This window comes from Staurois parvus, unplaced genomic scaffold (genome assembly GCF_062004578.1).
Source record: "Staurois parvus isolate SC_StPar_1 unplaced genomic scaffold, SC_StPar_1.0 ptg000449l, whole genome shotgun sequence".
Taxonomy (NCBI): Eukaryota; Metazoa; Chordata; class Amphibia; order Anura; family Ranidae; genus Staurois; species Staurois parvus.
In genome coordinates, this window is record NW_028318245.1 from 6,905,520 (window position 1) to 6,963,119 (window position 57,600).

The 57,600-nt window shown below is 44.7% G+C and overlaps 3 protein-coding genes across 5 annotated transcripts; 1 reads left to right on the top strand and 2 right to left on the bottom strand.

Moving 5' to 3' along the window:
- Positions 1-2,026: 2,026 nt before the first annotated feature.
- Positions 2,027-35,979, bottom strand: LOC149453497 (uncharacterized). Of its 3 annotated transcripts, none has more exons than XM_089688272.1 (5): positions 35,948-35,979; positions 6,990-7,171; positions 6,341-6,463; positions 6,131-6,254; positions 2,027-5,776 (listed from the first exon to the last, which is right to left on the bottom strand). In XM_089688272.1, the coding sequence occupies exons 2-5, from the start codon at positions 7,110-7,112 to the stop codon at positions 3,732-3,734; spliced, it is 2,415 nt and encodes an 804-aa protein (XP_089544398.1). In that variant the 5' UTR covers positions 7,113-7,171; positions 35,948-35,979; the 3' UTR covers positions 2,027-3,731. The 3 variants fall into 3 exon arrangements, with proteins under 3 accessions (XP_089544398.1, XP_089544396.1, XP_089544397.1); XM_089688270.1 differs by lacking the exon at positions 35,948-35,979 and adding an exon at positions 7,617-7,899; XM_089688271.1 differs by lacking the exon at positions 35,948-35,979 and adding an exon at positions 7,375-7,590.
- LOC149453498 (uncharacterized) lies at positions 7,513-18,238 on the top strand. Its single transcript, XM_089688418.1, has 5 exons — positions 7,513-7,882; positions 8,641-8,761; positions 9,686-9,877; positions 10,002-10,080; positions 14,919-18,238. Exons 2-5 carry the CDS (start codon positions 8,684-8,686, stop codon positions 16,313-16,315), a joined length of 1,746 nt encoding a protein of 581 aa, XP_089544544.1. The 5' UTR covers positions 7,513-7,882; positions 8,641-8,683; the 3' UTR covers positions 16,316-18,238.
- On the bottom strand, positions 24,032-56,183 carry LOC149453499 (uncharacterized). Its single transcript, XM_089688652.1, has 6 exons — positions 56,005-56,183; positions 50,802-50,960; positions 50,548-50,706; positions 50,391-50,463; positions 46,692-48,462; positions 24,032-28,337 (listed from the first exon to the last, which is right to left on the bottom strand). Exons 2-6 carry the CDS (start codon positions 50,874-50,876, stop codon positions 26,474-26,476), a joined length of 3,942 nt encoding a protein of 1,313 aa, XP_089544778.1. The 5' UTR covers positions 50,877-50,960; positions 56,005-56,183; the 3' UTR covers positions 24,032-26,473.
- Positions 56,184-57,600: the final 1,417 nt, after the last annotated feature.

Consider the following 57,600-nt stretch of genomic DNA (forward strand, 5'->3'; position numbering starts at 1 on the left):
ACAGTAAAGAGATAACAGGGAGAAGTTAAAAGGTTAAGTTACTTGCCATGTTAAGCCTTAAGGTAAGCAGATCCAAGTTGCAGAGCGAAGGGTCTTTGATCTCCTGCTGTTACGATGTTAAAATTGGGAGATGTGTTTAGCTTAGCTCAGGCCTACAGCCTGTGTTTTTTAAAGTCCCCCAACAAGGGGGGTGGCTCTGAGTAACTGGCCAATACCTGTTTAGGGAGGGATGTCGGGCGGACTCTGAATTAAAACCAACATCTGTCATAATCCATGATATGAAACATAGGGGAAAACCAGATCTGTTAAAAATGTTATCTTGTTTGTGCTTCTGGGGAATGCCTTGAACTCTTGAGAAGGTTCTGCCATCCTTCCCCGAGGTGTGAAATCACACAGGTCCCTTGGACAGAGAGTTTGCTGTCTCTATGGAGGGGCTTTGTAGCGCTGAGCCCCCTGCTGCTCCAGCCTGCCAGCAACTTTTAACACTTACACATCTGTCCCTGTGCCTCTCAGGAAGGGAGGGGGTAGGGAATAAAGGATTGAGGAATACTTCTAATAAAAAAGGGGAACTCCACGTCCATCTCTGATGAGCAAGTTTGCTACAGTCTCCACCTGGTGCTGGCTTCTGGGAGGGTATTTAGTTTCTCTTCTACTGTTCCCTTGTGCTTCAGTGTTTTGTCCTGCTAAGCGGACACTGCTTGCTGTTTATTCCTGAATCTGATTCCTGTCTGAACCTGCCTGTCTTGTACCTGTATCTTGTACCCTGCTCCCTCATATCTGCTACTGTTGTTCCTCATCCCAGTCCTCGTTCCTCCTTCCTGGCATCTCTTTTATTACCCCTTTTATCTGTGTTTTCTGTTTGCTGGTATTTTGATGGATTTTGTTTCACTGGTAATAATCTTGCTTAACCCCTTTACGCCAGCCACACACAAATGTGCAGCCTCCCGGCGTCTGGGCCTAGACGCCGAGCGGCCGCACATTTGCGTTCATGTAACAAAAAACATATGTGCTGAGTGCACTTGCCCTGCGCGCTCCCAGCACACATGTGCGGTACTCACGGAAAGGTCCTGGTCCGCTCTTTCGATCGGGACCTTTCCCGATCATGTGACTGCTGTGACGACGCGTCACGGCGGTCTTATGATCCCTAAACCACACCCCACCCGCCCCGCCTCTCGGCACCTGAAACTCTTAAAGGGCCGGAAGGCACCGGCGGGAAGGGGTTAAAGTGTTACTAAACCCACAACAGTACAATCAGTCTGCATATGCAGTAAAGCATGCTTGTTATACTCACTGTGGAATCTAAGGGGTTAATCCTCTGCATTGTGTAAAAACGCGGTTTGAACCTGTCTTCTCTGATCCTCCTCTTCTTCCAGTGTGGAGTCACTCTGCACATGCTCAGTTTGGGGTGTATTGCTAGACAGGTTTCCTTTGGGGGGGGGGGGAGTGCATGTGATCAGAACAGGGCCAATCAGCACTGTCCCGACAGAGGTCAGGGGTCCTGCATACACCTAGAGCAAAATTAAAACTCCTCCTATAAGCTTTAACGTGCTCTGCTGGACACTGATAGAAGTCACAAGACTGCTATATACTGCTGATATGAAAAAGGTATATAGCAGTTTATACTATTTACTAAAATTATTGGATTTCCATGTTCTGTGTACTGAGGGAGACCAGATATAGTGAATGCAGGGTCCGGGGAGAGTGGATATAGTGAATGCGTGGTCCGGGGTTTAGTAACACTTTAAATCATATATAGTCTGGTCTCAGTTTCCTAAGCACAAGGGAACAGTAGAGAAGGAATTAAATACTCTCCCAGCAGCCAGCATCAGGTGGAAACTGATTACTGGGATCTGCTGGACATTGGGAGACACCCACTGGTGGACACCGCCACTACAAAACTCCACCCAGGGGACCACAGTGCCGCCTGCAGGTGATTCAGGTCCTGGCACTCTCTGTACTGATAAAAGTAAGTGTCTTTGCGGCTCCTCGTGGGAGGAGCATGTAAAAAAATAAATCTCTTTTGCAGTTATTGTTTCAAAATATTTATTATATTTTAAGTATCATCTTTCATTTTAAAGATAGGGACAACTTTGTCTTGTCTAGCAAAAGCTTCCCAAATTAGTGGCTTTGGGAGAAATCTGAAGCTGCTACAGTAGACTCAGGTTTTGATGGTCTGAATGTCTACGAACAGTCTGTGATATCAAACTACTTCCCCAGCCTAGGTTGGGTGCAGAAGCCCATCTGGTGGGCAGGGATTCATCGGGCTTTCAGCCACTTTCTGGGGGGATTAAATTAGGTCACAGGGTCCCCAGTACCTGCCAGCAAAATTTGAAGCAGCTTCCTCATACAGAATCCAGACGTCACCTCACACGGTCACTGGAAGTGTTCCTCATAAAGTCTACATTGTGTACCTCCCTCTCTACCTATCAGTTACATTGAAATTTCTAAGGACGGCTTAGAGTGGCTTTCCATATGAAGAATCTGCAATGGGTGTGACTGGAGGGTTTCTGTTCTGCCGTGAGTGCTTGAAGAAGGCTCATCCCTTGCGTGGTCTCTCGCAGATGTGGCGTTGATGTGCTCCTTCTCTTGTGATAAGCTGGGGTTCCCAGAAAACAACCAGTTTCCAGAGGCAACTGAAGGTGGATCGCCTGACTTGAAAGATTGGTCAACGTAAAGGTTCAATGGGTGGTGACTGAGTTTGCAGCGGAAGGGAGGGTGTAGACGTTCTGGAGATTGGGGGGAATTGGGTTATGTGTGCAAAGCCAGTGAATCCTAGCTTACATTGGAAAGGATGATGGGCATTACCTAGGGCTGTCTGCATGTAAGCGAAGGAATAGGAATGGCCATTGCTTGCATAAAGACTGAGGGCTCCTGAGAGCAGTACCGAGGAAGGGTGCTGTGATGTTTTTCCGGAAGCTATCTACAGCCCCTCCCACCAGTCATGATCTGCCTGCATTGCATAGAAAAGCTCAGAGGGCCAGCAATGGTGTCACAGGGTCTAAAAAAAAGTATGTAATATATGTTGTAAATGTAAAATGTTTTATTCAAACATTTCATGAACATGTTGATGGGGTGGGGTGGAGTAGGATCCAGAGAAGGCAAAATAAAAGCAGATTAAACTTCAGTTCAGCTTTAAGCCGTTGCACCAAATGAGATTTTTTGGGGAGATCAGTTAGAATTTGTCCAACCTACTGAAAACAATGCACCGGCTGAATGGCTGGTGTCTTACGCCAACAGCTATAATGCAAGTCGATGGAATGAGGCTGAGTTGCATCCAGAGCTCCCTCTAGTGGCTAATCTGCAAATTTCTATATTTAATACAATGCAAAAAAAAATATGGAAGAGAAAGCATGTACAGAAGCAAACACTATAAAAAGCAATACGTTAAAATATGGGCTTGCTGACAATATACTTTACTCTCCCTTTTTAAAGTTCCTAGCCTGTGGTCCACGCTTTGTGGTTTTGGCAGCCACATTGCAAAAAGGCATTGATGTATGAAACATCATTTCATGTTTTTCTCCTCACGTTTGGATTGTGCAAAGATGATGTTAAAATCCACGGTGTGTGGGCAATAGTCTTGGTACCATCATGGTGCTGTTGTTTAGACTGAAGAGTTGGTCCTCACCATAATCACAGAAAGGGTTGCCCTTTAAAACCACGAAAGAGGATCCATTATATACACAAGTGCTGCTTAGTGAAGGCATTTTCATAGTCCTTGTTATGGATTTAGTTCAGAGAGTCTCATGTGACATGTCATAGCTGTCTTTCTCACCACTGGAAGACCTGGGGTCCTCCTCCGGCAGTTTAGAGTGAATCTGTCGGTGTTTCATTAGAGCCGTCTTCCTCCGAAAGCACTTCCCGCATTTGGAGCAGCAAAAGTGCTTTCGGCTTGTGTGTACCGTCATGTGTCTTGTAAGACTCGCCTGCCGGTCAAAAGATCTCCCGCATTCCGGACAAGCGGGGGGCTTGTCCCCTGTGTGGTATTTCCAGTGCTTGTTAAGAGCAGACTTGCTGGTAAAACCTTTGCCACATTCAGGGCAGCAATAGGGTTTCACCCCAGTGTGCAGTTTGGCGTGTACGTTCAGGTTGGACTTCGAGGAAAACCGCCCCCCACATTTACTGCAGATAAACGTCTGTTCTTTGGGGAGGCCTTTCCCACCGTGAGTGCTTGAAGAAGGCTCATCCCTTGCGTGGTCTCTCGCAGATGTGGCATTGATGTGCTCCTTCTCTGCGGCGTGCCGTTGGTGATGGACAGCAAGCAGCGAAGCCTCGCCAAAAGCCTCTCCGCACTCCCAGCACTTGTACAGCTTGTCTCCAGTGTGCGTTTTCATGTGCATCTCCAGGTTCGAGATGATGGAATAGCATCTTCCACATTCGCCGCAAACAAAAGGTCTTTGTTTTGTGTGCATAATGGGTGTGGGATGACTCAGCCTAGGAGGAGAACATCGGCCAGATTCGGAGCAGGAAGGTTCTGTTATGCTAAGACTTCCCTTTTTGCATGGGTTCGAGTCCTCCTTAATAGGAGTAGATGTGTTCTGGATAGATCCTCTTGGTTTGAGATTGCAGCTTGAGGGATGGTTCCCTTCACGTGAAAAGGGTTCCTCTTTAACATGAGTACGAGGAGAACGGGTGTGGTCCTCCTTAATATGAGGAGGTGTGGAATGCGTATGATATGACGGTGTTAAACCTTCATGGTGGGGAAAATGTCCTGGAGCTGAGAGGCTTTTCTCCCTATCATGAGGAGTTGTTGATTGTGTACAATATGTGGATGCTGAAATTCTAGGATGGGGATGATGTTCTACAGCTGAGGGGACTTCCTCCTTAACAGCAGTGGTTGTAGATGGCACACGATGAGTAACCTTCAAGATGTGTGGAAGATGTTCTACAGCTGAGACCTCCTCCTTAACATCAATGTCTGTAGATGGCACATGATGAGTAGCTGTTAAGACGTATGGAAGATGTTCTACAGCTGATGGGGGCTCATCCTTAATTTCAGTAAGGGTAGATTGTGTTAGTGTGGAGATCTCAGGATGTGGAAGGTGTTCTACTTTACAAGAAAGAGGTCCCTCGGTAATCTGAATTGAAATATATTGTATTTGTTCTGCAGGTGTGGAGATATCAGAGTGTGGAACATGCTCTGAGTAAAGGAACCCTTGGCTAGGTGTAAGTTGAGTAAGATCGGTGGATAAAGACACATCAGGGTGGGGGACATGTTTAGCCGAGAGAGAATCCTCTTTAAGATCAGATTGTCCATGATGGGTGGTTGTGGAGATGTGCTGAAGATGTTCCATTTCCCCAGATGGGAGTTGTTCCTCCATAATCTGAATGGATATGTATTGTATGTGGTCTGCTGGTGAAGGGATATTTGAGAGTGAAGAAGGTTCTTCAGCTGACAGTGACCACTCCTTAATGGGAGAAGATGGCGACTGTGTATGATGTATGGGTGTGAAAATGTTGGAGGTGAGATGTTCTTCAGCTGTGAGGGTCTCCTCCTTGGATGAGGAAGGCATACAATGTGTGGAGATGCCAGAGATCGGGAGGTGTTCCTCACGCGAGAGGTGCTCCTCTATGAGGGGAACTGGCATATCTTGTACAATGTTTGTCACAGTGATGTCAGAGTATGGAACATGTTCTTCCTCTTTACATGATGTCTCAGTGTTCTGTTCCTCTGATGGTGAACATTTGGCAAGGAAGGGATTGATAAGAATGTTACTATCTTCATTCATACAGTTTGGTGATGGAGAAATAAGGGGGTCGAATCTTCCAGGCGATAAAGCTGGAAGAAAACATGGTGGTGAGATGATGCGAACACAGGGACAGAAACACAAAATGCAAACCTAAAATTCTGAGATGGAGACCTTCATTGTTGTCTAAAATAATCATACCAGTTGATTGGTCTTATGCTGAGACAGACCAATGTATTAGCAAGTCTCCGAAGCTGTATGTTTAACAGTGGAATGTTCTATTGCATGGGAAGGAAATTAAAAAAGAAAAGGAGAATGGAAATTACCTCCTCTTAAAAAATGTGGAAGACAATGCCTTTTTTTGAGACAACTTTCTCATTGGTTCCTAAGGGTCTTTGATAGCAAACAAGCCTCATACAACTGAGAATTGTGATCCCATATCTTACCCGGTGATGTGAGGGGCAGCTGATCCTCCTTCATGACGTCCTTGTAGAGATCCTTGTGTCCTTCTAGATATTCCCACTCCTCCATGGAGAAATAGACAGTGACATCCTGACACCTTATAGGAACCTGACACACACAATGATACAGTCACCATCCAGACACATCCCTTGTCTGTTACTGGAGAATGTCCCAGAATTCCCGGCACCGCTCACCTCTCCTGTCAGCAGCTCCATCATCTTCTTGGTGGCTTCTAGAACCTTCTTGGTGTTGCTTGTCTCCAGTGTCCTTTCTTCAAATGAACGATCACTGAAGTCCTTCTTGATGGGTCCATAATTCTGTGTGACATTAACGAATAAAAAATTAGCTAAGAAACATAAACCAACATGGAGATGTTGAGCTGTCAAGATGTCATGTGACCTCCCAGAATTCTCCTCACCTCTCCATTCAGGTCTGTGTTTTATTAATATAGATAAGAGATGTCATGTGACCTCCCAGAATCCCCTCTCCTCTCCGGTCAGGTCTGTGTTTTATTAATATAGATAAGAGATGTCATGTGGCCTCCCAGAATCCTCCTCAACTCTCCGGTCAGGTCTGTGTTTTATTAATATAGATAAGAGGTGTCATGTGACCTCCCAGAATCCTCCTCACCTCTCCGGTCAGGTCTGTGTTTTATTAATAGAGATAAGAGTGTTGTGTGACCTCCCAGAATCCCCTCTCCTCTCCGGTCAGGTCTGTGTTTTATTAATAGAGATAAGAGTGTTGTCATGTGACCTCCCAGAATCCTCCTCACCTATCCGGTCAGGTCTGTGTTTTATTAAGAGATGAAAGTGATGTCATGTGACCTCCCAGAATCCTCCTCACCTCTCCGGTCAGCAGGTAGATGATCTCCAGGGTGAGGTCTAATATCCTCTCAGTCAGGTGACTCCGGCCCATCTCCATCGTTACGGTATCTGGTGTCTGATGTAGGGAGGACTGTGGCAGCATGGCATTTCGAGGGATACTCCTTCCTCCAGGATACAGATGACCAATATTAGGAACAACACCTAATAACGGTGGAACGCATAGAACCATTAGACACCCGATGGCGATCCATACCCTTCAAATATCTAATATTACAATCATATGACATAATGTTAATATGAAACAATATATTTAGGGATATGTTCACTAGATGAGTATTATATAACAGGATAAAATATGTATATAGGGACTCTGGCACCCACAGATAATAAAATTAGCCCCACACCTTCAATAACAGCCACCTCAAAAATGAAAGCTCTGTAAAACCGGAAATAGCTTTCCCCCTTCCATCTTTGTGCTCCCTATTACACTTCCTACGTTTGCGTTCCACACTACTTCCCGGTGATGCGTTCCACCTGCCATGAGCTTTGTTCCTTGTTCAGGATTTATATTGGCGACGAGCGCCATCTATTGTCCATTTGTGATAACTGCAAGCTACATCCCACCGGCCACGGTTTACGCCCTTACCAGACGGTGGAAATCATCGCCTGTTTTTTCTTTCCCTTTGTGCCCCTCTGAATGCAATATACTGGCCGGAGACCTGGGCATTCCGGTGGGGGAGGGGGGTAAAATGGAAGCGGGCGGTACTAGATAATTGCAGATACATAACCAGAAAGTGCCCTGGAATCCAGCAAGAGGAAGTCAGGTGGAACGCAGAAAGGAAGAACTTTATTGACAACATCCCGTGCAGACAGAAACAGTTTATGTTCTGTTAGGAGGGACAGTGACAGCAGGTAATGGGATACATTGTGACCTGTCCATACATTGTTATTATGTAACACTTTTATTATTATTTTCTAGGAGCCTGGAACCCTGATTTCAGTATAGATCTCCCTATATTGATATGTGCTTGTATCATATATGTATTAATAAGTGTTTGTGTGGGGGAGGGGACATTAGAGTGTACATTTTTTAGAGTGTACATTTTTTGTTTATTAAAATCTTGCAAACAAATAAGCTCCTGTGGTGCAGAGACTGATGAGACTGGCTCAGTGATCTCTGTACAACACCATGATATATGTCACAGCTATACAAATGTATAGTAATAATAGTGTGTGACTGTGGGGGAGGGGACATTAGAGTGTAAGCTCCTCTGGTACAGAGACTGATGTGATTGTGGGGGAGGGGACATTAGAGTGTAAGCTCCTCTGGTACAGAGACTCGCTCAGTGTTCTCTGTACAGCTCCATGGTATATGTCAGAGCTATATAAATATATAATAATAATAGTGTGTGACTGTGGGGGAAACATTAGAGTGTAAGCTCCTCTGGTTCAAAGATTGGCTCAGTGTTCTCTGTACAGCACTGTGGTATATGTCAAAGCTATATGAATAAGAGAGTATGATCATTGTTATGTAAACAGTTACTGTATTGCACTTGCTGGTGTTTTTTAATAAGCTGCGTACAGCAGACTTAGAATGAACCTGCAGTATGAAGTCTGAAAATGATAACTATTGATAGTCTTTTCATCTGCTTGTTTATTTTAATCTACAGTAGAGACTTTGCTCTCTAGGACATCAGGTTCGAGTCACTGAGAATGGATGAGGAAGAGAATCACAAGACCCAGAAGATACTGGACCTCACCCTGGAGATCATCTACCTGCTGACCGGAGAGGTGAGGAGGATTCTGGGAGGTCACATGACATCACTCTTATCTCTATTAATAAAACACAGACCTGACCGGAGATGTGAGGAGGATTCTGGGAGGTCACATGACATCACTCTTATCTCTATTAATAAAACACAGACCTAACCAGAGAGGTGAGGGGGATTCTGGGAGGTCACATGACGTCACTCTTATCTCTATTAATAAAACACAGACCTGACCGGAGAGGTGAAGAAGATTCTGGGAGGTCACATGACATCACTCTTATCTCTATTAATAAAACACAGACCTGACCGGAGAGGTGAGGAGGATTCTGGGAGGTCACATGACATCACTCATATCTATTAATAAAACACAGACCTGACCGGAGAGGTGAGGGGGATTCTGGGAGGTCACATGACATCACTCTTATCTATATTAATAAAACACAGACCTGACCGGAGAGGTGAGGAGGATTCTGGGAGGTCACATGACGTCACTCTTATCTCTATTAATAAAACACAGACCTGACTGGAGAGGTGAGGGGGATTCTGGGAGGTCACATGATATCACTCTTATCTATTAATAATACACAGACCTGACCGGAGAGGTGAGGAGGATTCTGGGAGGTCATATACCATCTATATCTCACTGGGGGAGCTTTTCCTTCAAATAGCCACATTTTCCGTCCCATAGCCACAACAGGAAGTCCGATGAAACCCTTCCAAAGTGAGGGAATCCATGGTAGTCACCAGAACTAGTGTTCCTATTGGAAGATATCCCCTCCATTCCTCTTCTGGTGACAACTCAAAATTTGGGATCTTCTTTTACTTTCAGTGATAATGGTCACCAGGACCAACAGAGAGGGTGATTCTTCCTAGGTGTTCTATTCTTTCTCCACTCCATCCAGAACTAAATTCACATCGTGACATTGACCCATGTCTGTTTCCACAGGATTATATCGTCATCAAGAAGTCACTGGTGACAAATATGGCGCCCAACTGCCTGGTACTTGTCCCAGGAGGATGGAGCAGAAGCCAGGGTCTCATTATGGAACCTCTACCTCACTGTCTTGCATTGGAAAGAAACCAAGGCAAGAAAATCCTGGAAGTCACCCAGAAGATCATTGATCTGCTGATAGGAGAGGTGAGCGGTGTCGGGAATTCTGGGACATTCTCCAGTAACAGACAAGGGATGTGTCTGGATGGTGACTGTATCATTGTGTGTGTCAGGTTCCTATGAAGGCGTCACTGTCTTCTTTGTATTGTAGGCACACAAACATGGAGAAGAACACAAGGACCTGAAGATGGACATCATAGTGGAGAACTGGAAGGCCCTCAAGTCTCCAGGTAAGAGTTGTGTACCTCCCATTAAAAAAATTCAGCACGGTCAGGAAATTTTAGATTTCCAGATGTCTTACCAGTGTATCCCGATGTTGATCAGGGTTGGCGAAGAGTAGGAGACCTTATTTAGTAGAACCTTTCCAGGGTTGGAGACCTTATTTAGTAGAACCTTTCCAGTGTTGGAGACCATATTCAGTAGAACTTTTCCGGGTTGGAGACCATATTCAGTAGAACTTTTCCGGGTTGGAGACCATATTCAGTAGAACTTTTCCAGGTTGGAGACCATATTCAGTAGAACTTTTCCGGGTTGGAGACCATATTCAGTAGAACTTTTCCGGGTTGGAGACCATATTCAGTAGAACTTTTCCAGGTTGGAGACCATATTCAGTAGAACTTTTCCGGGTTGGAGACCATATTCAGTAGAACTTTTCCGGGTTGGAGACCATATTCAGTAGAACTTTTCCGGGTTGGAGACCATATTCAGTAGAACGTTTCCAGGTTGGAGACCATATTCAGTAGAACTTTTCTGGGTTGGAGACCAAGTTCAGTAGAACTTTTCCGGGTTGGAGACCATATTCAGAAGAACTTTTCTGAGTTGGAGACCATATTCAGTAGAATTTTTTTCCGGGTTGGAGACCATATTCAGTAGAACTTTTCCGGGTTGGCTCCACAATGAAGTAGGTTGGCTACATGAGCAAAAGCAAACAACGAAAAGAGTAGAGCAATCTCAAGCTTTTTAGCCCAGAGGAAGCCCTGAATTAATTTTCAGATGTTCCACCAGTTCATTGGCCCCTTACATTGCTGGTCAGTAGAAATAACTAGATATGTGTAGTTCATCTCCTTCCGAACCGAAATTCAGGTAAAATTTTCATTATTCAGATGTATCTGAGTTTCCGAATTACTACAGATCCGAAATAACGAAACCAAATTTTGTCTGAAATGACGCAATATCTGAATTCGAGTCAAATTTGAAAATGAAATTGAATTAAAAAACAAATTAGAAATGTAAACATATTGCTGATTTACTTCAAAGACTGTATGTATTAGTGCAAGAACATTGTTGTCTTCCAAAATTTGCATTTCGAAAGGAATAGAATAGAAAATAATGGAATAGAATAGAATATGAAGGAATAGTATAGAAAAGAATAGAATAGAAACGAAAAAATATAGCCATCTTCCGGAATTCGATTTTCAAAAAGAATAGAATAAAATAGAATGGAAAATAAAACATAAAATGAATAGAACGGAACAGAAGAAAATAAAAGAATAGAGAATAAAAGAATAGAATAGAAAGAATATAGCTGTCTCCCGAAGTTCGAAAAGAATAGAATATAACAGATCAGAAGAAAATGATAGATAATAAAAGAATAGAATAGAAACAAATAAAACAGAATAGAAAAAATATAGCCGTCTTCCGAAATTTAAACTTCACATAGAATAGAACCAGCTATTCTTCACAATGAATTCGGATCGATTTGAATTTTGAAAAGAATAGAATAGAAAATAACGGAATATAATATAATATAAAGGAACAGTATAGAAAATAAAAGAACAGAAATGAATAGAGATTAATAGAAAAGTATAGAATAGAAAAGAGAGAATATAGCCATCTTCTGGAGAATTTTGAAAAGAATAGAATAGAAAATAAAACAGAAAAGAATAGAACAGAAAAAAATAAAATAGAAAATAAAGAACAGAATAGAAAAAATAGAATAGTATAGAAAGAATATAGTTGTCATTCGAATTTCGAGATCTGAATAGAGTAGAATAAAATAGAAAGAATATAGCTGTCTTCCGAAATTCAAATTTTGAAAAGAATGGAATAGAACAGATCAGAAGAAAATTATAGAAAATAAAAGAATATGATAGAATAGAAAAAAAATAGATTAGAATAGAAAGAATATAGCCGTCTTCTGAAATTCAAAAAGAATAGAACAGATCAGAAGAAAATTATATATAATAAAATAGAAAATAATACAATAGAATAGAAAAAAAATAGAATAGAAAGATAATAGCCATCTTCCGTGATTCGACTTTCGAAAAGAATAGAATAGAAAATAAAACAGAAGAGAATAGAACAGAACAGAAGAAAATAAAAGAACAGAAAATAAAAGAATAGAATAGAAAAAAATCGACTAGCATAGAAAGAATATAGCAGTCTTCCAAAATTTGAATTTCAAATAGATTAGCATAAAATAGAATATAGCTGTCTTCTGAAATTCGAATTTCAAAAAGAATAGAATAGAACTCATGAGAAGAAAATGATAGAAAATAAAATAATAAAATAGAATAGAATAAAATAGAATAGAAAGAATGAAGCTGTGTTCTGGAATTCGAATTTCAAAATTCAAATAGATTAGAATAAAATAGAAAGAATATAGCCGTCTTCCGAAATTCGAAGTTCAAAAAGAATAGAACTCATGAGAAGAAAATGAGAGAAAATAAAAGAATAAAATAGAAAATAATACAATAGAATAGAAAAAATGGAATAGAAAGAATATAGCAGTCTTCCGAAATTCAAATTTCAAAAAGAATAGAATAGAAAATAAAACAGAAAAGAATAGAACAGAACAGAAGAAAATAAAAGAATAGAGTAGAAAAAATAGAATAGTATAGAAAGAATATAGCCGTCTTCCGAAACTCGAATTTTGAAAAGAATAGAATAGAACAGATGAGAAGAAAATAATAGAAAATAAAATAGAAAAGAATACAATAGAATAGAACAGAATAGAAAGAATATAGCCGTCTTCCGGAATTCGAATTTCGAAAAGATTAGAATATAGCCGTCTTCCGAAATTTGAAAAGAATACAATAGAACAGATCAGAAGAAAATGATAGAAAATAAAAGAATAAAATAGAAAAGAATACAATAGAATATAAAAAAAAGGAATAGAAAGAATATAGCCGTCTTCCAAAATTCGAATTTCGAAAAGAATGGAACAGGTCAGAAAAAAAATGATAGAAAATAAAAGAATAAAACAGAAAATAATACAATAGAATTAAAAAAAAAATTCCGAAATTCGAATTTCAAATAGCATAGAACCGGCTATTCTTCACAAGGAACTCGGATCGATTCGATATTTTCAATCTGAATACTTTGAATCCGTCGGAACAATGTGAATCCGGCCGAGAAAGAATAAAGGTCGAAACTAAATGAAACAAATTTTGCGAATGCAACAAAACAAAACTAGTAACTTAACGAATCGATCCGAAACGAAACACATTTTTTTCTTCGTTCTGCACATGTCTACAAATAATGCAACCCTTACAGAGAGCTAAAAAGGTCATTGGTGTCATTTTGATGGCTTTGCCAGGCCTTGTTGGTCCTGGAACCATGCAAGCACCTTCAAATGGAAGGTCGACCAGCTACAGCTCAAGGAACCCATAGCAACCTCTGGGGAAACCCTAAGGTTTCCTGGAGCCCTGGTTGAGAATGGTTGGATTAGAGTGTCTCTCAATGAGGTTCTCTTAGTAGAGGGCTTGCTGCTCTGATTGTGGAGAACAACAACTCAGCTGGGATTCAAATGCTGGTCAAGATGGTCCTTCAAGTCTCAGCAATCTATTAAATTAAATCCATCTGGCTACTGACTTGGCTTTTGCCAGGCCTTGTTGGTCCTGGAACTATGCAAGCACCTTCAAATAGAAGGTCAACCAGCTACAGCTCAAGGAACCCGTAGCAACCTCTGGGGAAACCGTGGTTGAGAATGGTTGGATCAGAGTGTCTCTCAATGGGGTTCAATTAGTAGAGGGCTTGCTGTTCTGATTGTTGAGAACAACTCAGCTGGGATTTGAATGCTGGTCATTGCTAACAAGATGGTCCTCCAAGTCTCAGCAATCTATGAAATTAATCCACCTGGCTTTGCCAGGCGTTCTTGGTATTGGAACCATGCAAGCACCTTCCAATGGAAGGTCAACCAGCTAAAGCTCAAGGAACCCATAGCAACCTCTGGGGAAATCCTTGGGTTTCATGGAACCCTGGTTGAGAATGGTTGGATTAGAGTGTCTCTCAACGAGGTTCTCTTAGTAGAGGGCTTGTTGCTCTGATTGTGGAGAACAACTCAGCTGGGATTTGAATGCTGGTCATTGCTAACAAGATGGTCCTCCAAGTCTCAGCAATCTATGAAATTAAATCCATCTGGCCACTTACCTGTCTTTGTCAGGCGTTGTTGGTCCTGGAACTATCCAAGCACCTTCAAATTGAAGGTCAACCAGCTACAGCTCAAGGAACTGGTAGCAACCTCTGGGGAAACCCTTGGGTTTCATGGAACCCTGGTTGAGAATGGTTGGATTAGAGTGTCTCTCCATGAGGTTCTCTTAGTAGAGGGCTTGCTGCTCTGATTGTGGAGAACAACTCAGCTGGGATTTGAATGCTGGTCATTGCTAACAAGATGGTCCTCCAAGTCTCAGCAATCTATGAAATTAAATCCACCTGGCTCTGCCAGGCGTTGTTGGATTTGGAACCATGCAAGCACCTTCCAATGGAAGGTCGACCAGCTAAAGCTCAAGGAAACCATAGCAACCTCTGGGAAAACCCTCGGGTTTCATGGAACCCTGGTTGAGAATGGTTGGATTAGAGAGTCTCTCAACGAGGTTCTCTTAGTAGAGAGCTTGCTGCTCTGATTGTGGAGAACAACACAGCTGGGATTTGAATGCTGGTCATTGCTAACAAGATGGTCCTCCAAGTCTCAGCAATCTATGAATTTAAATCCATCTGGCTACTCACCAGCCTAGATGGACCCCATCTACCTATAACATGTCTTATATAGCAATGTCACCTCCATATGAACGTTCAGATAAATCCCCAAATGTCCATCTTCTCACCACCCTCTCTTTCTGGCCACCAGGTTCCCTAGGCATGGTCAACCTACCCACTGCACCATCACTGGACCTTCTGAAAGACCTTACAATGATCAACCCAACCACTGATGAATCCTGCTCAGTGGAGGAACTTGATATGGCCCACTCTCCGAAGAAGAACGCACCATGTAGACCCGTTGACTTCTCCAAAGCAGCGGATCCAATTCCATCTGCTAATGTTAAAGGGGAAACGGCTGTACAAGTAGAAGACATGGACTCACGTTGTAGACATCAGACATCTGTTGGTGTTAAGAAGGAGTCAGCCTTGTGGAAAGAGGAAGGACTAGCTCTACCCACTGGTCATATCAAGGAGGAGCCCTCCTTATCTGATGAAGAGCACCGTTCAAATGGGGGACATATATCTGTTATTGTTAAGGAGGAACCAGATTCAGGAGGCGATGGAGAGCACCTCCCAGCTGAAGACCAGTCCCGAACATGGACAGGAAACAGTGGCTCAGAGATCACATCTGACCACAGTAAGTGTTACATATGTAACCGGGACCTCTCTCCACAAGAAATGGTCTATATTTCAGGAGGACTCTACCCGTACACCACCTGTGAGACATGCTTCAGGGACAACGCCCAGGTTATGATGCACCGGGCCCTGCACGTGGTTGGCAAGCGCTATTCTTGCTCTGAGTGCGGGAAATCCTTTGCCAATAACTCACACCTGGTCCGACACCAGCGAGTCCACTCTGGTGACAAGCCGTATTCCTGTCCCGATTGCGGGAGGAGCTTCGCCAACAGCTCCCATCTTGTCCGCCACCTGAGGGTCCACACTGGGGACAAGCCTTACTCCTGCCTGCAGTGCGGGCGGTGCTTCTCCAACAACTCCCACCTCGTCATCCACCAGCGGGTCCACACGGGCGACAAACCCTACTCCTGCGACGAGTGCGGTAAAAGCTTCGGCACCAAACAGAACATGGACCGCCACAAGAGGATCCACACGGGGGAGAAACCCTTCGACTGTCCCATCTGCAAAAGAAGCTTCGCCCATAAGTCGGCCATGGTCAAACACGAGCGGATCCACACTGGGGAGCGGCCGTACACCTGCGGCGAGTGCGGGAAGGGCTTTGTGGCCAAGTCTGAGCTGGTGAAACACGAGAGGACCCACACGGGGGAGAAGCCATATGAGTGCGCCCAGTGCGGGAAACGTTTCAGCCGGAACTATGAACTGGGCCTTCACAAGAAGATCCACACGGGGGAGAAGCCTCACTGTTGTCCCCAGTGCGGAAAATGGTTCCTGCGGAAGTATGAATTCATCCTTCATGAGAGGACCCACACAGGGGAGACGCCATATTGCTGCTCCATATGCGGGAAAGGGTTCAGCCACCGGACTAATTTCAGCCGCCACCTGAGCACTCACACGTCCTACAACCCTTAACGGGACATGGGAAGTCTTTATATTGCTCAGATTTCTAGCTCAACGTTGGCTGCCTGGTGGTGAAAACTGGAACTGCGACATGACCATATCAGTATGAACAGCAGAAAGTCCTGTCTGTGTGTCCCATTGCGAGATTATCCTTTCACTTCCTGTCCCGGAGACACAACAGGAAGTAAAATAAAATCTCTCCAGAGGGAGGAGAAATACCAACAGGTGTCTCCAACACTTCCTGTTCTTCTCACAATGTGCATCAGAAGCTGCAGCAAGTCAGATAGAGCTCCGCCTCATTTCCTGGGTGGGACGCCCAGCATCATCTAGCTCTTTCCTCCCCCAGCATGAATGTCTCTGGCCCCGCCCCTTTAATTCTCCAGCCTGCTTGTCCCTTTCAGTCCCCAGCCTTCCTGTCCCCGCCCCTTTCAGTCCCCAGCCTTCCTGTCCCCGCCCCTTTCAGTCCCCAGCCTGATTGTCCCCGTCCCTTTCATTCCCCAGCCTGCCTGTCCCTGGCCCCACCTCTTTCATTCCCCAGCCTGTCCCTGGCTCCGCTCCTTTAATTCCCCAGCTTGTCTGTCTCCGCCCCTTTCATTCCCCAGCCTGCCTGTCCCTTTCATTCCCCAGCCCTTTCATTCCCTAGCCTGCCTGTCCCCACATCTTTCATTCACCAGCCTGCCTGTCCCTGGCCCCGCCCCTGTCATTCCCCATCCTTCCTGTCCCCACCCCTTTCATTCCCCAGCCTGACTGTCCCTGGACTTGCCCCTTTCATTCCCCAGCCTGCCTGTCCCCACCTCTTTCATTCCCCAGCCTGCCTGTCCCCACCCCTTTCATTCCCCAGCCTGCCTGTCCCTGACCCTGCCCCTTTCATTCATTGGATTTCAGTTCTTTCCCCCATGGAGGCTCAGCATCACATGTGGGCGTTACCTAGGGTGGCCTGCATGCAAATACAGCCTGCTTCCAGTCTGACACCCACCTTGCTTTTAATATTTGCATAACCCATGCCAAGTGCCGGCCCACTGCTTGCATCAGAGCTGAGAGCCCTGGAGAGCAGGACTGAGGCCGGGAGCTGCGATGTTTTCAGGAAGCGAAGTACAGCCTCCTGGCGGCCCCTCCCACCAGCCACAATCTGCCTGCGTTGCATAGAGAAACGCAGACACCCAGTGATGATGTCACTGGGCCTAAAAACGGCATGTAATGAAAAGAGAGAGGGTTGCCTTTTTTTTCCCAGCATGTTAATGGGAAGGGGGGGAGAGGAGTAGGCAAGCCAATAATAGAAGCAGAATAAATGTCACCCCTAATCCTTCCAAGGCTAAGGTTGTTACTGGTACAACGGGGTTCCCATTGCAAGATTTCTTCTCATTTCCTGTACCAATGACAACTGAAAAAAATAAAACCGTCTCTGACACCCTCTGTCCAGGAGACAATGACCCCCAGGATAAATAGGGAGCGTCTTCCCAGCAGGGACACAGCAATAAAAGAAAAAAACCTGACCGGGGTTCCCAACCTTCCCTGCTCCATCCCAAAGTGTTTTTGACTTTTTTAGTTTTAGATACACTAAATCTATCACATTTCAGCTTGGTAGAGGACAATCGAACATTGATTCAACTTTTCACTGTGATCGCCGAGGTATCAGCAGTGGAAAATCCACCATTTTTGTGCCTTTTATTTATATCCATGACTCTACAGCAAAGACTGAAGTCAGGTAATGATGGAGACACCCGCAATGACTTGATGATGGTGGAGAGATCACTGTGTGGTTGGTGCATGTCCTGATTGGGCCGTTTGTGTGATTCAGACCTCCGGATCCTATGGGACATTTTTAGCGGAATCACTTTACAATCCCAATATGAATGTGATCAGCCCATTGCCGGTCATATGTTCTAGGCCTTGTCTGTAGTGCTAGGTTACAAATATAATATGGCTCACTCTGTATGCATGCTGTGTATTCTGTTTGGGGGTCTGTACACCTGCTGCGCTCATTATGAGGGGTTCCCACCATCCCTGTGCTGAGTTCCCGGGTCTGTACGCCCGCTGTGCCCATTGTGAAGGGTTCCCACCATCCCTGTGCTGAGTTCCCAGGTCTGTACACCCATTGTGCCCATTATGGGGGTTCCCAACATCCCTGTGATGAGTCCCCAGGTCTGTACACCCGCTGTGCCCATTATGAGGGGTTCCCACCATCCCTGTGATAAGTTCCCAGGTCTGTACACCCGCTGTGCCCATTATGAGGGGTTCCCAACATCCCTGTGATGAGTTCCCAGGTCTGTACACCCGCTGTGCCCATTATGAGGGGTTCCCAACATCCCTGTGATGAGTTCCCAGGTCTGTACACCTGATGTGCCCATTATGAGGGGTTCCCACCGTCCCTGTGCTGAGTTCTTGGTCTGTACATCTGCTGTGCCCATTATGAGGGGTTCCCCCATCCCTGTGATAAGTTCCCAGGTCTGTACACCCGCTGTGCCCATTATGAGGGGTTCCCCCCATCCCTGTGATAAGTTCCCAGGTCTGTACACCCGCTGTGCCCATTATGAGGGGTTCCCAACATCCCTGTGATAAGTTCCCAGGTCTGTACACCTGCTGTGCCCATTATGAGGGGTTACCACCATCCCTGTGCTGCATTCCCGGGTCTGTACGCCTGCTGTGCCCATAATGAGGGGTTCCCACCATCCCTGTGCTGAGTTCCCAGGTCTGTACACCCGCTGTGCCCATGATGAGGGGTTCCCACCATCCCTGCACTTAGTTCCTGGGTCTGTACACATGCTGTGCCCATTATGGGGGGTTCCCACCATCCCTATGCTGAGTTCCCGAGGTCTCTACACCCACTGTGCCCATTATGAGGGGTTACTCACACTAGCTGCACAATCAATATTTACTGATTACCCAGAAAAGGTGGATCTAGGGTTGTAGGCTGGATCTCACCCAAACCTCTACAAAGCCTCAGGGCTCCAGGACCCAGACCAGAACTTGCTAAGCCCTGAGAAAACCAACAAGCTTGGATAAGGGTTGAGTGCTCTGGGGTCATGGAGGACAGAACTATGAAAGGACCATGGCTCACAGTACATTGTGAGCCACCATCGATGGCTTGGCCCCACAGTTCAGGGCCCATCTACCAGCTGATGCTGTTGGTACTGAGCACAATCTGATACCTATCTGTTCCTTCTCATGGACAGGAGGAACCAGTCAACTTCCATCATCTAGGCTGGCCAGGAATTCAGAAAGATGAGGAGCAGCCACCTACCCACCTCTCTAGTTCTCCAGGACACAACTAAAATGAATCTGTAAGGAAAGCCGAATCAAAACAGTCATGAAAACCATGACTTTACGGCAAAAGTAGGTGCAAGAACTGACTGAGCTTTAACCACTTCCCGTCCGGCCATTGTATATAAGCGGCCAGACGGTGGCAATGCAGGGTCGGGTGGCCATTTATAAACGGCCTCCCCGCACCCTGCTTGTGCCTGCTCCCTGGGAGCGCGCAGCACCACGATCCGGTGCCCGCTGTGTCCTCTGGACACAGTGGAACACCGATCGTCGGATGGGACCTCTGTGCGAGGTTCCGATCATGTGATCACTGATTAGCCAATCAGTGATCACATGCAGAGTAGTAAGCAAGATGTCACTTCTGACATCATTGATTACTACGTGTGAAATCTGTGAATGATCACAGAGATCACATGGTACAGGGCCATTCACAACAGCCTTGTACCATGTGACAAGCTGTGCCAATCACAGCTCACTCAGTAGTTCTCAATGGCTGCAAGAATGCAGCCAGAGAGAAGGAGAAATTATTGCTTTTACAGCCTTTATGGCTGTAAAAGCAATCAGTGTAAAAAAAAAAAAAAATCATCACCCCCCACAAGTAGTACAATATCACCATGGTGACAGTATGTAAAAAAAAAAAAAGTAAATAATATAAAAAAAATTAAAAAAAAGGTTTAAAAATTATAATTTTTGGTTATAAACTAATTTGGGTTTTTATTTTTTTTACTAAAAAGATAACGGAATACATTTTGGCCAAGATTTATGGTGAAATACTATTTGCAAAATTTTATAAGAAAAACACTTTTTTTCAACATTTTTGGACTTTTTCATTTACATAGCAAAAAAATTAAAAATCCCAATGGTGAATAAATAGCATCAAAATAAAGTTTTATCTGTCTCAAAAAAATGCTAAATTATTCATATGGGTACAATGTTGCATGACCGTGCAATTGTCATTCAAAGTGTGATAGCGCTGAAAGCTGAAAATCAGCCTGGACAGGAAGGGGGGGGGGGGAAAGTGTCCGGACTGGAAGTGGTTAAATAACCAGTATTCGGAACCCATTAAGAGAAGCAGAGAAGAGCTCCACGATCTCTCCAATGTATTCGCATTGTCTTTATGATGACATTAGCTGCAATATTACCAATTATTCCCCGCCTCTTTCTGCTTTCTAAAGCCTTAGCTTTTGGGGGGGTCCAAAGCTTGACCCCCTTGCTTTCTCTCTGTGTCCTCCAGCAGTCTTCTCAAAGGTCATGAGGTCCACCTAGAGCAGGGGTGGGCAAACTTTTTGACTTGAGGGCCGCAATGGGTTCATATATTGGACCCGGGGGCCGGACCAAGAGTAGATGAATGATGTGTATGTGTCATCCATAGTAAGTATAGTAATATTCCCCCATAGTAATTAATCCCCCATATAGTAATTCATCCCCCATAGTAATTCATCCCCCATATAGTAATTCATCCCCCATATAGTAATTCACCCCCCATAGTAATTCATCCCCCATAGTAATTCATCCCCCCTATAGTAATTCATCCCCCATATAGTAATTCATCCCCCCTATAGTAATTAATCCCCCATATAGTAATTAATCCCCCATATAGTAATTCATCCCCCATAGTAATTCATCCCCCATAGTAATTCATCCCCTATAGTAATTCATCCCCCATATAGTAATTCATTCCCCATATTAAGTCCCCAAGTCCCCCATATAGTAATTCATCCCCCATATTAAGTCCCCAAGTCTCCCCTGTGTCAATTCACTTACCTTTGCTCCGCGCGTTCCTCTCGCCGTGTTCCCGTGCCGTTCCGGTGTAGCATGAAAATCTGTCTCCTATGAGGATCTGTCCCCCTCAACGTATCTGCGCATGTGCCAGTTTCAGGCATTAGCAGCCGATCGGCGATCTCCGGCACATGCGCAGATACGTCGAGGGGGACAGATCCTCATAGGAGACAGATTTTCATAATACACCGGTCTTCAGGGCGGACTGTGAGAGGAGCCTAGCTCCCCTCGCGTTCGTCACGCTGCCCCGCCTACACACATCCTGACAGCCATCCTGACAGTATCACGCTCCGCGGGCCGGATTAAAAGGTCCGCCGGGCCGTAGTTTGCCCATTGCTGACCTAGAGGCTTCCAGTGGACTCTTCGCTCTTGCTTAGTCAACCTGGCTGCATTTATGCAAAGCAGAATTTGGAGGACAGAGCTTCAATTTCCCAGAATTCAGTGCTGGCAGGGCCATGATTGCCAAGATTTTTTTTGATTGACATAAGGAGCCTAGAGAAGTGAGTGGGGGCAAACAGCAGTCCAAGTAGCCCCAACACTAGGTCACTCAGGTATTAAGATCCACCAGGATGAAGATACATAATGTCTTCTGAAACGTTCTCTAAATTTTTAGGTATACCCAAACCACAGGGGAGAGTGCATTATTAAGAAATAACCTGCCCCCCAAACAATGCAAACCTAAAGAGGCATAAAAGAGTGCCAATAATAAACCTTGACCCCCTTGCCTTCTCTCTGTGTTCCAGCAGTCTTCTCAAAGGTCATGAGGTCCACCTACAGTCTTCCAGAAGATTCTTGGCTCTTGCTTAGTCAACCTGGCTGCCTTTAGGCAGAGCAGAATTTGGAGGACAGAGCTTTCGATTTCCCAGAATTCATTGCTGGAAGGCAGTGATTGCCAAGACTTTTTTTTTGATTGACTGACATAAGGAGCCTAGAGAAGTGAGTGGGGGCAAACAGCTGTCCAAGTAGCCCCAGCACTAGGTCACAGGGGTACACACTTAAGGCACTCTGAATGCCAATCAAAGCCTGTCACTGAATAAAATGGTAAGCTTACAGTCCTGTTCACACATTGTGTTTGCTTTGCTTCTTTTCAAATGACACCCCATGTTGCTTTTTGGCACTTCAAAGCATTTCCAAAGCCACCATCTATGACAAAGCTCACCAACAGCACATGCAGCTTTTGAGGGGTTAGCTTTGCTTTGGAGGTATTGCAGGTATGAGATATCCCAGGAAATAACAGAGAAAACTGGGAAACCAACAAGCAAACCAGAAAGACGTCATCAGCAGTCACGTCCATATATTCTGGGAGCGTCTGGTGCAAACATCAAATCTGGTGTGCCACGTGGAACAGCAGGAAGATGAGCGGGGTCCGGACTGGAGCAGAGCAGCGAGCAGATGGCACACATGGTAAGCAACATGGGAATGCTATACCAGAAGGTGAGCAGAAAATGATCAGCAGAGCTGGTGAACCACAGCAGGAGAAACTAGCAATGTTTGTTGGGGGTTACTACTGAGCAGGGGATCAGCAGAGCTGGGGGTTACTACTGAGGATTCAATAGAGATGGGGGTTACTACTGAGCAGGAGATCAGCAGAGATGGGGGTTACTACTGAGTGAGGATTCAGCAGAGCTGGGGGTTACTACTGAGCAGGGGATCAGCAGAGATGGGGGTACTACTGAGTGGGGGATCAGCAGAGCTGGAGGTTACTACTGAGTGGGTGATCAGCAGAGATGGGGGTACTACTGAGTGGGGGATCAGCAGAAATGGGGTTACTACTGAGCGGGGGATCAGCAGAGCTGGGGGTTACTACTGAACGGGGGATCAGCAGAGCTAGGGGTTACTACTGAATGGGGGATCAGCCTTTTACCACATGATCAGCTGTGTCCAGATCACAGTGAAAATACAGTTGCTGGTTATCGGCAGCACTCTCCTCACACTGGCACAGAATGAGGAAAGTACTGCTGAAAACCGGCAAATGACACAGAGGACATCTGCACCGATCAGGGTACTGATGATGAGTTCCCAGCAGTTCCATCCATCAGTGCTGCCTATCTGTGCCACCTCATCAGTGCCCATCAGTGCTGCCTATGAGTGCCACCTCATCAGATAGGCAGCACTGGTAACTGATGAGGTGGCATGGATAGGCAGCACGCCTATCAGTGCCCATCAGTGCTGCCTATCCGTGCCACCTCATCAGTGACCATCAGTGCTGCCTATCAGTGCAGCCTCATCAATGCACATCAGTGGAGAAAAATTACCTGGTTGCAAAATTTAATATAAAAACAAAGAAAACGTTTGTTTGTTTTTTTATAGTGCAAAAAATAAAAACCCCAGTGGCAATTAAATACCACCAAAAGAAAGCTCTGTGTGTGGGAAAAAATTGATAATTTCATATGGGTACAGTGTTGCATGACCGCACAACTGTCATTCAAAGTGTGACAGCACTGAAAATATGCCTGGGTGGGAAGAGGGTAAAAGTGCCCGGTAGGCAACTGGTTAAAAGAAACAGAAAATCAACACACACAAGGCATCTGCCAAGCTTCATTAAAGCTTCAAAAAAGCATCCCAAAAAACATGTTGGATCAGCAGGCACTTTAATATGTGTTGAAGTGAGCCCTTAGTATTCCACCCAACATATTTCGAAGGCCCCCCCACTGAACGTCAACACTCCAGTAAGAGAATGACCCACAGTGAGTAGAAAATAACAATTTATTATAAACTCCAACAAAGAACACTGATAGACTCGTAACACGTGTTGTGATTAGAAAAGTTTTTGCTTATTGGCCTTAGCTAGTTACAGATGTCAGTGACAACCCTACAATTTATTAGCAGGAGGTTGTCACGCCTTCCAGCACTGTAGAGGGAACTCCTTGGTTCTGTAAATATTTCCGTGCTGCTTTTTCAAAGATGTCTATGGAGTCAATGAATGCTGCCCCGGAGCTTGATGGGAACAAAGAGCATGCACTTTGGGCAATACGTCTTCTGCATCTCTGTCCAACACACAGTATGTATATTACACGAAGGCCACGGAATGGCATGTGTGTCCTAGTGGAGAGATTTTCCTTCATTTTCCATTCTGTAGCCACAAAGTTAGAGAAATCTTCTTGGACAGCTGTCCGCATTGCATGATTGCCCCATGGTGACTGCTCAAATTGTTGAATTGTCCCGCTCTTTCAGTACTGGTGACAATGGTTACCAGGATAAATTGGGTCTCCTTATTGGGAATTGGGGGGGGGGGGAAAAAAAAAACCCTTACATGGTTTGTAACCTCACTGCTCTGTCCAAAAATAAAATGTTTGGGCTGTAGATATAATTACCCAAGTACAACGATCCATTCAGTAGATACTTCAACCCCTTCATGATCAATTCCATCGGCTGGATCTTCGCAAACTGGTTCTATGGACGTCCAAAATTTAATTCCACTGACTGGCTTTATGCAAACTGGTTCTTTGGACATCAGAAATTTAATTCCACTGGTTGGATCTACGCTAATTGGTTCTAGATGTCGTAAATTGAATTCCACTAGTTGGATCTATGCAAACTGGTCCTAAGGACGTAGGAAATTTAACTCCGTTGGTTGGATCTAGGCATACTGGTTCTACAGATGTCGGGTATGTAATTCCGCTGGTTGGATCTCAGCAAACTGGTCCTAAGGACGTTGGAAATTTAACTCCACTTGTTGGATCTAGGCATACTGGTTCTACAGATGTCGGATATGTAATTCCGCTGGTTGGATCTATGCAAACTGGTTCTATGGACCTCAGAAATTTAAATTCCACTGGTTGGACCTGTGCAAACTGGTTCTATGGACGTCAGATATTTAATTCCACTGGTTGGACCTGAGCAAACTGGTTTTATGAAGGTCGAGAATTCATTTCTACTGGTTGGATCTATGCAAACTGGTTTTATGAGGTCGGGAATTAATTTTTTCTGGTCGGATCTATTTAAACTGGTTCTATGGAAGTCAGCAATAATTTATGGCGTTTGGATCTATGCAAACTGGTTCTGTGGACATCAGGAATAATACTGGTTAGATCTATTTACGTTCTATGGACATCAGGAATAATTTCTGCTGATTGGATCTATGAAAACTGGTTTTATGGAGGTCATGCATGTCTTCTGGTTGGATCTATGCAAAGTGGTTCTATGGGCGTCAGGAATAATTTCTGCTGGTTGGATTTAAGCAAACTGGTTCTATAGACATCAGGAATAATTTCTGGTGGTTGGATCTATGCAGGTTCTATGGACATCAGGAATAATTTTTGGTGGTTATATCTATGTAGGTTCTATAGACATCAGGAATCATTTCTGGTGGTTGAATCTATTGAAACTGGTTCTATAGACATCAGGAATCATTTCTGGTGGTTGGATCTATGCAGGTTCTATGGACATCAGGAATCATTTCTGGTGGTTGGATCTATGTAGATTTTATGGACGTCGGGAATCATTTCTGCTTTTTGGATCTATGCAAACTTGTTCTTTGGACCTCAGGAATAATTTCTGGTGGTTGGATCTATGCAGGTTCTATGAAAATCAGAAATAATTTCTGGTGGTTGAATCAGGTGATTTGAGCAATGCAAACTGGTTCTATGGACATCAGGATTAGTTTCTGGTAGCTGAATTTCTGCAGGTTATATGGATATCAAGAATAATTTCTGGTGGTTGGATCTATGCAGGTTCTTTGGAGGTCAGGAATAATTTCTGGTGGTTGGATCTATTCAAACTCGTTCTATGGATATTAGAAATAATCTCCGCTGATTAGATCTTTGCAAACTGCTTTAATGGGCATAAGGAATTAGTTTCCACTGATTGGATCTATGCAACCTGGTTCCATGGACATCGGAAAAAATTTTGGTTGGTTGGATATGAGAAAAATGGTTCTATGGACACCAGAAATTAGTTTGCCTCTCACTTGTATAGGGAAAACATACAAATTCAAAAATTGGAAGCTAATTTTCAACGAATGACGAGTGTTTTGGAAGTCAGCACAGCCAGGCTAGGAAGACTCAAGACTTGGATAAAAACTATTGGAACAGTCCAATCTCTAGCAGACTTCCAATTTATTAACCTATCTATAGTCATTTGTTTCTGACTTATTTGAGATCCATATTTTGGGCGGCAGCACAAATGGGGTCATTTGGCTTGCTTTTCCCGGATATGAATCTTCTCATGTTTGACCAGATGCGACCTAGTGAAGAACCATTTCCCGCAATCTACACACGGATACCGCTTATCTCCAGTGTGATACCGCTGGTGCTTTGTGAGTTCCGGGACACTGCGGAAAAACTTGCCGCAGTCAGAGCAGCCAAATGGTTTCTCTCCTGTGTGAATCCGAAGGTGCTTGACAAAATCAGGTTTGCGGATGAAAGGCTTGCTACAATAGGAACAAGTGAAGGGCTTTTTGTCGGCATGGATCTTCCGGTGGCGGTTACACTCTGAAATGCTGACAAAACTCTTCCCGCACTCTGGGCAGGAATAGGGCTTCACCCCGGTGTGTGTTCTCTCATGCACAACGCGTTCAGAGAGACTGGCAAAGCCTTTACCACACTCAGGGCAAACGTACGGCCTTTCCCCACTGTGGATCCTCCTATGCGTCACCAAGCTGGAGCTGTGGCTGAAGCTCTTCCCGCACTCGGTACAAGTAAACGGTCTCTCTCCAGAATGGATCCTCCGATGCGTCACCAGACTTGCTTTTAGACCGAAGCATCTGCCGCATTCAGGGCATGCATGCGGTTTCGCCCCAACGTGGACTTTCTTGTGCTGCTTGAGTGAGGACTCTGAGCTGAAGCATTTCTTGCACTCAGGGCAGGTGTGAGACTTATACCCTGTGTGGACAACCTCGTGGGCCTTAAGCGTGGAATTCCTGGTGAAGCATTTCCCGCATTCAGAACATGTATACAGCCCATTCTGCTCGTGGACTTTCCGGTGCATATTGAGCATCGATCGGACGGTAAAGCGCTTCCCGCAATCAGGACAGGAGAAAGGTTTGTCACCGGTGTGCGTCCTGAAGTGCGCATCTCGGACACTTTTAAAAGTGAAGGCCTTCTCACATTCCAAGCACGTATAGGGCTTCTCTCCCGTGTGAAGGCGCTGGTGAACTTTCACTGTCGCTCGGGCAGTAAAACACTTCCCACACTCTGAGCAGGCATAGGGCTTCTCCCCTGTGTGGACTCGCTGATGGATTTGCTGATGGCTGACAAGCATCAAGTGCTCTCTGAAACACTTTCCACACTCCGAGCAACAGAACGGTTTGTCTTTCAGTTGTCCTTGTGTCTGCTGTTCTTCACTGCGAACATCTTCCTCATCTGACTCCTCTTTTACAATTATAGAGAAACACTTGGTGTATTTCTCAGATATAGAACAGTCTTTCATATCTTCATCTGAGAGAGGTTCCTCTTTGATACGACAGACAGGCGTTGAAGGGTCAGACTTTGGATGATATTCTTCATCACTTGAAAGTGCATCCTCTTTGACATGAGAGCGGAGAGTGGGAGGAACGGAGTCCGGGTGATGCTCTTCATCACTTGAGAGGGAATTCTTTTTCATACGAGAGCGGAGAGCAGGAGGAACTGAGTTTGGATGTTGTTCTTCATCACTTGAGAGTGCATCTTCTTTGATAGGAGAGCGCACAATGAGAGCAGCAGATTCCAGGTGTTGCTGTTCATCACTTGGGAGTGGATTCTTTTTGATATGAGAGCGGAGAGTGGGAGGAACATAGTCCGGTTGATGTTCTTCATCACTTGAGAGTTCATCCTCTTTGATATAAGAGCGGGAAGTGGGAAGAACAGAGTCTAGATGATGTTCTTCATCACTTGAGAGTGACTCCTCTTTGATATTATAGATGAGGGTGGGAGGAACAGAGTCTGGGTGATGTTCTTCATCACTTGAGAGTATTTCCTCCTTGATTTGGACAGTGAAATGTTCATCATCTGAGATTGATTCTTCCTTAATTTGGACAATTTTGTAATCCATTGCGTAATTTTTTTTTTTAGTGGACCTGTTAAAAAAAAAAAAAAAAAAAAAATTGTACTGCAATCAGTTTATCAATTCAGTTAATGGACCTTCCCCTCCCATGCGCTCCATGGAGATTTTTTCTCCAACTCAAAACAAAGTCCTGTCTTTCCGGTTGTCCTCCATCATGACATTCTTGTGTCCTAAATACTCCCACTCCTCCATGGAGAAATAGACAGTGACATCCTGACACCTTATAGGAACCTGACACACACAATGATACAGTCACCATCCAGACACATCCTTGTCTGTTACTGGAGAATGTCCCAGAATTCCTGACACTGGTCACCTCTCCCGTCAGCAGCTCAATGATCTGGAGCTTTCAATCCGAGTTTATGCTGCTAATGGCCAAAACACATGTAGGGTCAATTAAAATGTCAACTGGTTAGCTAAAGTAAAGGCTACCAAAGAAGAAACTCCACCCATCAATCTGAGGCCATCAACAAAGCTTCTTGTTTCATCAGTGAACCACTAAAGGCTCCCCTTAGTCCTCCATGCCAGCTAAGGGAGCAGGCAACATCTGGACCTTCTTGACCACAATTTAAATGACCACACAACAAAGATAGACCACCCATCACGCAACTTATTTCTTTTCCTAAATATATATATATATTAACAAAATGATAACGCACGGTCTGAAAAGTTTATCCCTCTGGTATGTTTTGCTGTATATCAGGGGTATTGAATTAAAACAAATTCAAAGGGGTCTGGTCAGTAAAAATTTGCAAACTGGTTCTATGGACGTCCAAAATTTTATTCCACTGATTGGCTTTATGCAAACTGGTCCTAAGGACGTCGGAAATTTAACCACACTGGTTGGATCTAGGCATACTGGTTCTACAGATGTCGTAAATTTAACCACACGGATTGGATCTAGGCATACTGGTTCTACAGATGTCGTAAATTTCATTCCGCTGGTTGGATCTACGCAAACTGGTTCTACAAAGGTCATAAATTTAATTTCGCTGGTTGGATCTATGCAAACTGGCTCTACAGAGGTCATAAATTTAATTCCACAAGTTGGATCTATGCAAACTGGTCCTAAGGACATCAGAAATTTAACACCACTGGTTGGATCTAAGCATACTGGTTCTACAGATGTCGTAAATTTTATTCTGTTGGTTGGATCTATGTAAATTGGTCCTAAGGACATCGGAAATTTAACTCCACTGGTTGGATCTACGCAAACTGGTTCTACAGATGTTGTAAATTTAATTCCGCTGGTTTGATCTATGCAAACTGGTCCTAAGGACATCAGAAATGTAGCTTCACTGGTTGGTTCTAGGCATACTGGTTCTACAGATGTCAGAAATTCAATTCCACTAGTTGGATCTACGCAAACTGGTCCTAAGGATGTCAGAAATTTAACTCCACTGGTTAGATCTAGGCATATTGGTTCTATAGATGTTGGAAATTTAATTCTGCTGGTTGGATCTATGCAAACTGGTTCTATGGACCTCAGAAATTTAAATTCCACTGGTTGGACCTGTGCAAACTGGTCCAACCATATACATTAACAAAATGACAACGTAGGTCCTGAAAAGTTTATCCCTCTGGTACTTTTTGTTGTATACCAGGGTTATTGAACTAAAACACATTCACATGGGTCTGGTCAGTAAAAATTTGCAAACTGGTTCTATGGACGTCCAAAATTTAATTTCACTGGTTGGATCTAGGCCTCCTGGTTCTACAGATGTCTTAAATTTAATTCCGCTGGTTGGATCTATGCAAACTGGTCCTAAGAACGTCGGAAATTTAACTCCACTGGTTGGATCTAGGCACACTGGTTCTACAGATGTTGGAAATTTAACTCCACTGGTTGGATCTAGGCACACTGGTTCTACAGATGTTGGAAATTTAACTCCACTGGTTGGATCGATGCCAACTGGTTCCACAGATGTTGGAAATTTAACTCCACTGGTTGGATCTAGGCATACTAGTTCTATGGACATTTAATCTAAATTCCACTGGTTGGACCTGTGAAACTGGTCCAACCATATACATTAACAAAATTACATCGTATGTCCTGAAAAGTTTATCCCTCTGGTATGTTTTGCTGTATAACAGGGGTATTGAATTAAAACAAATTCAAAGGGGTCCACGCAGTAAAAATGTTCGTCCAGCAGAGGTCTGAATCTCATGTTTGTGCGGAGACTCAGATCCTTCACATTACAGTCCCACCCCCCTTCATATCACAGTTCCCCTCCCTCCATTTTGATCACTGCGCCCCCTTTTACATCGCAGAATCCCAACCTTTATATCGCAGTGCCTCCTTTACATTACAGTGCCCCCCTTCACATCAGTGTAATACATGGGTGTCAAACTGGTGGCCCTCCAGCTGTTGCCAAACTACAAGTCCCATGAGGCATTGCAAGATTGACAGTTACAAGCATGACTCCCAAGGGCAGAGGCATGATGGGACTTGTAGTTTTGCAACAGCTGGAGGGCTGCCAGTTTGACACCCCTGGTGTAATATGTCTCCCCCCCCCCTACTTATGTCACCGCCCCCTTCACATCACAGCCTTCCCCCCTTTTTAGATCATAGCGCCTCCTTTTACATAGCAGAATTCTACCTTTTATATTCACAGTGCCCTCCTTTAACAAACATTCCCCCTTTACATTATAGTGTTGCCCTGAGCATCACAGCTTGCCCCTTATCGCAGCCCCGCCCCCTTAACAGCACAGCCCTCCCCCCTCTACATTAGTGTCCTCAGCCCCCCCCCCCCCCCCCTTTCCAATCCCACCCAGAGGATGGGAGGTGTGATGGTCTGGAAGGAGAGTGGGAGCTTCTCAACTTCTTCGACAAGTTTGCATAGATCCAAAGTGACGGGTTCTCTTGTTGGAAGACCACCACACCCAAGTGATTGACATTCTTCCCAGTATCTCTGTGGGAGCCTTTAGTAACTATCCATTTCTTGAACCATTTTTTCCAGTGTACAAGGGCACATTATTCCGCTGTAAGAAAAGCTAGAAATCCTCCCCCGGGACTTTGGCAAAAACCACAATGGGCATACGAATGTAACCTCTTGGATAATCCTGAGGTGGCTCCATGTGAGCACGACTGATCCCCTCATTGGCTGCTGCGATGTGGTCCTCGCTGGTGGAAGGCTCGTTGGGGCGTCTTTGCCTGCCCTCTCCCTGACGTTTCATTTGGAGAGCATCCTCAGTCAATTCTCTATGAATACCTATCACTTATTATCCGATGCCGTGTAAATTACCTGACATATATAGACCCTGAAGAAGGAAACGAGTTCCAAAATGCGTTGGTTTCGTCTGGACATCACTGTAGAAGTTCTTTTTGAGCGGTCAACCCATTTGCCAGTTGATTTACCGCAGACTGTCAGGTTTTATGCACACTATGTTACATATGTGATATATGAACCATTGTGTCATAAGCTACTGTATCCAATCTTTTGATTCGTTTTATTATTTTAATCTTTTGTAATTCCATAGTTACATAGTTAGTCTGGCTGAAAAAAAGACAAAAGTCCATCCAGTTCAACCATTAACCACTTCCCGTCCGGATGCTGTATATAAATGGCCGGATGGTGGCAGTGCAGGGGTGGGTTGCCGTTCATAAACGGCGCACGCCGTTTTGGACTGTGTGCGCTCCCTGGGAGCACGTGGCACTGCAATCCGGTGTCCGCTGTGTCCGACCTCTGTGTGAGGTCCCGATCATGTGATTACTGATTGGGCAATCGGTGATCACATGAATAGGTGTAAGCAAGATGTCACTTCTGACATCATTGCTTACTACGTGTGAAATCTGTGAATGATCACAGAGATCACATGGTACAGGGCCATTCACAACAGCCTTGTACCATGTGACAAGCTGGAACCAATTACTTCTGACATCATTGCTTACTACATGTGAAATCTGTGAATGATCACTGAGATCACATGGTACAGGGCTATTCACAACAGCCTTGTACCATGTGACAAGCTGTGACCAATCACTTCTGACATCATTGCTTACTACGTGTGAAATCTGTGAATGATCACGGAGATCACATGGTACAGGGCTATTCACAACAGCCTTGTACCATGTGACAAGCTGTATCCAATCACAGTTCACACATTATTTCTCAATGACTACAAGAATGCAGTCAGAGAGAAGGAGCACTGATTGAGTTTACAGCCTTTATGGGTGTAAAAGCAATCAGTGTAAAAAAAAAAAAAAAAATCTTCATCACCCCCCACAAGCAGTACAGTGTCACTGTACTGCTAGGGAGACAGTATGGTGATAAATAAAAAAAAAAACCCAAATAATATAAAAATGTAAAAACTTTTTTTAGAAAAATTATAATTTTTGGTTATAAACTAATTTGGGTTGTTTTTTTTTAATAAAAAGTTAATTGAATAGATTTTGTAAATTTTATAAGAAAAACTTTTTTTCAAAATATTTGGACTTTTTCATTTATATAGCAAAAAAAATAAAAATCCCAGCGGTGAATAAATACCACCAAAATAAAGCTTTATCTGTCTAAAATAAATGCTAAAAAATTAATATGGGTACAGTGTTGCATGACCGCGCAATTGTCATTCAAAGGGCGACAGTGCTGAAAGCTGAAAATTGGCCTGGGCAGGAAGGGGGTGAAAGTGTCCGGACTTGAAGTGGTTAAAAAAAAAAGTTATAATCCTACACCCACAGTTGATCCAGAGGAAGGCAAAAAATAACCCAGCAAAGCATGATCCAATCTGCTCCTGCAGGGGAAAAAATTCTTTCCTGATCCCTTGAGAGGCAATCGGATATTCCTTGGATCAACTTTCCCTATAAATGTTATATCCAGTTATATTCTGTGTATCCAAGAAAGAATCCAGGACTTTCCTACAGCAATCCACTGAGCTGGCCACAACCAACTCTTGAGGGAGTCTATTCCACATTCTCACAGCTCTCACTGTGAAGAAACCTTTCCGTGTTTGGAGATTACATTTCTTTTCCTCCAGACATAAAGAGCGCCCCCTTGTAATAAACATTATTTATTGTTTTATATTTTTTGTATACTCATTGTGCTTTTTGCCATACAAAGTCCCAGGGGAATATTTCTATCTTTTCTTTGTCTATATACATTGGGATGTTGGAAAAAACAATTTAACCAGTTCCGCGCCGCCCCATAGCAGAAATACTGCTACAGGGCGGCATGGGTGCGCAAAATCACCTATATATACGTGATTTTACAGTTCTGGGTAGGGGGCTCCTGCGCGCCCTACCCGCGCCACCATTTGCGGCCTCAGCTGTCAATCACCAGGTCCCGGCTGGTGTTTAATCGCCGACACCCGGGGATCACTGAATATCTTCGGTGTAGGAGAGACCTGTATGTAAACAATACAGTTCTCTCTCCTGTCAGCTCCTGCACACTGCTTTGTATGGCTCTGCATAGCAGAGCCATACAAAGCAGTGTGCTTACAGTGAAACACGCACACAGTTAACCCTTTTGGGCGCCCCTCATGTTAACCCCTTCCTGCCCAGTGCCATTAGTACAGTGTTGGTGCTTTTTATTAGCACTGATCACTGTATTGGTGTCACTGGGGATGTCAGTGACACCAATCAGTTCCCCCCAGTGTCAGAATGCCCGTCGCAGTCCCGCTATCAGTCGCTGATTGCCGCCATTACTAGTATTAAAAAAAAAAAAAATTCCAGTATATACTGTATACCGCCATTTGTAGATGCTATATCTGTCACGTAAACCAATTTTTTTTATACACACATTTTAGCCATACCTAAATTTATGACGAAATTAGACTTTTACAATTTTTTGGCCACGTTTAATAGCAAAAAGTCAAAAATATTTTTCTTCTCAAAATTGTCAGTCTTTTTGTTTATAGCACAAAAAATAAAAACAGCAGAGGCGATCAAATACCACACTCCCCCCCAATCAAGTCCGGACACTTCCCCCCCTCCCATCCAGTCAGTCAGTCCGGACACTTTTCACCCCCTGCCGGTCCGGACACTTTTCACCCCCTGCCGGTCCGGACACTTTTCACCCCCTGCCGGTCCGGACACTTTTCACCCCCTGCCGGTCCGGACACTTTTCACCCCCTTCCGGTCCGGACACTTTTCACCCCCTTCCGGTCCGGACACTTTTCACCCCCTTCCGGTCCGGACACTTTTCACCCCCTTCCGGTCCGGACACTTTTCACCCCCTTCTGGTCCGGACACTTTTCACCCCCTTCCTGTCCAGGCGAATTTTCAGCTTTCAGCGCTATCGCAATTTGAATGACAATTGCGCGGTCATGCAACACTGTACCCATATGAATTTTTTAACCTTTTTTGAGACAGATAAAGCAATGTAAATGAAAGTCCAAAAATTTTGAAAAAAAGTGTTTTTCTTATATAATTTTGCAAATAAATATTTCATCATAAATCTTGGCCAAAGTTTATTCCGTTATCTTTTTAGTAAAAAAAAAAATAACCCAAATTAGTTTATAACCAAAAATTATAATTTTTAAACATTTTTTTTAAATTATTATTTATGTTTTGTTTTTTTTTTACATACTGTCACCCTAGCAGTACAGTGTCACCATGGTGACACTGTACTATTTGTGGGGGGTGATGAAGATTTTATTTATTTATTTTTTTTTACACTGATTGCTTTTACACCCATAAAGGCTGTAAAAGCAATCATTTCTCCTACTCTCTGGCTGCATTCTTGCAGCCATTGAGAACTACTGTGTGAGTTGTGATTGGTCACAGCTTGTCACATGGTACAAGGCTGTTGTGAATGGCCCTGTACCATGTGATCTCTGTGATCATTCACACGTAGTAAGCAATGATGTCAGAAGTGACATCTTGCTTACTACTCTGCATGTGATCATTGATTGACCAATCAGTGATCACATGATCGGGACCTCGCACAGAGGTCCCGTCCGACGATCAGTGTTCCACTGTGTCCGGAGGACACAGCGGGCACTGGATCGTGGGAGTGCACACAAGTAGAGGGCGGGGAGGGCATTTATAAACGGCCAGCCAACAATGCACTGCCACCGTCTGGCCGTTTATATACAACAGCCGGACGTGAGGTGGTTAAAGGATCTGCTGCTGACGGCTTGATACCACAACGTACCTTCAGATGTCTAGTGGTGTCCATGCCTCAATGGGTCAGAGCTGTTTTAGTTGGAAAAAAAGGGGGCTATTTTGGGGTGCCAAAAGGGGACCTACTCATTATTAGGTGGCCAGTCAAAGTTATAGCTGACCGGTTTGATAGAAAGAAACCCTGAGCCACCATGGACACATTTGATGGCCTTGCTTTTGGTCCCTTGGCTTGGCTGCCAACTCCAATCCAACGTGCTTTACTTGCCCCACAACCCCTCCCACCGGCCTCAGCGTGCCGCAGGCTAATCTTCACTTGGAGCCCAGGTCAAGAGTTGTAGTGCACCTCCACATTCTGTGATGCAACGCCCCACTTTTCCATGACTGAAACATAAACAGGCGAGGTGACCCCACGCCTCCTGCGGCCATGGCGCCGGTCACACCCTGCTACAAATCATTCACTAACTAAAAATAGTAAATAAAAGCATCCCCCCCACCTGTAAACAACCTCAAATGACCTGAGAGCCCCCCAAAACCCAGCAACAGGTTCCCAACAATGTCCTCACCAGCTACAGCCCGACTCCTGCCCACGTTTCCAATCTGGTATCTATTGCTTTTGGCTGGACCGGAAGTTTCTACATCATTTCCTGGTCCTTGCGTTCCACCCGTAACTTCCTGGCTCGTGCGTTCCAGCCGACTTCCGGCTTCCTGAGCAGGGCTGTGAAATCTGTTTAGGGGCAATTCCCAGAGCGGGCCGGCAGGTGGCAGCGTCTGACAGAGCTGTGTTCAGTCAGGGAACTGAAGGGAGAGGACAGCTGCATTCTAGAATGTGATCACAAGATGTCAGCAGCGGGCAGCACAGAATTCATTACTAGATATTATTGGATAGACTGGATCATTATTATTATTAATATTATTATTATTATCATGGAAATGAATGCATTATAAATAAATAAATTATAATAAATATCATAATAAATGAATACATTATAAATAAATGAATTATAATAAATATTATAATAAATAAATGAATTATAATAAATAATTACTAGAATAAATTATTATTATAAATGAATAAATTATAAATAAATTAAATATAAATAGTTATTATAATAAATGAATAAATTATAAATAAATAAATTATAATAAAAAATTATTATAATAAATTAATACATTTTAAATACATTTGTTTAATACTATAAATAGGAGGATAGACAGACATTGGATTCTATTATTCTTTTGCTTTTTTATTTTGTAGAAATGCAAATATAAAACAAACCAGATTCCGACAGTGGACTGTCCCTCAGCGTCGGGGCAATGGACCCCACATACACTATATTGCCAAAAGTATTGTCCCCGCCCTCCAAATCATAGGACTCAGGTGTTCCAATCCCCTCCATCTCATGTGATTTAGGTGTTCCGATCCCCTCCATGGACACAGGTGTATACAATCAAGCCCCTAGGCATGCAGACTGCTTCTACAAACATTGGTGAAAGAATGGGTCGCTCTCAGGAGCTCAGTGACTCCAAGCGTGGTCCTGTGATAGGGGGTCACCTGTGCAATAAGTCCATCCGTGACATTTACTGGCTATTAAATATTCCATGCTCAACTGTTAGTGGGATTATAACAAAGTGGAAGCAACAGGGAACAACAGCAACTCAGCCACCAAGTGGTAGGCCACTTCACATGACAGAGCTGGGTCAGCGCATGCTGAAGCGCAGTGTGCAGAAGTCACCAACTATCTGCAGAGTCAATAGCTAAAGACCTCCAAACTTGGTGTGGCCTTCAGATGAGCACAACAACAGTGCGTAGAGAGCTTCATGGAATGGGTTTCCATGGTCGAGCAGCTGCATCCAAGCCTTCCATCACCAAGTGCAATGCAAAGCGTCGGATGCCGTGGTGTAAAGCACGCCGCCACTGGACTGGAGTAGTGTAGGCGTGTTCTCTGGAGTGACCAATCATGCTTCTCTGTCTAGCAATCCAATGGATGTGTCTGGGTTTGGAGGTTTTCCTAGGAGAACGGTATTTGCCTGACTGCATTGTACCAAGTGTAAAGTTTGGTGGAGGGGGAATTATGGTGTGGGGTTGTTTTACAGGGGTTGGGCTTGGCCCCCTAGTTCCAGTGAAGAGAACTCTTAAGGCGACATTTTGGACAATTTCATGCTCCCAACTTTATGGGAAGAGTTTGGGGATGGCCCCTTCCTGTCCCAACATGACTGTGCACCAGTGCACAAAGCAAGGTCCATAAAGACATGGAGGAGTCAGTTTGGGGTGGAGGAACTTGACTGGCCTGCACAGAGTCCTGACCTCAACCCCATAGAACACCTTTGGGATGAATTAGAGCAGAGACTGCGAGCCAGGCCTCCTCCCCCGACATCAGTGCCTGACCTGACAAATGTGCTTCTGGAAGAATGGTCCAACCTTCCCATAGACACCCTCCTAAACCTTGTGGACGGCCTTCCCAGAAGAGTTGAAGCTGTTATAGCTGCAAAGGGCGGGGCCAACTCAATATTGAACCCTATTAACCACCTCCTGTCTGGCCCATGTATATAAACGGCCAGACGGTGGCAGTGTAGGTTCGGGTCACGTTTATAAATGGCCTCCCTTCCCCCTGCTTGTGCGTGCTCCCTGGGCGCGCACAGCACCGTACTCCGGTGCATACTGTGGACACAGTGGAACACCGTTCGTTGGACAGGACCTCTGTGCGAGGTCCCGATCATGTGATCACTGGTTGGCCAATCAGTGATCACATGCAGAGTAGTAAGCAAGATGTCACTTCTGACATCATTGCTTACTAGGTGTGAAATCTGTGAATGATCACAGAGGTCACATGGTACAGGGCCATTAACAACAGCCTTTTACCATGTGACAAATCACAGCTCACACAGTAGTTCTCAATAGCTGCAAGAATGCAGCTAGAGAGAAGGAGAAATGATTGCTTTTACAGCCTTTATAGGCGTAAAAGCAATCAGTGTAAAAAAAAAAAAATCTTCATCACCCCCCACAAGTAGTACAGTGTCACTATGGTGACACTGTACTGCTAGGGTGACAGTATGGTGGTAAAAAAAAAACAAAAAACATAAATAATAATATATAAAAAAAAAATACAAATGTTTAAAAATTATAATTTTTGGTTATAAACTAATTTGGATTATTTTTTTTTTGTACTAAAAAGATAAACGGAATAAATTTTGGCCAAGATTTATGATGAAATATTATTTATTTGCAAAATTTTATAAGAAAACACTTTTTTTCAAAATTTTTAACTTTTTCATTTACATAGCAAAGAAAAATAAAAATCCCAGTGGTGAATAAATACCACCAAAATAAAGCTTTATCTGTCTCAAAAATATGCTAAAAAATTCATATGGGTACAATGTTGCATGACCGCGCAATTGTCATTCAAAGTGTGATAGCGCTGAAAGCTGAAAATTGGCCTGGACAGGAAGGGGGTGAAAGTGTCCGGACTGGAAGGGGGGGGGGGAAAGTGTCTGGACTGGAAGGGGGGGGGGAAGTGTCCGGACTGGAAGGGGGGAAAGCGTCTGTACTGGAAGGGGGGGGGAGAGTGTCCGGACTGGAAGGGGGGAAAGTGTCTGTACTGGAAGGGGGGAAAGCGTCCGGACTGGAAGGGGGTGGAAGTGTCCGGACTGGAAGGGAGTGAAAGTGTCCGGACTGGAAGGGGGTGAAAGTGTCCGGACTGGAAGGGTGTGAAAGTGTCCGGACTGGAAGGGGGTGAAAGTGTCCGGACATGAAGGGAGGGAAAGTGTCCGGACTGGAAGGGGATGAAAGTGTCCGGACATGAAGGGGGGGAAAGTGTCCAGACTGGAAGTGTTTAAAAAACATCTACACTTAGATGGTGGCGCCCCCCTGTCCCATCGTTCTCTTACAGGGGACTCATATGAATGTACAGTATGTAAAGTACCATGAAACTGGTGGTGCTTTATAAATACAGTTGCAAGAAAAAGTATGTGAACCCCTTGGGATTATGTGGAGTTTTGCATGAATTGGGCATAAAATGTGCTCTGAACGTCATCTAAGTCACAACAATAGAAGAACACAGTCTGCTGAACATAATACTACACAAACATTAGATGTTGCCATGGTTTAATTGCACATAACATGTAAACATTCACAGTGCAGGGAGGAAAAAGTATGTGAGACCCTAGCTTAATGACTTCTCCCAGAGCTAATTGGAGCCAGGAGTGAGCCAACCTTGACTCCAATCAGTGTGATGATATTGGATGTGTTGCTGACAGCTGTCCTGCCCTTAAAAAACACACACCTGTTTTGGGTTTACTGGTTTCAAGAAGCACTGTCTGATGTGAACCATGCCTCGCAGAAAAGAGCTCTTCGGAGACCTACGATCAAGAATTGTTGACTTGCATGAAGCTGGAAAGGGTTACATAAGTATCTCCAAAATCCTTGATGTTCATGTGTCCACGGTAAGACAGACTGTCTACAAATGGAGAAAGTTTAGGAATGTTGCTACTCTCCCTAGGCGTGGTTATCCTGTAAAAATGACTGCAAGAGCACAGCGCAGAATGCTGCATGAGGTAAAGAAGAATCCCAGAGTGTCAGCTAAAGACCTACAGAAATCTCTGGCACATGCTAACATTTTTGTTGACACATCTACAATAAGGAAAACATTAAACAAGAATGGAGTACATGGGAGGACACCACGGAGGAAGCCATTGCTGTCCAAAAAGAATATTGCAGCACGTTTGAAGTTTGCAAAAGAGCACCTGGATGTTCCACAGCACTACTGGCAAAATATACTGTGGACAGATGAAACCAAGATTGAGTTGTTTGGGAAGAACACACAACACTGTGTGGAGAAAAAAAGGCACAGCGCACCAACATCAAAACCTCATCCCCACTGTGAAACATGGCGGAGGGAGCATCATGGTTTGGGGCTGCTTTGCTGCCTCAGGGCCTGGACGGATTGTTGTCATTGATGGGAAAATTAATTCCAGAGTTTATCAAGACATTTTGCAGGAAAACGTACGACCATCTGTCCGCCAACTGAAGCTCCGCAGAGGATGGGTGATGCAACAGGACAATGACCCAAAGCATACAAGTAATTCAACAAAACAATGGCTGCAACAGCACAGAATACGCCTTCTGGAGTGGCCCAGTCAGAGTCCTGACCTCCACCCGATTGAAATGCTGTGGCATGACCTTGAGAGAGCGATTCACACCAGACATCCCAAGAATATTGCTACACTGAAACAGTTTTGTGAAGAGGAGTGGTCCAAAATTACTCCAGATCGTTGTGCAGGTCTGATCTGCAACTACAGGAAACGTTTGGTTGAGGTTATTGCTGCCAAAGAAGGGTCAACCAGTTATTAAGTCCAAAGGTTCACATACTTTTTCCTCCCTGCACTGTGAATGTTTACATGTTATGTGCAATTAAACCATGGCAACTTCTAATGTTTGTGTAGTATTATGTTCAGCAGACTGTGTTCTTCTATTGTTGTGACTTAGATGACGTTCAGAGCACATTTTATGCCCAATTCATGCAAAACTCCACGTAATCCCAAGGGGTTCACATACTTTTTCTTGCAACTGTACATAAATGCCCAAAAGCAATAAAACTTTCAGGCACCGGGGGAAGGTATCGTCAGAACTCAGGCACTGTTACAGAAAGGTACCGCCGCCATCCACAAGAGAGATTTCTGAACACATATGCGCACAGAATAGGATAGATGTTACACTGTATTTTATTTATAAAAAAACAATAGCAAAAACCTTTTATTGACAGTAATAAAAGAAAGTCAAAGTTATTTAATGAACATTCAGAAATATTGAGCGGACAACATAATTCAGGGGAGTGAGGTCCAGGACAGCCAGGCCACCGGAATGTGCAGAAGGATCTCAGTGATGTAATTTCCCTTGACAAGTTTCCTTTGAAGGAAAAACATTTTGTGCGAATCTTCATCTTGAGTCGTTATTGTCAATTTTTGGACGAATGTTATTATCTTGGCTAGTGTGTTTATTTCTACTGGTCGTCAGCTCCATCTAGTGGCCATCATGTGGTATTTTCCTGAAATACATCAATCAGGAAAATACCACATAGGAAGAAACAAGAAGAGGGCGCACGCCTAGTGTATTACCTTTTAAAAACAAGATTTATTGATAAAAAGTAAAATACTCGCAAAGGAATAAAATGACATGAAGGCAAGGTCACAAGAAACGCAGCATGGTCCAATCACCCTGAAGGATGTCTGGTGGGGGACTGCAGACCTCTAGGTGGCTGTTTTCTGAGGCGTTTCGAGGCTGTGCCTCTTCCTCAGAGCCAATCCCAGCCTCGCTGCATTTGTTGTGACCTGCCTTTCATTTGATTTTATTCCTTTGTGAGTATTTTACTTTTGATCAATAAATCTCGTTTTTAAAAGGTACACTGATTGCTTTTACACCCATAAAGGCTGTAAAAGCAATCATTTGTCCTTCTCTCTGGCTGCATTCTTGCAGCCATTGAGAAATACTGTGTGAGCTGATTGGTCACAGCTTGTCACATGGTACAAGGCTGTTGTGAATGGCCCTGTACCATGTGATCTCTGTGATCATTCACAGGTTTCACACGTAGTAAGCAATGATGTCAGAAGTGACATCTTATTTACTACTCTGCATGTAATCACTGATTGGCCAATCAGTGATCACATGATCGGGACCTCACACAGAGGTCCTGTCCGACGAACGGTGTTCCACTGTGTCCGGAGTTTATGAACGGCAACCCGCCCCTGGACTGCCACCGTCCGGTCGTTTATATACAACGGCCGGTCGGCAAGTGGTTAAAAGGTAATACACTAGGCCCGTGCACCCTCTTTTTGTTTCTTCATATACAGTTCTTTTTAGATTTCCCTGGTCCGTTGAGGACAGCAAAGCTTGCATTCCTTCTATACTCCCTGTGGGGATACAGACATTGTGGAGTCCACTGTCCAGCGCAGGAGTTCAGGCATTCGGTTGCCTTTTTTTTCTATATCGATCAGGAAAATACCACACTATGGCTATTGGATGGCCCTGACAATCAAAGTATTGCCCCCAACTACCTCCAGAAATCTCATCTCCTATAGGGACACCAAGTCTTCTGCAGAATCCCCTGACAACATCCAGAACCCCTATCTCCCACAATGATACCCAGCCCCACCCACAGCCTCCTAGCCATTTTAATGAATATTGTCTATACCCATACTTTTAAAGGGTGAGTATACACTTTTTTTTTTTAACCACTTCCAGTCCGGACACTTGCACCCCCTTCCAGTCCGGACACTTTCCCCCACTTCCAGTCCAGACACTTTCCCCCCCTTTCAGTCTGGGCACTTTTACCCCCTTCCAGTTCAGACACTTTCACCCCCTTTCCAGTCCGGACACTTCCCCCCCCCCCGTTCCAGTCCGGACACTTTTACCCCCTTCCAGTCCGGACGCTTTCCCCCACTTTCAGTCTGGACCAGGGGCGGACTGACCATTTGGAAACTCGGGCACTGCCCGAGGGCCCGGGGTCAGTAGGGGGCCCCATGAGATGCCCCTGGTACCTTTTTCATAGGCTTTTTTGAGTTTGGGCAAGGACACAGGGGCCCCATGATCCCCTATTGCCCGGAGGCCCCATGAGTTGTGAGTCCGCCCCTGGTCTTTACACTTTCCCCCCTTTTCAGTCCGGACACTTTTACCCTCTTCCTGTCCAGGCCAATTTTCAGCTTTCAGCGCTATCACACTTTGAATGGCAATTGCGTGGTCATGCAACACTGTACCCATAAGAATTTTTTAGCATTTTTTGGAGACAGATAAAGCTTTATTTTGGTGGTGTTTCTTCACTGCTGCGATTTATATTTTTTTTGCTATATAAATGAAAATTCCAAAAATTTGGAAAAAAAGTGTTTTTCTTATAAAATTCTGCAAATAAATAATATTTCATCATAAATCTTGGCCAAAATTTATTCCGTTATCTTTTTAGTAAAAAAAAAAATAACCCAAATTAGTTTATAACCAAAAATTATATTTTAAAAAAACATTTTTTACATTTTTATTTTATTTTTTTATATTATTATTTATGTTTTGTTTTTTTTACATACTGTCACCCTAGCAGTACAGTGTCACCATAGTGACCCTGTACTACTTGTGGGGGGTGATGAAGATTTTTTTTTTTTTTACACTGACTGCTTTTACACCCATAAAGGTTGTAAAAACAATCATTCCTCCTTCTCTCTGGCTGCATTCTTGCAGCCATTGAGAAATACTATGTGAGCTGTGATTGGTCACAGCTTGTCACATGGTACAAGGATGTTGTGAATAGCCCTGTACCATGTGATCTCTGTGATCATTCACAGATTTCACACGTAGAAAGCAATGATGTCAGAAGTGAAAAACTCTGCCTGTGATCACTGATTGGCCAATCAGTGATCACATGATCGGGACCTCGCACAGAGGTCTTGTACGACGATCGGTGTTCCACTGTGTCCGGAGCTCAGAGTGGGCACCGGATCGCGGTGCTGCGCTCTCCCAGGTAGCACGCACAAGCAGGTGGCGGGGAGGCCGTTTATAAACGGGCACCCGATCCTGCACTGCCATCGTTCGGCCGTTTATATACAACGGCCGGACAGGAGGTGGTTAATGAATATTTTCTATAGTATACACTACTTTTTTTTTTTTTTTTTTTTTAATAGCGCGGCATGAAAGGTTTTGGAATTAGGGAATGTACCAGGCCTAGGTATTAAAGCAGTAATAAACCCAAAAGCAAACATTTATCCCTTAGATTGTAAGCTCCCAGGATCAGGGCCCTCCTATCCCTCTTGTATTGAACTGTATTGTTGCTGTATTGTCTCCCGTTATATTGTAAAGCGCTGAGCAAACCGTTGGCGCCATAAATCCTGTATAATAATAATAATTGTATTGCAGCTTACCAATTCTTAGATGTGATGGCTGCATTAGTTTTCTTTTTTTATTATCTGGTGATCCAGCCGGTAAGTCTGTGGCTTTTCGACAGAACAAGCTCTTCTGCAGATGTATCAGTTAGAGGGTTGAGACAAACCATTAACCACTGACAGGGCTGCTTAGAACGATCAGATTTTATTTATTCGTGTAAAACCTTTATCCCAAAAGGAAAAAAAACTGTTACCGTAACTACATTTGTAACTGCTGTCAGAGCTGGAGTTTGGCTTCAATTTGTTAGTGTATCTAAATCTGCTAGTATTAGTTTTAAAATACTGCTCTTGCCGTCACCTAGGCAGCCATAAGGAGCCTCTTCTCAGAAACTGCTGGTCCCTCGATTTGCTTGTACAGTGATCATCAGGGCACTTATTATCAGTGTAGCCCCATCAGTACCACCTATCAGTGCCCATCATTGCCCCCTGTTAGTGCCCATCAATGCCACATACAGGTGCCCATCAATGCCACATACAGGTGCCCATCAGTGGACATCAATGCCACATATCAGTGCACATCAATGCCACATACAGGTGCCCATCAGTGGACATCAATGTCACATATCAGTGCACATCTATGCCACATACAGGTGCCCATCAGTGAACATCAATGCCACATACAGGTGCCCATCAGAGCTGCCTTTCAGTGCCAGCCAGTGCTGCCTATCAGTGTCCATCAGTGCTGCCTATTAGTGCCAGTCAGTACTGCCTATCAGTGTTCGTCACTGCCGCCTATCAGTGCCCATCAGTACCGCCTAACAGTTCCAATCAGTGCCAGTCAGTGCCGCCTATCAGTGCCAGTCAGTGCCGCCTATCAGTGTTCGTCAGTGCCACCTATCAGTGCCCATCAGTACTGCCTAGTAGTTCCAATCAGTGCCGCCTATCAGTGCCAGTCAGTGCTGCCTATCAGTGCCATATATGAGTGCTGCCTTTCAGTGCCATATACTGTATGAGTGCTGCCTTTCAGTGCCATATACTGTATGAGTGCTGCCTTTCAGTGCCCATCAGTGATGCCTGTCAATGCCATCAGTGCCGCCTATCAATGCCACCTCATCAGCGCCACCTATCAGTGCCCATCAGTGCAGCCTAACAGTACCTCCTCATCAGTGCCACCTATCAGTGCCCATCAGTGCAGCCTATCAGTGCCCAACACTGCAGCCTCATTATCGCACATCAGTGAAAGAGAAAAATTACCTATTTACAAAGTTTTATAACAGAAACTAAAAAAAACCTTTTTTTTTACAAAATTTTCAGTCATTTTTAGAGGTGATTAAATGCCACAAAAGAAAGCTCTATCTGTCTCAAAAAAATGATAAACATTTTGTTTGGGTACAGTGTTGCACGACCGATGATTGCTTTTACAGCCTTTATGGGTGTAAAAGCAATCAGCGTAAAAAAAAAAATCTTCATAAACACCCACAAGTAGTACAGTGTCACCATGGTGACACTGTACTGCTAGGGTGACAGTATGTAAAAAAAAAAACACAACAAATATAAATAATAATATAAAAAAATTAAATAAAAATGTAAACAAAATTAGAAACATTATAATTTTTGGTTATAAACTAATTTGAGGTTTTTTTTTTTGCTAAAAAGATAACTGAATACATTTTGGCCAAGATTTATAAAGAAAGATTATTTATTTGCAAAGTTTTATAAGAAAAACACTTTTTTTCAAAATTTTTGGACTTTTTCATTTATATAGCAAAAAAAAAAAAAATCCCAGTGGTGAATAAAGACCACCGAAATAAAGTTTTATCTGTCTCAAAAAAATGCTAAAAAATTCATATGTGTATAGTGTTGTATGACCGCGCAATTGTCATTCAAAGTGCGACGGTGCTGAAAGCTGAAAATTGGCCCGGGCAGGAAGGGGGTGAAAGTGCCCGGCAGGCAAGGGGTTAAATAAATGGAAAAAAATTTTTTGGAACTTGGCACCCAAAATGAGTCCTTTGATTAATAGAGTTCACTTGGCAGCAGTGGTTTTGATGATTTAAAGTGGACCTTCACCTACTGAATTAACTTTCTCCCATCTGCTTCGCCCCCCCACCACCCAGCTCTTACACAATAGCAGAGGGTTCGGAGTTTCTATACCTACACATCTCCAGAGCGAGAGGGAAGACGATAGCATGGAGGTGCCATGTTGGGTGTTGCGTGGGCTCCACTGCCAAGCCTGGGACCATAGACCTCCTGATAAGCTATGCCAATGGCCACCAGCGGTGTAGCCATAACAATGGTGACCTGAAGTGCTTCCTGATAAGAAGACTATAGCGTTTCACTCGAAATATCTCAACTTTCCCAATGCTAGGAGACCAAAAGTCCCATTCACCCCACCAAAAATAGAGCCAGCACCGTTCTGAGTATTCCACCCTACCGATTCCCAATCTCATCTATCGTGTGTGGATCCTCTGATGTTTAATCAGGTCGGAGTTGCTAATAAAAGCCTTGTCACACTCGGAGCAGGAAAACGGCTTCTCCCCCGTATGAGTCCTCAGGTGGATGACGAGGTTGGACTTGCAGATGTAGCTCTTATCACACTGCGAGCAGGCGTACGGCCTTTCCCCGGTGTGGACCCTCTTGTGCCGGCTACACTCCGAGCTGCTGCTGAAGTGTTTCCCGCACTCCAAGCAGGCATAAGGCTTCTCCCCGGTGTGGCTCCGGTGGTGCGCCACCAGCTGAGAGTTGGTGATGAAGCACTTGTCGCACTCGGAGCAGGAGAAGGGCCGGTCGCCAGAATGGATCTTCCGGTGTAGGGCCAGGTTGGAGCTGTTGATGAAGCACTTGCCACAGGTGGGGCAGACGTACTGCTTTTGGCCCGAGTGGATCTTGTGGTGGGTCACCAGGTTTGATTTGCTGCTGAAGTGTTTGCCGCAATCGGAGCATGAGTACTGCTTCTCCCCCGTGTGGATCCACTGGTGCGTCACGAACTGCGTCTTCCGGCTAAAGGTCTTGCCGCACTCCTGGCAGGAGTAGGGTTTGTTGCCTGAGTGAATCCTCCCATGGCTGTTCAGCTCAGCCTTGCTGATAAAGCATTTGCCGCACTCTGTACACAGGTAAGGCTTCTCCCCGGAGTGACTCCGTTGGTGCCGGTTGAACTCCGACTTGTTGCTGAAACAGCGTCCGCAGTCCGGGCAGGCGTACGGTTTCTCCCCAGTGTGTATCCGCTGGTGGGTCACCAAGTTGGAGTTACTGATGAAGCATTTCCCGCACTCCGAACAGGCATAAGGCTTCTCCCCAGTGTGGATCCGCCGGTGGGTCACCAGATTGGACTTGACGTTGAAGCTCTTTCCGCACTCTAAGCAGGAGTACGGCCTCTCTCCCGTGTGAATGCGCTCGTGTGTCTGGCAGTCCGTCTTACAGTTAAAGGACTTGCTGCATACCGTGCAGGAGAAGGGTTTTTCACCCGTGTGACCCCTCTGGTGGCTGATCAGCTTGGATCGATGCTGGAATCGCTTCCCACAATCCGAACATGAGAATGGCTTCTCGATGGTTGGGTTGGTCAGGTAGTTCTGGCTGCACCTGCCCTCGTAAGATTTGGTTTTCTGAGCACGATCGCTAGCTACGTTATTTTCACAGTCAGCTTCAGAGACGTTCTCCTCCTTTATCACAAAGGTGGTGTATTCTAAAGGGTCGCTAGTCACACAGTCATAGGTATCACTCAAATTCTCTTCATCACCTGGCATGGTTTCCTCTTTTACGTGGACCGATCCATGTACAAGATCTGCTGGTGATCCATGGGTTACTCCATTGCTAGAAGCTGACTCTTCCTTAATATGACTCTGCACACTTTTGGTGGCCGTAGAAGTGTCCAAGTGTTGGAGAAGTTCTACTTCCCTGGTCATGTCCTCTTTAATACAGGAAACATTGATGAGGCCTTCTTCTTCCTCTTTAATGTGACCCAACAAATGGTCTAGAGGACCATTGACTTTTTCACTTGGGCAGGTCTCATCCTTTATATCTGTGGGTGGAGTGAAGTCACATTGAGGAAGATCTTCTTCTTCATATGGAGTTGGTGCCTCAGCGATGATCTCTAAAGCGTGGGTGACTCCTATCTTCTCCGGGGAGTACAATTTCGCAGTCGGGGAATGATTACCAATACCATATTCTTCAGTCATACAATCTGATAATGGAGAAATGGTGTCCTGTGAGCCTCCAAGCAATGAATCTGTTAGAACAAAAAGCATGGTTCTCAGAAGATGGAAACACGGGGATAAATGTGAATGAGTCAACCCGCCCAAAACAGATGACCAGTTTTTTTTTTTTTTTTTTAATTATATCATTGAATGGTTCTTAAACCTCCCACTGGTGAGATCTACCGGTTGGATTTTTAAATAATTTCATAATGTGGAGAATGCAACAGGAAGGAAGGGAACATCAATGATGGCAAGATATGTAGGAATGCAACTAGGAACTATGGAAGGAGAGCCCACCACTGGAGACACAGAAAGGAATGAGAAACCGAGAGTGACACCTAGAGATGGAGCATCACTTTTGGGTTGGCTAACTCTTTAATAAACAGAAGATACTGAGGGAAAGGGGAAATTCTTGAGCAGCATAACGTGTGTTTGGATTTCTACAGATTACTAGGAAGGAAGGAAAGAGGGTGGAAGCATTGGAAGAAGTGAATGGATGTGAGGAGTAAGGGATGCAGGGAGTCGGAAAGGAAGGGATGGAGGGAGGAGGGGTTGAGGAAAGGTTGGTGGGGAGGAAAGGAATGGAGGAAGATGGGCATTAAGGAAGGAAGGAGAGGAAGTGAGAGTGGGAGGGAGGAAGGGAAAAGAGAAGGAAGGAAGGAGATGGAGTGAGAGTGGGAGGGAGGAAGGGAAAAGAGAAGGAAGGAGAGGGAGTGAGAGTGGGAGGGAGGAAGGGAAAAGAGAAGGAAGGGAGGAAGGAGAGGGAGTGAGAGTGGGAGGGAGGAAGGGAAAAGAGAAGGAAGGGAGGAAGGAAGGAAGGAAGGAAGGAGAGGGAGTGAGAGGGAAAAAGAGAAGATAAAGAAGGATGGAAGGAAGGAAGGAAGGAGAGGGAGAAAGAGTGGGAGGGAGAAAGGGAAGGAAGAAAAAGGAAGGAAGGAAGGGAAGGAAGGGAAGGAAGGGAAGGAAGGAAGGGAGGGAGGGAGGGAGGGAGGGAGGGAGGGAAGGAAGGAAGGAAGGAAGGAAGGAAGGAAGGAAGGAAGGAAGGAAGGAAGGAAGGAAGGAAGGAAGGAAAGAAAGAAAGAAAGAAAGAAAGTGAATTAAAGGAAAAAGGAAGGAAGTGAGTAAAGAAGAAAGGGAGGGAAGGAGTTAGGAAGGAAATGAGAGAGGGAGGAATAATGCGAGGAAGAGAGGGAGGAAGGAAGTGAAAGGAGGACGGAGGGGAGAAAGCAAGTGAAAAAGGAAAGATGGGAGAAAGTGATTGAAGTAGGTAGAAAGTGAGAGAGGAAGAAACAAAGGAGGGGGAGAAGGTGAGTGAAGGAACAAGGCAGAGGGGGAGGAAGTGAGTGAAAAAGAAAAAAAGTGAGGGAGGAACTGAGAAAGAGATAAAGGGAGTAAGGATGGGAGGGATGGAGGAAGTGAGTAAAATAGAAAGGTAGTGTTGGAGGAAGGGAGGAAGTGAGGGAAGGAGGAAGTAATAGAGGGAGGAAGTGAGAGAAGCAGAAAGGAAGAGAGGGAGAAAGAGAGATAGGAAGGGAGAAAGTGAGCAAGGGAGGGAGGAGGTGAGAGGAAGGAATTGAGGGAGAAAACAATTGAGTGTAGGATAAAAAAAAGAAGGAGGTGGAGGAATGAAAAAGAGGGTGTACGTGAGAGAAAGAGAAGGGATAAGGAGATGGAGGAAGGTAAGTGATGAAGGAAATGAAAGTAGAAAGGGAGAGAGCAAGGGAGGAAGTGAGAGAGGGAGGAAGAAAGGGATGGAAAAAGAGAAGGAGGGGTTAAGGGAAACGAAGATGGAGGACAGGATGGAGGTAGGAGGAATTGAGGGAGGAAGGATGGATGGCCAGATGTAGGGATAAGAAGGAGGGGAGAAAGGGAGATAATGAGAAAAGGAGGAGGGATGAAGGAAGGAGGCGATAAAGGAAAAGAGAGGGAGAGAAAAAGAAAGAGTTGTACCTGACCTTACCCGACGATGTGAGGGGTTGATGATTGTCCATCACATTGTCCTTATAGGGACCGTTTTGTTCCTTCAAGTACTCCTGCAAGAGAAACGTTGACAATTTTTTTCTTTTTTTTTTCAGTAGACACGAGAATAATGTCCCATTATTCCTGGCTCCGCTCACCTCTCTGGTCAGAAGCTCAATGATCTTGTTGGTCAGTTCTAGAATCTTCTTGTCATTGTCTTTCTCATATGCCACTAGGTGTGATGGAGGAACTGTAGTGCGGTTCCTGATCCCAGAAGGTGCTACAACCTCACCAGATGTCTTCACAACTGAACAATTCTGTAGATTAGATAACAAAATGACCTGCAGAGTCACAAAGCTCATTTATTACAAATACAAGTGGTGTGACGTGACTCTCCCAGAATCCTCCTCACCTCTCCAGTCACCAGACAGATGATCTCCAGTGTGATGTCTAATATCTTCTCATTTAGGTGACTCCTCTCCTCCATCTTGGTTTAGTCAGTGCGATGACCTGTACGGCTCCTGCACCCCTGGTGGATAAGGATGGGCTTCAAATCGCATTGAAGTTCAATCTACAAAGTGAAAAAGTCTTCTGTCAAGGTCCAATACTTAGAAGAAAAGGTCCTCACTGTGTACCCTCCTACAGTCTCCTCCCTCCTTACACACTGATGGACCAGCACCAAAGTCAATGGAGAACCGCAAGGGCCAGTCATTGGTTGGACAGTGCTCTTCTGTAAACCCAGGAACCACAGTGAACAAATATCAACTTTAACGAAAGTCAGAGGTCATACGCACTAGCTTACACACTGATGGACCAGCACAAGGTCAGTGGAGAACACCAAAGGTCCGTCATTGGCTCCTCTTCTGGATAGTCCTCTGTGAACCCAAAAACCCTGGTGAACAAATACCAACTTTAACTAAAGTCAGAGATCTTTCTTGTCTCCAAACACACTGATAGACTAGTAAAAGGTCAATGGAGAACCCCACAGGCCAGTCATTGGCTGTTCTTCTGGATAGTCCTCTGTGAACTCAACAACCCCTGTGAGCAAATACCAACTTTAAGCAAAGTCAGAGATCTTGCCAGCCTGACTCTGCACGCCTCCATACACTGATGGACCAGCACAAGGTCAATGGAGAACCCCAAAGGCCAGTCATGGGTTACTCTTCTGGATAGTCCTCTGTGAACCCAGAAACCCCTGTAAATAAATACCAACTTTAAGTCAGAGATCTTGCCCCTCCCCCCCCCAAACACACTGATAGATCAGTACAAGGTCAACGGAGAACCCCAAAGGACAGTCATTGCCTGGATAGCTCTCTGTGAACCCGGGAACCCCAGTGTGCAAATACCAACTTTAACCAAAGACAAGGTCATTTCCATCTCCTTACACACTGATGGATCAGCACAAGGTCAATGTTGAACCACAAAGGCCAGTCATTGCTACCCTTCTGTATAGTTCTCCTCTGTGAACCCAGGAACCCCAGTGAGCAAATACAAACTTTGACCAAAATCAGAGGTCATGCCCATCTCCTTACACACTGATGGACCTGCACAAGGTCAATGGTGAACCCCAAAGGCCAGTCATTGCTACCCTTCTGTATAGTTCTCCTTTGTGAACCCAGGAACCCCAGTGAGCAAAAACCAACTTTGACCGAAATCAGAGGTCATGCCCATCTCCTTACACACTGATGGACCAGCACAAGGTTAATGGAGAACCTTAATGGCCAGTCATTGGCTGCTCTCCTGGATAGCTCTCTGTGAAACCGGGAACCCCAGTGTGAAAATACTAACTTTAACCAAAGTCATGCTTATCTCCTTACACACTGATGGACCAGCACAAGGTTAATGGAGAACCCCAAAGGCCAGTCATTGCTTCCCTTCTATATAGTCCTCCTTTGTGAACCAGGGAACCCTAGTGAGCAAATACCAACTTTGACCAAAGTCAGAGGTCATGCCCCTCTCCTTACACACTGATGGACCTGCACAAGGTCAATGGTGAACCCCAAAAGCCAGTCATTGGCTCCTCTTACGAATAGTCCTTTGTAAACCAAAGAACCCCAGTGAGCAAATACCAACTTTCACCAAAGTCAGAGGTCATGCCCGTCTCCTTACACACTGATGGACCAGCACAAAGTTAATGTGAACCCCAAAGGCCAGTCATTGGCTCCTCCTATGAATAGTCCTTTGTAAACACAAGAACCCCAGTGAGCAAATACCAACTTTGACAAAAATCAGAGGTCATGCCCGTCTCCTTACACATTGATGGACATGCACAAGGTTAATGGAGAACCCTAATGGCCAGTCATTGGCTGCTCTCCTGGATAGTCCTCTGTGAACCCAGGAACCCCAGTGTGAAAATACTAACTTTAACCAAAGTCAAGGTCATGCTCATCTCCTTACACACTGACAGACCAGCACAAGGTCAATGGTGAACCACAAAGGACAGTCATTGCTACCCTTCTGTATAGTCCTCCTTTGTGAACCCGGGAACCGCCGTGAGCAAATACCAACTTTGAACCCCAGTGCAAAAATACTAACTTTAACCAAAGTCAAGGTCATGCCCGTCTCCTTACACACTGATGGACCTGCACAAGGTCAATAGTGAACAATAGAGGCCAGTCATTGGCTCCTCCTAAGAATAGTCCTTTGTAAACCCAGGAACCCCAGTGAGCAAATACCAACTTTGACCAAAGTCAGAGGTCATGCCCATCTCCTTACACACTGATGGACCTGCACAAGGTCAATGTGAACCCCAAAGGCCAGTCATTTGCTCCTCCTACAAATAGTCCTTTGTAAACCCAAGAACCCCAATGAGCAAATACCAACTTTGACCAAAGTCAGAGGTCATGCCTGTCTCCTTACACACCGATGGACCAGCACCAGGTCAATGTGAACCCCAAAGGCCAGTCATTGGCTCCTCCTACAAACAGTCCTTTGTAAACCCAAGAACCCCAATGAGCAAATACCAACTTTGACCAAAGTCAGAGGTCATGCCCGTCTCCTTACACACTGATGGACATGCACCAGGTCAATGTGAACCCCAAAGGCCAGTCATTGGCTCCTCCTATGAATAGTTCTTTGTAAACCCAAGAACCCCAATGAGCAAATACCAACTTTGACCAAAGTCAGAGGTCATGCCCATCTCTTTATGGCCCTAATGGCCAGTCATTGGCTGCTGTTCTGGAAAGTCCTCTGTGAACCTGGGAACCTCGGTGCGAAAATACCAACTTTGACCAAAGTCAGAGGTCATGCCCGTCTCCTTACATACCGATGGACCAGTACAAGGCCAGTGGAGAACCCCCCAAGGCCAGTCATTGGCTCCTTGTCTGGATAGTCCTCTATAAACTCAGGAACCCAGGTGGGCAAATTTCAACTTTGACCAAGGTCAGAGGTCATGCCCATCTCCAAGCAGGAGCCTCAGTCATCCTCTGAGAGGCACCTGCAATGCATCATGGGATTCTGCCCTACACCTGAATTCCATTACAAATTAAATAATGCCAGACTTTAATTTTAGGGGCCCCTGGGATGAATTTTCATTGGAGGGTTTTGCACCTTATACCCATTGCCTTGTGATGAGAGCTCCACCCGCTGTGATAAGGGAGCTTCCCTTGTTCCTATAGGGGCGGACACTTACCATAAGAGTCCAGAACTGGAGGATGAACCCATAGAGTGGGTAAGAGGGCCAGCTGTATTTATATTAGCTGCTTTCACATACAGGGATACAATAGATACTAGACAATCCTGCCCTGGAGTAAGAGGTACCAGCTGTTCTGTAATTATATTAGCTGCTTTCCCATAGTAAGGATAAAATAGACTTGAAACAATCCCATCTTATGGTAAGAAGAGCCCGATGCTCTGTATTTATACTAGCTGATTTCCCATGGAAAGTATAGGAAAGCCACATGACATTCCTGGTTTAGGGTAACATATTCCAGCTACTCTGTATTTATATTAGCCGCTTTCCCATAGCAGGATCCAACAGACACAAGACATCTCCATCTTAGGGTAAGAGGTGCCAGCTGCTCTGTATTTATATTAGCCGCTTTCCCATAGCAGGATCCGATAGACACAAGAGAATCCTGTCTTATGGTATGAAGTACCAGCTGCTCTGTATTTATATTAGCTGCTTTCCCATAGAAAGGATAAAATAGACACAAGAAAATCCTGTCTTAGGGTAGGAGAAGCCTGCTGCTCTGTATTTATATTAGTGGATATCCCATAGAAATGACACGACAGACACGAGACAATCTCATCTTAGGGTATGAGCTGCCAGCTGCTCTGTATTTGTATTGTCGGCTTTCCCATAGTAGGCTCCAATAGGCACAAGACAATCCCATCTTAGGGTATGAGGTACCAGCTGCTCTGTAGTTATATTAGCTGCTGTTCCATAAAAAAGGATAAAATAGACACAAGACAGTCCCGTCTCAGGTAAGAGGTACTCTGTATTTATATTAGCCGCTTTCCCATAGCAGGATCTGATAGACACAAGACAATCCTGTCTTATAGTATGAAGTACCAGCCGCTCTGTATTTATATTAGCTGTTTTCCCATAGAAAGGATAACATAGACACAAGAAAATCCTGTCTCAGGGTACGAGGTGCCTGCTGCTCTGTGTTTATATTAGCTGATATCCCATAGAAATGATACGACAGACATGAGACGATCCCATCTTAGGGTAGGAGGTACCAGCTGTTCTGTATTTCTATTAGCTGCTTTTCCATAGAAAGGATAACATTGACACAAGCCAAATCCGTCTCAGGTAAGAGGTACTCTGTATTTCTATTAGCTGCTTTTCCTTAGTAGGATGTGATAGACACGTGACAATCCCATCTTATGGTATGAAGTACCAGCGCTCTGTATTTCTATTAGCTGCTTTCCCATAGCAGGATCCAACAGACACAAGACAATCCCATCTTATAGTATGAAGTACCAACCGCTCTGTATTTATATTAGCTGCTTTGCCATAGCAGGATCCAACAGAGACAAGACAATTCCATCTTATAGCATGACGTACCAGCCGCTCTGTATTTATATTAGCTGCTTTTCCATAGAAAGGATACCATAGACACAAGAAAATCCCGTCTCAGGTAAGAGGTACTCTGTATTTCTATTAGCTGCTTTTCCTCAGTAGGATGTGCTAGACACGTGACAATCCAATCTTATGGTATGAAGTACCAGCACTCTGTATTTCTATTAGCTGCTTTCCCATAGTAGGATCCAACAGACACAAGACAATCCTGTCTCAGGTAAGAGGTACTCTGTATTTCTATTAGCTGCTTTTCCTTAGTAGGATGTGATAGGACACGTGACAATCCCATCCTTCGGAAGGAGGCACCTCCGGCTCTGTATTTATATTAGCTTACTCGCAGAGAAACTCTTTGCTTTTTTTTTTTGTCAATAAATGGATATTTTTCAAAACTTTTGATTTCATGTGCTTAATTGGTTGATCGGTTAGGAAAAAAAAAATAAGGGGTGTGGACAATGAACAGAAGTTAATTAAAGGAGCACTCAACCCCAGGACTGCTCAGTAGACACACATTTTATTTCTATCACACCCACATGTATTTCTCCTCATTACCAGCTCCAATCTCCACAGCTGCTTACCTATGACTACTTACACTCTATTTGGGAGTCCTGGGTGTCAGACAGAAGGGGAGGAGCCTCTTCAGGCCGGCTGGTTGCTAGGTAACCGTCTTCTTTGCGCTTGGGCTCGATGACTGGCGGGCCGGAGGGGTCACATGACTCCCTCCCTCACTGAGTCTTCCCCTGCCGACTCTGCTCTCCCCAAACCACCGGGGCCCCGTAACTGCCCCCAGAAACCTCCCCCCACCCCCCAGCCGGAACTGCGGCTGGAACGCACACAGGGGACCCTCCACCTTGGGTGCAACGCACAACCCGGAAAAGCGTATGGAACGCACAGCTAACCTAGGGTGGAACGCAAAACCAGGAAGCGCCTCTGAAACGCAAGCAGGGGGAAATCGGGAATTCCAAAAGGCCTGGAACGCAAACAGGAGCCGGAAGTCATCAAAATGCAATTCCCTTTTACATGCTGCGCTTATAATAAACAAATTAATACATTAACATATTTAAAAAAAAAAAACATTTTTTACATGCTTTTTTAAAATCATTATTTTGTCAGGTAGTATATTTACCATGTGCAGCCAGCAGGAGGTACTCTTTAACTAGCAGCTTTTAAAAAAAATATGAACTTCTAAACAGAATTGACCCAAAAACCAGTTTACAGTTTTATTTTTTTGCATTAGGTTCAAGAAAGAGGGAGAGATCATTGAAACCGGAAATAATTTTACTTTGGTTTTAATACCATTAGGGGGAAACTGTTCGATATTAATCAAATTCCTGCTGTGCGGGTGTCCATGGCCTCCATTGGTTTTCTATTACCTTCTATTACAGAAAGACGACCTAATCTGTACCCCTTGGGGTGATTTCCCTTCACTTCCTGTCCCATATACAAAACAGGAAGTAAAAGGAAATCTCCGGATTTGCCAGGACAGTACTATATCTCTGTCCCGGTGATGCTGTGTCCCAGGTAGCAGGGTAACCTGAAAAAAAGGATACTTGCGGAAGGGATCGCGGCAGTGCATGGATAGTTAATGCAACATTAGGGTCAGGGACACCCAGAGAGTAGGCATGATCTCGACGGTACATCCTGGAAGGTGGGTGTATCAAGGCTTGGCGGTGCTTTTCCAAAATCCCCCTTTCACATTTGGTGGGCAGTAAGTCTAACCCTTGGTTCACATATATGCGGTTGTGCAGGCCGTGTTTAGCTCTGGCACGAAAGCCCATTCATTTGAATGGACTCCCATGCCCATGACACGCAGGGAAGAAGTCCCTGCACTTCTTTTGTACACATGTCCAGTACTCATGGAAAGGTCCCAATCTCCTCTTTCGATCGGGACCTTTCCCGATCATGTGACCCCACCCCGCCTCCCGGCTTCTGAAACCCTTAAAGGGCCGGGAGGCGCCGGCGTGAAGGGGTTAAACAGATGGTGAGGTGACATAAGCGCCTCTTCACCTGTCAAATGCCCTCTGAGAAGCGACCCAATGCTTTCAGAGGTCCATACCTACCAGAAGTGACAGTTTTCTGTGCCGAGTGGAGGAACTGTGTCTGCAGAGTAGACCATCTCGACAGTCAGCTAAATGGCAGAGTAACGGGCTTGGCATGAGCCGCCTCTAAAAGGAGAGCCGTGGTATCC

What these genes read in the sequence shown, in the direction of transcription:
- LOC149453497 (XM_089688272.1), bottom strand. Translation starts at nt 7,112, where the DNA reads ATGCTGCCACAGTCCTCCCTACATCAGACACCAGATACCGTAACGATG. An exon ending in TGGAGCTGCTGACAGGAGAG is followed by an intron (nt 6,255 to 6,340) that starts GTGAGCGGTGCC and finishes TGTGTGTGTCAG; the next exon opens with GTTCCTATAAGGTGTCAGGA. An exon ending in GCTGCCCCTCACATCACCGG is followed by an intron (nt 5,777 to 6,130) that starts GTAAGATATGGG and finishes GTTTTCTTCCAG; the next exon opens with CTTTATCGCCTGGAAGATTC.
- LOC149453498 (XM_089688418.1), top strand. Translation starts at nt 8,684, where the DNA reads ATGGATGAGGAAGAGAATCACAAGACCCAGAAGATACTGGACCTCACC. An exon ending in TTGATCTGCTGATAGGAGAG is followed by an intron (nt 9,878 to 10,001) that starts GTGAGCGGTGTC and finishes TTTGTATTGTAG; the next exon opens with GCACACAAACATGGAGAAGA. An exon ending in GAAGGCCCTCAAGTCTCCAG is followed by an intron (nt 10,081 to 14,918) that starts GTAAGAGTTGTG and finishes TCTGGCCACCAG; the next exon opens with GTTCCCTAGGCATGGTCAAC.
- LOC149453499 (XM_089688652.1), bottom strand. Translation starts at nt 50,876, where the DNA reads ATGGAGGAGAGGAGTCACCTAAATGAGAAGATATTAGACATCACACTG. An exon ending in TTGAGCTTCTGACCAGAGAG is followed by an intron (nt 50,464 to 50,547) that starts GTGAGCGGAGCC and finishes TTTCTCTTGCAG; the next exon opens with GAGTACTTGAAGGAACAAAA. An exon ending in CATCAGAGGATCCACACACG is followed by an intron (nt 28,338 to 46,691) that starts ATAGATGAGATT and finishes TTTTTTTAACAG; the next exon opens with GTCCACTAAAAAAAAAAATT.